General features: G+C 46.3%; 1 protein-coding gene and 1 long non-coding RNA gene across 6 annotated transcripts; both read right to left on the bottom strand.

Annotated features, from left to right (window-relative positions):
- Positions 1-40,488: 40,488 nt before the first annotated feature.
- LOC142012137 (uncharacterized) lies at positions 40,489-42,676 on the bottom strand. Of its 2 annotated transcripts, none has more exons than XR_012645272.1 (3): positions 42,650-42,676; positions 42,229-42,303; positions 40,489-41,697 (listed from the first exon to the last, which is right to left on the bottom strand). It is a non-coding gene; the product is annotated as an uncharacterized LOC142012137 (long non-coding RNA). The 2 variants fall into 2 exon arrangements; XR_012645273.1 differs by lacking the exon at positions 42,650-42,676 and adding an exon at positions 42,495-42,595.
- Positions 42,677-43,554: 878 nt separating this feature from the next.
- On the bottom strand, positions 43,555-62,534 carry PITX2 (paired like homeodomain 2). 4 transcript variants are annotated; one of them, XM_074991968.1, is made up of 5 exons: positions 62,312-62,534; positions 58,822-58,877; positions 58,308-58,448; positions 46,834-47,039; positions 43,555-44,782 (listed from the first exon to the last, which is right to left on the bottom strand). In XM_074991968.1, the coding sequence occupies exons 2-5, from the start codon at positions 58,865-58,867 to the stop codon at positions 44,219-44,221; spliced, it is 957 nt and encodes a 318-aa protein (XP_074848069.1). In that variant the 5' UTR covers positions 58,868-58,877; positions 62,312-62,534; the 3' UTR covers positions 43,555-44,218. The 4 variants fall into 4 exon arrangements, with proteins under 4 accessions (XP_074848069.1, XP_074848070.1, XP_074848068.1 ...); XM_074991969.1 differs by having other exon boundaries at positions 58,308-58,445; XM_074991967.1 differs by lacking the exons at positions 58,822-58,877; positions 62,312-62,534 and adding an exon at positions 47,939-48,510 and having other exon boundaries at positions 58,308-58,362.
- Positions 62,535-71,556: the final 9,022 nt, after the last annotated feature.

The raw sequence follows: 71,556 nt of genomic DNA, 5'->3' as shown, positions 1-71,556 counted from the left end.
GGATTTCCCATTTCTGTGGAAGCAAATGGCTCTAAGAAGCGGATTGTTTGGACTGAGACCCGAAAATGGTGGCGGTGAAAAAATGTATGGCTTGTGGTGACAATATTAATTACTGACCACTTGAAACCCAACACTAAAGTTCCAGTTTGAATCAAAACTCACTGAGTAACTCAATGCGGGAGTTGGTGTGTTTGTTAGTTGTATACCTCACTTGGACAAAGTCACTGGCATTCCATATTTGAAACTGCATACAATAGGAACATATTTAAGGCCCCAGTTCAGGCAATTAAGAACCTGCCTCACTTTAAGCACATGAATAACACTATTGGTTTCTGTAACCCAGATTTTCTGGGAATCCAGCCATTACCACCTGAATCTGAGAGATACTGAGCACCCTAATCTGCCACAGTTTTCACAACATTCAGCTCTTTGAAGACTGCAGGGCAGTATGAAGCATAAGTTGCCTGGGGATCTAATAGTGGAATAATTAAACATAAACTTCAGAAGCTGTCTTACAGCTCATCATATATTGCTGCTGAGGGTAGCAATAATTCCATGGATTCAGTGACTAACAAACCTATTCAAGTAATGTGTAAGGGCTGCAACTGCTAGGCTTAACCAATAGGCTTGAGCAACAACTACAGTGAAAATGCATTGTAGCCCAGTGCCCTAAGTAAATTTTCCATTTCTCTTGCTCCCTGCCCACCTTAAAGAAAAAAAATTCCAGTCATTTCATCCAAATAAATTTTCTGCAGGCACACTGATTGGCAATCTTAGGCTGGGTCTACACTTGCCCCCAGCTTTGAAGGGGGCATGTTAGTCAGGGTGATGGGAGATTACTAATGAAGTGCTGTGGTGAATTACACAGCACTTCATTAGGCTAATTCTCCCCTGTGGCAACTTCGAAGTGTCAGACTTTGAAGTGCTGGCATGCTTGTAGTCACAGGCACTTCAAAGTGCCTGCACTACTTCGAAGTGCCTTTACTCCTCAAAATTTTGGGGAGTAAAGGCACTTCAAAGTGCCCACGGCTACATCCATGCCGGCACTTCACAGTTTGACACTTCGAAGTTGCCGCGGGGAAGTATTAGCCTAATGAAGTGCTGCCTATTCATTAGTAATCACCCTGATAAACATGCCCCCTTCAAAGTTGGGGACAAGTGTGGACAAGCCCTAGTGAATTATGATCTCTCCCACACTAGGCTGTGACAGCATCAGAGGACTCATTCATAGAATCATAGAATACAAGGACTGGAAGGGACCTCGTGAGGTCATCATGGCAGGACCAAGTACTGTGTAGACCATCCCTGATAGACATTTATCTAATCTATTCTTAAGTATCTCCAGAGATGGAGATTCCACAACCTGCCTAGGCAATTTATTCCAGTGTTTGACCACCCTGACAGGAACTTTTTCCTAATGTCCAATGCAAACCTCCCTTGCTGCAGTTTAAGCCCATTGCTTCTTGTTCTATGATCAGAGGCCAAGAAGAACAAGTTTTCTCCCTCCTCCTTATGACACCCTTTTAGATACCTGAAAACCACTATCATGACTGGGGAGGGAGCAGGGGAAATGGAACGTTTTTGCATTAACACACACTCAAAAAGCCTAGTGTTTTTCTGGGAAAAGGAGAGAGAAAGTACATGACAGTTTCTTAGACTGTGTTCCGACTTGGGCTTTTTGTACTATACATCTGCATGGGAAAGAATTGTAATATGATCTTGAAGAATAAAAAGATGTAGATAAAGTAGTAAAGACTTAAGCTACAAGGTATTTCTGTACCCAAATGATCACTAGCACCCAGTGAGTGTTGTTCCAGGGATTCTATAGTGGTCAGTCCCTACTCTGGGTACAATAATACAGAATATTCTCTGTATTCAAACTAATCTACAAGGGGAGCGGGTGGGGAGAACTTTTAATTTTCTCATTCCCTCTCACTGTAAGAATGAAATCATCTTCCAGATTTGCTGTATATTAATGCTGATTCCTGAGGTGGTCTTTTACTTCTGCTATTAAGGCAAGACACTAGAAAGGGAAGCTAACTGAAATCCCCATGAGGGCACCAACCGCATTAAGCCTGCCAATTTACAGGTGTCCTCTTACCGTACACAATTTTAGCTCCATAATGGAATATATGCATGAGGATGGTGTAATGGAAGTTTCTCTTCAGATTTGGCTTGATTCCACACAGAAGATATTTTGAATATGTTCATATCAGAGATCTCAGAAACTGAAAAGTAGTACAAAAATCATATAATATGATTTTTTTAAGATATTTCCAGTAACATCTATTTCATGATGGTAAAAGAATAAGAACTAAAGTTTACTGGCAATAAAGGAATAAACTATCCAAAAAGCAATATTATTTTTATATCAAATACTGTTTACGTTTTTCAGATACACTATCACAGCTAACTATTTTGGCTGAATAGTATCTATAACTCAAACAGTCAACACTGACCTTCAGTTTTGGCAGGTATGAATATGATACATATTATCATTTTAAGCAACTAAGTTATAAGCCAGGAATCAGCAACCTTTCCAAGACGGAATGCTAAAATGTGACTTCTTGACCACTATGTACAGTCCAAGTGCCAGTGATTCTTTTTAAAGTCCAATAGCCGTAGTTGTAACAGCTTCATTAACAGATACGTTAAGGTGAAGAGGTCTCCTGTTCTTATCTTTTAAGCTCCAGCCAGGCAAGATATGTAGATATCTAAAAATGCCTGGGAATTTAATACAAGTTGAACCTGTCTTATGCTGGATTCTCTGGTCCAGCGATATCCCTCTTCTGACAGGGGAAGGTGACATACCCCAGCCCTCCCCAGGATGCCCACCCCATCTGTCCATGGGGAAAGGAGGAACATGAGACACAACCACCTGCCTGTGAGGTTGGAAGGTGGATGCAAGGCACACCCACCCCTCAGACTCTGGGGGAGAGTGCAGGCGGGGAGAGCAGAAGGGCAGCACAGGCCCAGAGCCCAGGTGTGGGTGATGATCCAGCCCTCACCAGGATTCTTCTTGGGCCAACCCTGCCCTCCCACAACCAGTTTCCCTCTTGGGCCATTCCCACACCACCACAGGATCCCTCTTTACCCCCACCCACTCTCTTACTTTTTTACTCTTTGCCAACTGAACTGAGTCTGCAAACAGTAGGGAAGTGGCCACTGTTAAAGTACAGTTTGAAACTCTATCATCCAGCAATACCCCTCATCTGGCAAGACATTGGATGTTTCTGGACCAGAGAGCTCAGTTGTACAGGGTGCAGTGGAGGCCTGCTGGTGGCAGGGAGCTCTGCTGGCAGCCTGCTCTGGTGAGCTCCAGAGGCATCCCCAGAATGGGGAGCCCAGATGGATTCTGGAGCCCAGCCACTGGGGGGAACCTTGTGGGAACCCTACCCAAGACTGGGGAAGCTGAGCTTGGTTGGGATCCATGGGGCTGGCCCCTTTGGAAAGCCCTGCAGGTGTGGGGAACCTGGACAGGGCACAGAACCCTGAGGGCATGGAGAGGACCCTGCAGGTGGAGGGACCCTGGCTGGGGCTAGAGGAAGCTGGCAGAGGCACGGATCCTCGCCAGCAGCCCCCAGCCAAACCATGAGTGCCCCACTGGGGCAGGTGTGGGGACCCTGGCTGGGGCAGACATGGGGACCAGCCAGGTCTGGGGCTACCCCACTAGCAGGACTGGGAAGCCAGCTAGGTCATGGAGCCCTGCCAGCAGCCTTGCCTCCATGGGGAGCATGCCACAGAAAGCCCACCACAGGGAGGCCTTTAGCCCTGCACCATGGAGCCGCAACCCCAGAACCCTCCACCCTGCTAGCAGTCACGCCCCCACAAAGTGCCCACCCCCCTCCATGGGTAGCCCAGCAGCCACACACCCGCAGAACTCTCTCCACCATGCCAGCAAGCCCCACAGCCCTAGTCCCAGAACCCTTTCTCCCTCTGGCAGCCCTGACTTACCTTACAAGGCTGTACTGCTCCACATGGAGGAGGAACAGGAAGTGAGGGGGTTGGCAGAGGCACTGTGCCTGCCCCTCTGGCTGGCTCAGGGTGGGGTTCACCCATCTCTCTCTGTTCCCCCACTGCATGGGGGAGGCAGGGCAGGGCTGAGCTGCCAACTCCCGCCATTAAAAAGTGGGTAAACTGCCAATCATGGTACCTGTGCTGGGAATTGCCGACCTCTGTTATAAGCTCTCCCTCAGCAGGAAATTTGCCTCTTTATTCTCTAAGATATTTAGCCCAGTTTTAAATTCTATAAAATAATTATTCAAGGACCACAAATCCAATCTTGATGTCTTTTCACAAGTAAAACTTTCCCTGATTTCAGAAGCATAGTAATGGGCCTTATAAAAACTACTTGATGCTGAATACAACAGACGTATTTGCTGTCTGTGGATTCATTTTGTTTTCTCTTTTCAAGATGGAAAAGATGCAGGAGCAGCATGCAGGAAACAGGCACTTGAAACAGTACAGAGCAATATTGCATGACTAAAACAAAACAAGGGAGAGATAGAAACCTGACTAAACACTTTGTGATTCACTTCAAAGTTGCAAAGAATTAAAAATGTCCTATCTTAATGTTATGCACTTACTATTTCTTACATGAATATTTGGGAGTCTGTTTACAAATGCTGTCTCTGAATCTTACAAACACTTATTCACTTAAATATCTTTACTCATTAAGTAACCGCTAAGACAAATAGAGCGGTTTGTGTTTATACTTCCCATCTACAGCTTTGAACAATGTATCCCCGTGTCAGTGTAGAAAGCAATCTGTTTAAGAATACTGAAAACATTCAAACTGCGTCTACACGTGCATGAAACATTGAAATATGTCTCTCTCTTTTGGAAGAACGGGAGAAATGTCTACACGTAAAACACTGTCTTTTGAAAGAAAATCAAAGGAACGGGGTTCAGACATTGAAATCCGAACTCTGATCCAGTATCAGGAAGATCATTCCCTTTCGAAAAACTAAATCAAAAGACCACGTGTAGACACTCCACATCCCGCTTTTTCAAAAGAGGGGTCTGCCATGGTGCCGGTCAGCTGGATTGAGCAGCTGATCCAGCTGGCAGCAGTGGGACTCTATGATCCCTGTCTCCAGCCACCTTAAAGTAGCACGCATGCATGAACCCTGTGGCAGGAAGCTGAGGGCATGCTAGGAGCAGCATGAGCTCCAGCTGTATGCTTTAAGCGACGCAACAATGGCCAGCACACAGCCCCCGTGTGAGCCCCAGGGCCCCCTCTCCAAGCCCTTGCCGGTCTCCCAGGGTTCTGGGGGGAAGAAAAAAAGGATCCTCTCCTGGATGGAGTGGGAACTGTGTGACCTCCTGGGCCTCTGGAAAGAGGAAGAGGTCCTCCATGACATGGGAGTGAAGCAGTGCAATGCTGCAGCATTCATCTTCCTGGCCCAGGGCCTCCATACAAGGGATCACCTGGAGTGTACCGTGGAACAGGTACGCTCCAAGGTGAAGGAGCTGCAGCAGGGTTACACCCAGACCAGGGAACAGGCAAGCTGCTCTGGGGCAGCCCCAGCCACCTGCCCCTACTTTTGGGAGCTCAGGGTCATCCTGGGGCCCTGGGACAGCTCCCCACCCCCAGCACTCCTGGACACATCAACACAGCTGGAGGCAGAGGAGCAGCCTGGACCAGGGACCCAGGAGGGCAAGGGCACCACCAAGTGGTTGAGTGAGGATGGGGACCTCACCATCTATATCCCTTTCCACTCATCCAGCTGGGTGGCTGGGAGCCAGGCATCCCCGGGCATTGCTGAGGGACCCTCCAGTACATGCATGACAGGGCATGCACCTGCTCCATAGGGTGGGGACGACACACCAGCCAACTGGCCACACATAGGACCAATGGTCCCAGGCCACACATGGACTGGTACACTGTGGTACGTGGCACCCTGTGGTGGCCCACCAGTGATGCCCAGCACCCTCCCCCAGTGGACAGCACTGCAAGCCACATGCAGGGTCATGTCCAGTCAGTAGTGGACAGCACCCAGGGACCACATGCCACGGGCTGGGAAAGCCCACCCATGTGAGAGGCCCCTGACCGCGGCAGCATCGGATGGTCTGCCCAGCCCATGGGGGGGCAAGTGCCCCAGAGGGGACCTCAGGAGCATGAGAGGCCTACGGCCAGACCCCTCCCAGCTGTGGCACATTACTAACATGCTGTCCCCCTCCCCTTACAGCTGCACCATCTGTGGGCCAGGAGAGCCCAGCACCATTGCTGGTCCCCGAGAGGTCCCCGGAGGACATCAGAGGCGACCAGGCATCAACCCATGTCGCGCATCATCAGGGCTGCAGCCAGAGGGCCCATCACCAGGCTGAGGAGGACCCAGCAAGCCACTGGCAGGCTGAGGTGGCTGAGCTGCATCTGTGGCTCATGGAGGCCTAGCTGGAGTGGCAGATGGTGGCATGAGAGAGACTGCTGCACACCCTGGATGTCATTTGCCAGACGCTCCAGGAGCATGAGGGCAATATCTCCCGCCTCTTGGCCCCGCCAGCAGCTACCCCCACTGAGCCTGTGCCCGCCACCCCCACCAAGCCTGCTCCCACCACTCCTTCCAAGTTCCCCTCCAGCCTTACTTGCCAGTGCTCCCTGCTCCCTCTTCTCCCCACCGGGGACCCCACACCACGGAGGCAGAGGATCCAGGGGCTGACAGGGGTCGCAGCCCACCACCCTGGCCCCAGAATGAGCCCAGAAATGTAGAACTGGTAGCAATGATCAATGGCAGAGGATATTTTCCCCATCTCACGCTATCTACATTTAGCCAAATGCTTGTGATCTCAGATGACCAATACATATTAGCTACATCTACATGAGAAGCATCTGTTGACAGAAGTGACTGTCACAGGGGATTTCCCAGCAAAACTTCTGTTGACAGCTTGCATCTACGTATAAAAGCAGATTGAAAGAGCAATCTGCTCTCTCAAAGAGAGCAGCCAGACTGCCCAGCCCTCTCTCAACAGAATGGCTGTTCAGAAGCTCTGCAAACAGGACTGCCTGGTGAACCAGAAGCCGTCTGTTGACAAAAGGTCCTGGAGCATCTACACTGCTTTGTTTTCAACAGAAGACTGTCAACGAAAATGTTATACCTGACTGTGGAGAGGCACAATGCTGCTGGCAGATGTGCTGAATTTTGTCAACAGACTGTTAACAAAGAGCATTTTGTGTGTAGACACTCCACGGGTTTTACTGACAAAAGGCCAGTTTTGCCAGGAAAACTCTCTCGTGTAGAAGAACCCATTGTGTATCCCTCTGTTCCTGAGCCACAGGAGACTGAGATCTATTAAAGTTATCACCTTGAGAACTGAACATCTTAGCTACACCTTGTTGTCAGTTCAGTCCCTTGTGTGACGTCTAATTTAGGATTGAACCAGAGACTTCTGCTGTGAAAACCAACCTCTCAAGCTGAGAACTGTACTAGATCCATATCTTTGTGGATCAGCCACAGAGGAGAACCCATTTCATTTATTGAGCAATGGCTTACAATCACACCTATCAAAAAAAGAAGAGAATTAATTCTTCAAAATAGTTCAGCTCAATTATCTTCAAGGCAGGTGTTCTAGTTTGAAAAGTGTACATACAGATTTTTATGTTTCAATTAAGAAAACAATTATGGGAAAATGTGAAGCATCTCCTCTCATAGAAACAAAGCTGGGAACATGAGTGGTTAAGTTCTAACTAGATTTGATCTAATGCAACACTGTACACTGATACAGGCAGCAGTAGAAAAACTGGACAGTGTTTCTTGTTTGAGTTTTTTCCCTCAGTCAATCAAGATAAAAAGCACCATGACAGATACTGAGAGAAGCATGCTTTTCAAGTGAATACCACACTGGCTCTCACTTTCAGCTAGAGAAGATTTGTATGAACTAATAATAAAATGCATCTGGGAGAGAGAATTGAACCTTCAGCCACTCCTTAAATATCAACCGTAGTTTCTGGTTGGGAAAAAGGATGATGGATACCAGATTCTATGTGAGGGATAGAAAATTAAATTGTCCCCAGGAATCTCGCTCATGGTCTCAGGACAGCCCAGCAAGTGGTCCCCGGCCTCAGTATCCTGCTGAATACTTGTGATAAATTCACTACAACCTTTGAAGCGTCAAAATAGTCCCTTCTGGTGGTTTTAATTTATTGTCCAAAGTCTCTTTCTTGTAATCCAATATTCCACCCCCTCCCAGTGAAGTCCAAACTGTACATTCATCCCCAGTAGTCCAACTCCAAGCATAGCTCTGACATCTCTCATCATGGCCCAGCTGCTCTTCCAGGTATTCCTCTGACTCTTTCATCAGGCCTAAGCCACCTATCTTAGCTGGAGAATTTCTCTGCCCTATTTCCTTCCTGGGTATGGTTCCAGTTATTGTCTGGAACATCAGAAGGCTCAGCCCTACACCACTCCTCAGCCTTCCACCTTTTCTCGTTCTCCAGCTTAGAGAGCAAACAGCAGCAGGAACGACAGTCAGGAACTGGTACATTTCTAAACGGTCTGAGATAAACGTAAGAATGCCCATTTGAAACTGAATCCAAAGAAATGTGACCTGTTTTAAAAAGAGATAAATTTCCCTTGGTCATTTGAAGAAAGGAATTTCTACTGATAAAGTGAAGGAGTGCAGAACTGGCTGGCTCTTCAGCTCTATGCAGCTTTTTAGGACAAAATATAGTGTATGGACTAAGTAAAAAAAAAAAAATGCCAGTGGATGCTTTGGTATTTATAGAGTTAAAACAGTCACTTGGAACTGTTTCAGTGCCTCCTTTCTCTTGCTTAAGAGATTACAGTAGATAAAAAGCCGTATGAGTTAAAAATGTGCCCTAGTTTCCAAGAAAGCAAACAGCACAGGGACATTGCCAGCAGATTGAGAGAAGTGGATAGCAGTCTTCACTTACCTGAAGGGAGGTTCCAAAGAGGATGAAGCCAGGGTATTCAGTGGTGGTAGAGGACAGAACAAGAAGAAATGATCTCAAGTTGTAATGGGGGAAATCTAGGTTGGATATTAGGAAAACTGTTTCAGTAGGAGAGCAATAAACCCCTGGGATGGGTTGCCTAGAGATATGGTGGAATCACCATGATTAGAAGTTTTTAAGGCAAGGCCTGATGAAGGAATGATTTAATTGAGGCCGGTCATACTTTGAGCGGGGGATTTGACTAGATGACTACCTTTAGGTCTCTTTTAAACCAAATCTTCTGTGATTTTCATATTAAACACAAATGTCTGTGTTCGCAGAATGGAAACACTTTTGTCTCAGAAGGCTACAGAAATTATAGACATATGAAGATGCTTTCTCTTGCTAATCATGTTGAAGGGCCAATTGGAAAGATTACTCTGAAGAAGAGAACAAGAAATGAATGCCGTGTCCTATGCAGTGCCCTGTATGTTGCAGTTGTGTAAGTGTTTGTTCTTGAGTAAGTTACTGAAGAAACAGAAGAGGCAGTGGGGAAACAGACTTCAAAGCAGTTAAAAATGTAGCAGCAGAAAATCCCAATGATAAAATAAGCCATGAATGGAAACTTAACTGGCTGTTGCCATTAGCCTACAATACTATGTCTTCTGACTGTACAGTAAGAGCCCTTTAGCCTCAGGGGCACATCTAAACTAGAAACTAACTGTGAAATTAATTTTGAAGTTAGGTGGTACTTCAAATTAGCCTGACGAGAGTGTACATACTTTTTCACTTACTTCGAAGTTAACTTCAAAGTAAGGGAGCTCAACTTCGAAGTCCTTACTCCTTTCCCAGGAATGGAGCAATGCCCTACTTCGAAGTTTAACTTTGAAGTAGAGTGTCTGTGGGTGCTCAACTTTGAAGTCTGTTACTTCGAAATTGTACTTTGAAGTAAGCAGCTTTGAAGTTATTTTTGTAGTTTAGACATGGCAGAATGAAATAGGCGATGCTAAGCAGTGAATGCCACCAGTAACAACAGGCTGTACTGGAACCACTGACGAGATATTTAGGCTATGTCTACTCTAGGCAAAGTAAGTCAACTGCAAACATGCAGTTCTAGGTAAGGCAATTATGTAGCTAGAATCAAGCCATCTTCTTTTGGCTTACTTGGCTGTCCACACTGAGCAGGGTCAATGGGAGAATTTTTCCTGTCAATCTCTCTTACTTCTTCCATCTTGCAAGGAGTACAGAGGTTGACTGTAACCCCTGAGAGGTCAATTTCATGCATCTACACTAGATGCATGAAACTGAGCCCCTGAAGATTGACCCTCTGTGGGTCGATCTTCCAAGCTAGTGTAGACATAATCTGAGGATTAAATCTGCCCCATTGAAACCAATGATGAAATTCTTGTTAAGCATACAGGGTCAAGATCTCACCCTGAGTTTGTGTTTTGGCTTTAAAGTCATTGTATACTTTAGGTTATGAAAACATTAACCGAGTTGAGGTTATAATTGATTTGGAAAACCTTGTAACAGAACCCCACATTATATTCTCCATTAGTGTTACTCCAGATTTACAACCAGATATATAAGATAAGAAACTGTCCCAAGAGGTAAAAAAAAATTTTAAAAAAAAGGTACAGAAAAGTATCATACAAATGTAAAAATATCCCCTTCCCTCCCCGTCACTAAGATTGATTAGGCATTTGTTCTGGCATAAGTTACAAGAGATGCAAGTGTGTGCTTAGAATTACTAACACCCGCAAATCACTTTATTTTAAATCAAAAGAGTGGCAGTGACAGTACACTGGAAGGAGTAAGAAACAGAAAGCGATTGCTAGCTGCACACAAGAGAATGCGGCAGCAGAGGTTCCGGTTCAGGGTCTCACAGATGAAAGCCAGGCTTTGTGGAGGGAGCTGAGGTTATGCCTTTATGCCTTCGCCATAGGAACAGAGGTGAAGCACACAGACAGCATGATTGTGCAGAGGGACCGAAGTAAAATAAAAGTGAAACATCTAACACAATTTAATTCTACAATAAGAGCAGAGGTGGACAGCCTGCAGCTCTTTGAGCCTTTAAACGCAGCTGTTCCTTATAGCCACATGCTGGGGGTGCCGTTTGTCCGCTTTGTGCATGTACCCCACCACTTGGTGGGAGAAGCACCGGGTGGCAGCAGTGGCAGCTCCAGTGAGTTGCCAGCATTGAATTAGGGTGGGGGGCAGCTGGGGGAGGGGGAGGGCATTGAACTATGTTTCGTATTTTTATTTATATATCAATCTATATTTTTATCCACTGATAGAGAGATATACAAAATATAAATAAATATATAATACATGGCTGTTTGCACTCTATCCACCACTATTTTAGCTCTTCATCTCTAGCTGGTTGAGCACCCCTGAACTAGAGGAAAGTCCAGGAAAGTCACACATCAGATTATAAGGTAAAATAGTTATGCTGCAACACTTTCCAATAATCACAGCTGAAAAGTTGCCACACTTTTCTTCCCAAAATTCTATAGACATGATCCTCTGGCATTTCTTGTAAGATGTTAGATGGGGAGAAAATTTATTTTAGAAAGGATTCCAAGAGCAAGGGGTGACAGAGAAGAAGGGTGGGAATGTTTATGGGAGGAGATAACAAAATAACCCTCAATTATTTTACTGGTATATTAATTCTCAGTAAGAGAAATGCAGTGCTTTTTACAGATGGTACAGATTCGTTGTCCACTGTAAAGCGGAGGAAATATCACCCAATTACCAACAAAATAGAGAAGCTACTACTGTACTTACATAGCTTTTTGAACATTAAGATACATTTTATTTTTAGCCTTATAGAAAAGTGTTGATGTTAATCTGGAAAATAGGATCACTTCCTATAATAACTGATATGTCCCACAGGTCTTTTTGAGAGTTACAGACAGATTGGATGGATCTGTATTTAGCATCTAATTTGAAGTATGGAAATAAATTGAGATAATTACATAAGTGCACCTTGGAAATACAAATTAACTTTGCTAACTTCTTTCCAGAATGTATTCACTACATTTTAACAATCTATACTTGTAAAGAAGAAAAATGGTTTCCTATTAGTGTTTCACCATTGTGTATTAAGAGTGGCCCCTAGTGACAAGCAGAACTCATTACAGTTAATTATACTTTGCTTTCTGTGTCTATGTATTTTTTTAAATGCTTAGAAGCTGTTTTGGGGGTTTGATAGATAACATCTAAAGCCCAAATCCAGATAGGATGTCCTGTGAGCTGAAAAACTCCTGCTTGGATGCTGCCAAAGCCTGTAGGTGTCTAACCTCACTGAAATTTTCATGATAAAAGCTTCCTGAGGACCTATATTTCTACTTTTGGGCATTTGTATTGCTGCCTCACTGTAGGTGTCTTCACCAAAGACCAAGTGGGACCCAAAGAAACAAGGAGAAGACTGGTAGAGGAATGTCTGTCTTGCCTGCAGTGCCCAATTGGGAAGCAGGCACCCATAGCTAATCATGGTCCTTATCCTGCACACACACATTAACCTAAAAGGACTGTTCATGTAAATAATGTTAAGTACATGCATAAAATGATGCATAATCCAGGTGCATAATTTAAACACTGATGATGCAATGGTAATTCTACAATTAGGGTTTAAATGGACAGTTGAGTCCAAGGCACACTAACAGATCACAGTCCATTTGGGGGGAATTTCTTTATGTTGCACTAACCTTCTCTTACCATCCATGGATCTCACTGATACAAAGTGGGAATGAGCAACAGTTTCTGCTATCAGTGACCCAGCTTCAGTAAAGTTGAAATAAAATTATCGTTGCATACTGCATATATTGTTTAAGACATTAAAGGATGAGCACAGCTTGTTTGGCAAGTTATTTCAAGCTAGCATTTTAAAGCATATGCAGAAAGGCAGTTACAATCATGCCCACTAACATTAAATGTTTCCCGGATAAAATAAAGGGTGGTAACTTTGATTGTCAGCTCTTCATGTATTGTCTCTGGAGGTGTGGCTTCACCACTGTCAACACATTACGGAACACCCGTTGCAGCAAGTGACACAGAAGGGAGAATTTTCCAGAGGGATGTAATTTGCTTTTCCCAGTGGATTCTGGTGAGTTGCTCTTAGTGAGACATTCAACCTACAAAAAGGAAAAAAAGAGAGAAGTTTACCCTGCCAGGTACACATGTAAATAGAATTACTTTTTGCTCTAAGTGTCTGCCTTTGTCCTCCCCTCTCCTGCATCCATCTGCCCTTAAGTGCCTTCTTCTGTCTAGTTCTCCTTGTTTCCTCCCTTCCTTTTCCCTCTCCATCCTCTTTTCTAGTTTTCCCCATAGCTACTCATAGCCCCTATCCTGCACACACACACACACACACACACACATCCTTTCCAAATACTTTCCCCTTATTGGACTCTTTATTGATGCCTCTTCACAGCCCCAGTTCTTAGTGTTCCTTTTCCTGATTCTTTCTTCCCCAGAGGAGCAGACTCCCTTTTCAACAGTCCACACATGAAGCTTGGGTCACTTTTGGAAAAATGGGATGTGTAGGCCACACAACACAGAGCAGAAGAACACCTAACTACTGTCACAAATCTGTACCTCTTTCGAAAGTAACCCCCATCTTCGAAAGAACCCTTCTTCCTAGGAAGAAGGGTTCTTTCGAAGATGGGGTATACTTTTGAAAGGCTTCATCTACACCACTTTTCTTCTTTCAAAAGAAGTTCTTTCGAAGAAGAATATGCAAATGAGGTGCCAGCTATGTAAATCTGCACCTCATTTGCATTTTCAATTTCCTTTATTTGCATGCCTCTTTCAAAAGAGGAATGCAAGAGCAGACACAGCCTATATGTGCTGAGAAGGGTCATTCTGGCTCCTGCAGCAAAGCAGGAGTGAAATCAACGAGTCATGGAGCTACTAATTGATTAAGAAGAGAAGGGAGATGTTATCATTACTAATGATTTTGTGACTTCTGTTCTTTTTCCCAAGTGGAGCCCTGTACCTTACAGTCTGGAGCTCTGGGACTTATCTGCCTGTTCCCTTAGCAAAGGACACGTAGGCCGCAGCTACAATAGCCCCCACCTTTTGAAAGAGGCATGTTAATGAGCTTCTTCTGCATATGCTAATGAGGTGCTTCTATAAATATGCAGTGCCTCATTAGCATAATGGCAGCCGTGTGCATTTTGAAATTGTCACTTTCCAAACACACGCTACTAGTGTAGACGGGGGCCTTTTCAAAGGACCCCCCGGATTTCAAAAGCCCCTTCTTCCCAAAACCAAAAGGGAAGAAGGGGCTTTCGAAGTCCAGTGTTCCTTCTGAAAGGCCCCTGTCTATGTGACCAGCATGCTTTTCACACTTTTAAAATGCGCGTGTCTGCAATTATGCTAATGAGGCACTGCATATTCACAGAAGAGCCTCATTAGCATCTGCCCAAGTGGCTCTTTAGCATACCCCTTTCAAAAGGCAGGGTTAGTGTAGCCACAACCCCACAAACAACTCCTCTCTAGCTAGCCTTTTATGTTATGATAGCAAGACATGGATTTTCTGAGAAGGGGATTATGTGTCATCTATAACTGATCACATGCCCAGCTCTATGATAATTATTCATTCACAAGAACTGGCAGGAAAAGGGTCTGGCACCCTTCTCCCAAGCATGCGCTGAAGATCTGATGCTGCGCATTTCCAGATGAGCATTGCCTACTCAAAAGCACAGCACAATGTTGAAACAGTAAACATTAGTTGCCTTGTTATATGCCCTAATTATGAAGGCACTCATATTACAAAGGTGAGCAAGGTAATAAGAACCTGAAAAGAATTATTTGTTTTTGTAGTGCTGCTTAATTTACTATCTTGATCATGCATTTTTAAATAATTATTTTGAATTAGTATTCTATTGCAAAAAATTAAGTGCAGGAAAAAGAATTTGAAGCATAGGCTGTATGTTTAGTTAAATTTGACTAGATTTTAACTCAAATTGTATTTCAAACTTTTCTCCATAAAAAAATGAATAAAATGTATGTTAAATGCACACGGCTTGGCTACACAGGGGTCCTTTTCGAAATCCCCTTATTCCTACCAGATGATAAGAATAAGGTTTGGAAATCTGCAGGGTCCTTTCGAAAAGGACCCCCATGTAGCCAAATCATGCACGAGCAAAACGTGGCACTTTCGAAGTGCCGTGGCAAGCAGCATGCTAATGAGGTGCTGAATATTCATTTCAGCACCTCGTTAGTATTCTTCAATTTGGCCATTAGCATGGCCATTTCGAAATTTTGGCCAAGTGTAGCCACAGTGTTCGTGAGATCAAAATGAGTTCTAGCTGAATAAAATGTTCAGGATTGTGTCCATAATGAGTAAAATATATATTCTCCTCCTACAGCAAAACACAGGTCAAGCAATATAGTCCTGGCTGCCAGACATCAGTACAACTGTGCTCTCACTAGAGGGAGCAATTTATTTTCACATCTTAGATCAGTTTTAGCTCAACACTTAGGCTATGTCTACACTAGAGCAATGTGTTTACAGACACTAGCGTCAGAAGATATCTTCCGACAAAGCTTCTGTCGACAGATCGCAGACAGACTGAAAAGTGGATTGCTCTGTCAATTTTCTCTATTGACAGAGAGTGGCCACACTGTCCTGCCACTCTCTTGATGGAACAGTCACTTGGAAAACCGTCAGACAGGGCTGCACGGGTGGCAAGCCCTCCTGGGAGCCCTGATGAGGTGTGCCCTTAAAGGGCCCCCCACATGACGCCCATTCTCTGCCCATGCTGAGGCTTCCCTACCTTGTTGAGGGACAGCACAGCTGCTACAGCAGGGTTCACATGCTTGCTAAGAGAGACACTGCACTTTCTAGCTAGCCATCGTGCCAGAGCAGCTCCCAGGCTTGCACAGGCCTAACTCAGAGGTACTTCAGCTTCTGCTGACCCTGCTCACAGCCATCCTTCTCCAGCTCCCCAGGGAGGATGATGCAGACACCACCATCGAGGAGCATGCCCTAACTGCCACATGGGCCCACCTGCACTTGCCTCCCTCCACTCCAGATGACCAGGAGAGTCGGAGGCTCAGCACCAGTGCTGACCGGTGGGACTGGCTCATCATGGGCAGTGGGATGACCAGCAGTGGCTCCAGAACTTCTGACTGAGGAAGGACACATTCCTGGGGATCTGTGCCTGGTTCTCCCCCGACCCTGTGGACCCACCATAGGGTGACCCACCATCCCCCTGGAAAAGTGGGTTGCCATCACCCTACAGAAGCTCACCAAGCTCGACAGCTACCGCTCCATCAGGAACCAGTTTGACACAGGGAAGTCCACTGTTGGGGCCGTCCTGAGGCAGGTAAGACACTTTCGGGCTGCAGGCCCTGCATGGCAGGGTGTGTGTGTGTGTGTGTCCTGCCCAATGGGGACCCTTGGGAGGCAGGGTCAGGCGTGCTAGGGGTGGGGTGGGGGGAGAAACCCCATCTCTAGGGGACCATGCTGTCCCACCCTCACATAGCCCTGCTGTTGAAGGGGGCTGGCCTCTCAGGGGACTTCCAGAGAGCTTGTGAGGTGGGACCAGAGGGGGCAGTGAAGCACCTCAGGGCCCAGGGGCTCCCTCCCTCAGTTCCTGACATGCCTTCTTGGTCTCCTCCCCTTGCAGCTCACAACAGCCATCAACACCATCCTGCTGCAGAAGGCTGTCTGTCTCGGAGACATGGACGTGATTGTGGCCAGGTTCACCACCCTGGGGCTCCCAAGTGCTTGAGGGTGATCGTCAGGACCCACATCTCAATGCCCCATACTGCAGTGCAGCCAGATTCATAAACAGAAAAGGATATTACTCCATCATGCTGCAGGACCTGGTTAACCAATGGGGACAGTTCCTTGACATGTACATCAGGGGTCAGGCCCAGCACACAACGTGTTGGTGTTCTGCAACTCTGGCCTGTGCTTCAAATGGAGCCGGAACTTTTCTACCCCACCAGATGCTGGCAGTCGGGGATGTGAACATGCTACTCTACATTGTGCGGGGATGTCACCTATCCCCACATGCCCTGGCTCATGAAGTCCTACGCTGAGCAGCTGGGTCCGAGCGAGGAACTGTTTAACACCTGATTTAATTGGGCATGGATGCAGGTTGAGTGTGCCTTTGGATGCCTGAAGGCACACTTCAGGTGCCTCCTCACCTGGCTGGATGTGGGGGAGCAGAACATCCCCCAAGTTGTGGCAGTATGCTGTGCCCTCCACAACATTGTGGAGGAAATGGGGGAAGCTTTCCTCATGCGGGTGATGGAGGTGGATGCCAGCCATGGCTATGAACAGCTGGATATAGCTCTGATCTGCCAAGCGCATTTGGATAGGCTACAGATCTGAGAAATCCTAATAGAGACCTTCTCCCATGGCCCCCAAGACCCTTCCCAGGGTACCCCAGGTGGGGGGCCTCAGGCCCGCAACCCTACCCCATTACCACCAAGACGCCTCCCTTTACCTTCTCACCCCTCTCCAATTCCTCCCCAGTAAAGAGGGATGCTGGGGTGGTAAACAAACAACTATTTCAGTCAACCGTATATAAAGGCGCATAAAATAAACATCATACAAAACTATGCGCAGAGTACAATAAAGGTTAACTTTATACACGGGGAGGGGCTTGGGAGAGGGGAAGGACATCAGTACAATGAGGGAAGTGGGTAGCCCTAATCCCATGAGGTAGCAGGAACCCAAGTGGCATTGGACTCAGGATCCCCTGCCACCACAGGTTCAGGGTCCCCATTGGGGCAGGGTTGGAGCCAGGAGCATGGGGACATGTGGATGTGGTGGGGCTATGGCAAGGTCTGAGTCAGCCAGGGCTGTTCCCTCTGCTATTGCCCACTGGAGCAGGTCCAGGATGTCCTGTGCCATGTCCGGCGAGGACAGGGCAGCAGAGGGGGTGCAGCAGTGGCAGCCACTGGTGGGTGAGCCAGCAGGTCCCACCAGACTCCAGTGGCAGCATCAAAGAGGGACACCAGTCGGTCCCAGGCCTGCGACTGCCATCCCCTGTTGTCCCGCAGCTGCCACTTGAGGTCAGTCATCCTCCAGAGGATAGCAGTGTGGGCCCTCTGCAGGTCCTCTTCTGCCTGGCGATGACCCTTCCAGCCACAGGCCCACATTCTCAGTGGGGGTGCAGGTGCCGACTTGCTCCAGTGCTGCCTCAGGCATGGCTGGCTCTGACGGGGAGGTGAGACTGGCTTGGCCCTCACTTGGCATGGGTCCAGTTGTAAGGAAGACAAGGAGAAGGACAGTGAGTCATTCATGCAACACAGCACATAAGGCCCTACCCCCCACCATAAGCAGCAGCCACCACCCCCCAGGCCATGAGACAGGGATGTTCTGGAAGCTCTAGCATGTCTGGTCTGCACAGCAAGCCCTGCCGCACAGGGATTGCAATAGTGCGCCTGGGACTGGCTAACCACTGAGGACCCCCACTCAACGGTCTAGCAGCCATGGGGATGTGCAGTCACAAAGGAGTCCCTGCAGGGGTGGCAGATGATCCAAATGCAGCCTGGTCCTCCCCAACCTCCTCACCTCCCCCCCCCCCACACACATGCAGCTTGCAGCGCTGCCTGTGGGCACAGGTGTTGACTTTCGCCTGAGGGCATGCCTGTGTGCTGGGAGCCGCAGTCCTTGGTGTATCTTGGGTCAGGCAGGCTCCTGTGTGGCTGGCCCACTTCCAGCCATGGCAGAGGCTGATGGATTCCCCTCCCCTGGGGCCTGTGGCTCATTGGGGCTCCAGTAATGTTGGCAGCAGGCTAGCTCCTGTGCACAGGGGCTGCCTACTGAGTCCAGGTGGGACATGCTGCCTTCCACATGCTGGGACTGTAGCATGAGGGCCCACCTGAGCCAGCCTGGTGAGGCTCGCAGCATCCTCCATTGGTGTCCACCCCTCATATTCTCAGGTGTGTGACATGCATGATACTTACTGGAGGGTCCCTCAAACTGGTCCAGAGATGTCCTGGAGGTGGCCTGGATGGAGAGACACAGGTCCAGGGCAATGGTGAGGGTGCTCCCACTGGCTTTGGACCATATATCTGCTTCCAGCTCCAGTGGTGGATGAGTGCTGGGGTGTTCCTCGTGCTCCTCCTTGGGCACTAGCTGTAGCAGGGGGCCTCCTCCATGGTATCCACCACAGCAGTCAGAGGGGAGGTGCCATTGCCCCCCACGGAGCAGTGGAGCTCCCTGTAGTACAGGCAGGTGGTTGGTCCTGCCCCTGATCTGCACTGAGCATCTTGGGCCTGGGTGTACTCCTGGGGCAGTTCCTTCACCTTCACCTCCTGCATGGTGCAGGCAGGGTGGCCCTGTGCCACCAAGACAGTGGCTAGCTGGACACAGAGGGGTCCAGGAGGGTATGTTCCTCACCTCACATGGCCAGGAGGTCCTGGATCATGGGACCAGTGCAGGAGGGGACCCAGCATTTTTTTTGCTCCAAGGTGGGTCCTGGGAGCCCTCTAGAGGGCCCCAGAGGGTTGCAGGGTGTCTGGCATTTGGCCATCTCTTCAGGCGGCATGGTCTAGAGTGGTTGCAAGAGTGTGAGGGAATGAAGAGGGTGCCCCGGCTGCTGCCATGCCCTCAGCTTCCTGAAGCAAGGTTTCTGCCCCCCCACCCCGACGCCTGTAAGAATGGCAGGAGGCAGGGACCATAGAGCTTTGCTTGCTGCAGACAGGGCATCCCCCAGGGAAGCTGGCCAGTGCCATGGGGGACTTTTCTGTCAACAGAAGGCCCCCCCAGAACATCCACACTGGCTTTCTGTTCCCAGAGATCTATTAAGAGAGGCATTCCGCCTCCTGGAGGAATGACAGAACGTTGTTGACAGAAGTACCACATTCTGTTGATTTACTGTCGACAGAAGGCCTTTATAATCTGGACACGCCATGAGTTTTGTCAACAAAACTCTCTGGTGTAGATGTAGCCTTAGCAAGAGGACTGGGGGTCGAAAGTCTGAAGCCCTTTCTAAAATAAACATGCTTTTCAGGGGAAGATAAAAAGGATATCTCTCAGTGAGAATGCAGCATTAGTTTGAAAGTTTTCAGAACTTTTACAACAATTGTTTATAAACAAAAGAAATCCACAAAATAAGGAAATTATTGTTGTGTTCCTGGCTTGTTAAGACTTAACAGTTCATGGGGCTGTCCTCATTTCCATTAGAAGCTCCTGCTTTTAAGTATTTGCAATTCTACTGCAAAGAAAAAGTCATTCTGCTGATACTTGACAGGACATTTCATCTTTGCTTAAAACATGGATTTATGTACACAAATGTGTATGCACATATTTTTTTTTTAGGTTGTAAATGGAAATAAATTCCAAGCTGCATCAGGCAGGTTTCTTGGAAGTGTTACCAGAGCTCAGGGTCTGTCAACATATTCATTATAAACCCTCTATTTAACATTACGAGTTTATGACTCAACAGTAAACATTCACTTTGGGCTGTCCCTTCACACACAAGGTCCCAGTTCAAAAGGATGACGAATTATTTGCTTTTCAATTTTTTTTAAATGTGCCTTTTAAAACTATTATGATTCAAACCATACTTGGAAACTTCTATTTAAACAGATATTCAATGCTATCCTTACATTGTTCGTGTTTGTACAGCATCTGGCATAATGAAGTCCTGATCCAAACCTAGGCCTCTCGGTTCTATGGTCTTGCAAATAATATTATTGTGAACCAGGTCCCTTAAAAGGGAAGTTGTCAAGTTATCTGACCATTGAATATTTCATACACTCATTAAGGTGCTAAGACAAAGTCCACTGGAGTCAAAGGCCCTTTTCCGTCAATGGGCTTTGGACAAGAGTGTAAAACCTCAGCCCTGCAACCTAAGCCATATGATGAAATCCTTATAATTGCACAGAGGCTCGCTGATGTCACTGGAACTACATCTACAGAGCAGCATTCTTTCAAAATAATCCATTCCAGACTAGCTATTCCAAAGTAGCTTATTTTGAAATAACAAGGCTACATACAAGAATGCATTTCAAAATAGCATGTCTGGGTACATAGTGCCTATTTCAAAATAGTGCCACTGGACACCCATATAGCTTATTTTGAAATTGTTCTATTCCATCCGGCTGTATCTACACTGTCCCTCCCTTTCAGAAGGGGCATGTAAATACAATTGGTCAAAAATGCTGATGAGGCACTGACATGAATATTCAGTGCCTCATTTGCATAATAGCAGACACTCCCTGTGTCAAAAGTGCTGCTTTTGAAATGCAAACTAGTCATGTAATTGGAGTTCCTTCAAAAGGAAGCCCCACTTTTGAAAGCACCCTTCTTCCTAAAACAAATTAGCTTCTTTTTAAAATGGAGGACTGTGACAGAAAAATTTAAGGTCAAAACTTTCTATTAATTTTGGCCATGTGACTCAAGACACCTAGGAACTGATTTTTACAGACTACTTGTGGAAACATCCATGATCAGGAGGGGCCCTGGAAGTGCAGTTCCAATGCAGATGCACTGTCAAGGGCATGGGCCCTGCAGGGACCACTCATCTGTGGAGGCACAGATCCCTACAACGATTACCAAAAGCTTTTTTTTTTGGATCGCATGGAATTCTCCAGGTTTGTACAAATATTTCAACATCTGGTTCTGCTTCAAAGTTGGGGGAAAAGCTTGCTACTAGAACCCTGTTGAAAGGTCATCACAAAAAGATTCCTCCCCATGAGCCCTCACTCAATGTAGTTTCTATGGCTGGGGGAATCCAGGTCTGTGAATTAGGAATTATAGCCATTTGACATATGGATAAACTGAGGCCCAAAACAGTCGAGCCTCCCACCTAAGGTCATAAAGCAAGTAAGTGACAGAGCAGAATAGAACTCTCTTCCACCACTACTTTCAACGGTTTTGTAAAAGTTACCATAAAAACATTTTTAAAATGAAAAATAAACATTTTTCCTTTGGGTCATAAAGATTAGTCTGATTTTCCACTGCTGTAAAATTGTTACGGATGAAGAATTCCTTATTTTATAATAGTTATTAGAATGTTTGTCTGTGGGATTTTCTTGGGATGGAAAAAGCAAGACTAGGCACTGCTTTGAGCTAATCATTTAGCTCAAGACAAAGATAGCTTAGATTGCGAGTGCTTCATAGAGTTAATGGTTTCCTCAGGCTTTTCTTCCTTCCAGTGTGGTAGAGGTGACAAAATGTTACTCTGTTCAAACACTCAAACTTTCAAAAAATTTATGTCTTTATTCCTTGTATTGTCCGAGATTGTGTTCATGAGTTATCCTTGTCAGAGGGGAAGAAGACTTCGTAATAGTTATGCTTTATTTAAAATATTTTTTTTTCTTTAAAACAGGGCCTAGTGCAGCAAACTTTCATTACAGAAGTAGTTTTGCAGCATCAGCCTCTACTATCACAATGTTCATGTTTAGTCTGATTCAGGGTATTGCATTCAATGTGTTATTTTTATAGCAGTGCTGCAGATAGTAACGTATACCTTTCTAAAGACCAGATCCCACAATCATTTACAAAGACCCCATAAAGCAGCAGATAGAGTCAGCAGAACTTAGGTCTAGTACTAGTTTTGCCACTGTCCTGTGTGATCTTGGAACACTGTTTCCAATCCCACAATCAGTCTTTCCTGTTTAGACTATTCCAAGTTCTCTAACCTTGTATTAATAGATTCCTCAGTACAACAGTGAATCAGCCTCTTCTGAGCTTATTCAGCACTATCATCACACTAATAATAAATAAGCAGGCCATGCACAGAGATTCTCTGTAGTGGTCAAGGGAGCAGAATCTTCTCTTCCCTTACCACTGCAGCTCCTCCAAAGCTGCAGCTCCTCAGCTGAATATCAAGGAAGTTATGGTGAAGCATCAAACAAACCTCAAATGATGAAGATTTTGAATGGAGCATTTGTGGAGGCAAATCTCGAAGAGTCCTCCACAAGGGCTTCCAATTTGCAGTATTAAAATTAGGCAAAAGGCTCTTCAGCACACTACATACATATACATACTTCAAGGCCACGGGTCAAAGAGCATAAGTGATTGCAAATAGAGTCTGCAATTACTCGTTCACCTCCTTCCTCAGCAATATAGATACCCTGCCCAAAGAGTATTGTGCAGGCAGCAAGCACGTGGGGGATTCTCTTACAAGAGGACCAGATGGCTCTGAGTGCTAGAAGCTCCCTAAGTTCAGGAGGCACTGAACCTCCAGGCCATTCTGTGAGGAGAATGACAGATGAAATAAAACTCTGACCTTTGCATCAGAGCAGAATCATCTGGTCGAAGTCATTCCATAGCTTTTCCAAAATGGAAAACCAGATTATTACGACTGGCTAATTTTCATAATTATGTGTGCATCTAAATAAGTCAGATGTACATAGATCTGCCATACACAACTACATAGGTATGCTTAGAAGCATACCTCCCCAGAATCTACATGTGAACACCAATGGAACACATTTTTCATATTACAGTGACACATAGGTCATTATATCTATTTGAACTCCCATTGATATTGATCAGGAACCTGTGTTTACAGAATAGAACCCTTAGGATTTTGAATACTATGTTTAAAGTTAGGATGGCAGCATCAGGCCTTAGGTTTTCTCATGGGTTGTGTCAACACAATAGCCTAAACTCAAAATGCACTATGCAAATTGTGTAGCTTATTTCGAGTGTAGTTCCAAAGAGGTTATTATGGCATTGTCAAAACAAAGGGCCATTTTGAGGCATCTTTTACTCCTGCAATGAGGTGTACAGGGATGCTCAAACAGCACACCTGTTATTTCAGAAACCTATTTTGAAATAATTAGCACTTTTCAAAGGTACTGAGTTGCTATTTCGGGACACTGAAGTATTGCAAAATGCTCTGCCATGTAGACATAGCCATGCGATTAGCACTTTGCTATGTAGTAGTGCCAAAGAAAGCAATGGCATTGAGCATGGAGAAAGGTTCTGCTCAATGTGAGTGAAAAGGATGAAGTCTGGCCTAGCCATTTCCACATAAAAAACAAGATAAATGGGGGAAAGATTGGAATCCAAGGAGATTCTGCTATGTGGCAGTAGGGTCAAGGGAGGGGGAAGTGTGATTGCAGAATATGGAATGTACTTATGGTCCCTTAAGATTTTTCTGATGGAAAAATGCCACCTAACTGTAGAGAGGTTCAGATTTAACTATATTTCTTGGAAATGTTTTAGATTAAATATAAAAAAAAATTTGACACTCTTCTGTTTGAGAGATGCCCAGGCCAACTCTAAATCCATATGCTTTAGGGAATTTTGTAGCAGACCACTCACTAGGAAAGGGTAAAGCTGGTACCTCTGCCAATGTGCCACTTTCCTAAAAGGCTCTTCGAAATTACAATGATAGTTTCCCTGTAGAAACTAATAAGCTAAAGAAATTTCTATTTGGCCCACATAATTTGACAAACTGATGAGGTATATGTCACACATGGCATTTCTTTCTTTAAACTATGAGTTACGCTATTTTTATTTATTTGGGCAAACTGGTAAGCTTCTCTCTGCTACTGACATGTAATGCAACCAGCACACACTTGTGCAAATAAATCTAGTGTTTCAAGGAGAGTTATGTTATAGTCACATGCAATGTTTCAGATCATGAGTAAATTGAATTAATTAACAGAAATCTGTCTCTGTATTAAAGTGTCTCAGTAATGATGCTGGAGTGGTAGACAAAGGCATTTAGACTGAAATGACCATCTACTGTTAAATGTTTTGGTATTCTCCTGAGAGAAATATTTCATGGCTGTTGGGTAGTTAGGTAAGATTTTTTTGGACATCAAACAATGTTTTCAACTGTGTAGGAAATGTTCACATGCTTTTCTCCCCATATTTAAAAGCTGTCTTTGATTTAACACTTCATGTTTGTTGTCCTCAGTGAAGGACTGTATGCTTAGCCTTTGTGTTTGAGAAAAAAAAATCTGTGTTTGAAATAATGTTTAAGCATGATACAAAAGCATGCATGCTGAACATGTGCATTATGGTAATATTTTCAAACATGGGTGCCTAAAGACACAAAACAGGTGCAGATGTGTGCCTGCCCAGATATTTAGATACTGCACTGGTGAGGATCATATGAATACCTCATGATCATTACTGTATTTTTATCCTCCCAGCACCTGTTGGAGGAAACAAAGTTTTATCTGAATTTTACAGGAGAACAGAGGATAGATTTCTTGTCTTGCCCAAGTTCACACAGGATATCTGAACTCAAGACTTGTGCATCCTTAACTATCTTGGTACCTTTAATTTCAGATAGAAAGTTAAGCCATTCCATTGTAGCTATTGAAGGAATCAGAGTGCATCCCCACATACTTCGTATTGATTCATCCACACTCTTTCCTTATTTCAGATAGAAAAGGATTCTAGAGAAGACTGTCAGTTGAGAGATCCTGAAAAAGACAACACATCCTAAGACAGAGTTCCTCACCAATAACTCCATTACAGAGAAATGAAGGGCCCACCAAAGTGGATCTCATTAGAGCAATCAGAATGGGAAAAAAGAAAACTTTTTTCTAGCCCCCACCAGCTCTCCCTAAGATTCCCAGAAGCTATAAAAATTCCTTTGGATGGATAGGAATTCACTCAGACAGCTAGTAATCTGTAGGCAGCCATGGTTTACTCTAGCAGGCTTCCTCATAGAAGGAGAAACAGAGCCAGAATTAGACTCTGATAGCATCTCATTTCACTTTAAAGCTGCAAAGCATTGGCCCTGGTTAGTAGAGTCCTTAGATGGTGCTCATCTGAGAATACTTGGTGCCTCAATCTTGTTTTCCATGATACCAATCGGTAACATTGTAATTTTAACTTCTTTGGTTGCGTTCTATGTTTATAGTAGTTGAAGAGGATGCCTGATAGATAATATAAAAAACAATGCATTGAAGATTCTTGTTATCCCTTCAAACAAGCACATTATCAGACTTGAATCTTTTGATATTTACTATCTTGAGTGCAAATTCTATTTCCACCCATTAAGATTTATACAAAGCTCCCATTGGCCTCAGTGGGAGCTGTACCTATACATAAGAGGGAGGAATTACTCCAGTTAGCTTCCTGCCTCCTGCTGAGGGAGGCTCTCTAGCAGTACTGCAAATTTGACAGCAATGCTAGGCCTTCCTCGGATGGCAAGAGGACACAACAAAGCAACCCCTTACCACCTTTTAGGTCCCAGGTCCCACCTTCGCGGACTTATGACGGGGTGCACACTTGGTTGACCTGGACCCCACCGAACCCGCCTTGGGCAGGCAGGAGCTAGGAGGAGCAATGAGACAGACAACCGGATTTTTTCAAACACTTACAATAAATTTATTAATTCTTAAGGAGGGAATGGAATATTACTGCACATTCTTATTTTAGCAACAGTACACACCTACTTGAGTTAAAAACAAGGTGTTCATGTTAACACTAAAGTGACATGGTTTTGAATAAATTAGGTGTAGAAGTAGGGTGTTGTAGAGGTAGGTTGTTGAGGTAGGTTTGAAGGAAGTTGTATAGAAATAAGTTGTATAGAGGTAAGTTTGAAGGAAAGTAATAAATATAATAAATATATACGTATTAATAACTATATAAATATATATGTGTCTTTTCTAAAATAAAGGAGGGGGAGGGTGCTACCCATCTTACCCCTACCAAGATCGGGTCGCTACTCTGATCCAAATATTAATTATGGCCAATGGAGGATTTCCCTCTCTATTGAGCCACAGGAGAAAATAGGAAAGAAGGGAGGCCACGCCTTCACCTTAGTGTGTATTTTCGTAATAAGTTGCTAGCAAGTGACTACCAATTCCTCCGTAAGTGAATATTATTAACTAACACTAATATCTAGAATAAATATACTAAAATAATTTAAAAAATTTATCTTATTTACTACTAACAATTCTAATAATTTAACTAATTAAATAACATTAAAAACCGTGTCTATAAATATGTCTATAAATACCAATTAATTATAATAATAACAGTTCTAGATTGAACAGGCTTGTTAAGTGTCCTTTTTTAAATTAGAGGCCAGCCAGAGGCCAGCAAGGCCCAGCCTTGGGGTCGGGGCCCCGGGTACTGCCCCTACCCTGCCAGGCAGGGACACAGCAAGGGGATCAACCTTGTTCCCCCACTGGGGTCCCGTTGCCACTGAGTGGAGTGGGGATGTGGTGTCTGTGGCTCCACACAAAGTGCAGTCCTGTCAGTGAGGATACTTCTCTCAATAGGTCTGTCAGATCCAGCAAATGAGTCAGGTCCGGTAAGCAGGTCAGTTCCAGTGAGTGTGATGGCGGGCCCTGGGTTTCACTGAGTCAGCCGCGCAGTACCTGCACAAGTGCAGGCCAATTCCACAGCTGGTAGCTTCCCCTCAGGGACACTGCTTGCTGCTGATGCTGCTGTTGCTGCTTGCCACAGGAGCATGGGGGATGGGCAATCTTGAGCTTACGGGAGAGTGGTGTGTAATCTTGCACCTCGGGTAGGTGGCAGTGCTCAGGTCTGGCAGTGTTCAACTCTGGCAGCGTTCAGCTCTTCTGTCTTCACTCTTCACCTTTTTAGGCTAGCCTAGGGACTGGTGGACGTTCCATGGAACCACACCTTCCTGTCAAGGGCCGCAGAATGGGCTGTGAGCCCTGCTTTTATAGAACGTTCTCATGAATATGTATGAGAGTATTAGCATGCAGGCAAAGTCTTCAAACAGGTCCTCACTTTGGTGGAAGTTTCTGGAAGTTCTCCAGACCCACCCAATCAGAGCACTGCATGCAAATCTAGGGTACCCATGATTCATGAATATGGATGATCTGATAGAACTTTTTCAAGTTGCCGGGGGAGCTAACGGTCAAAAAGTAACCATTGGAGTGCTGCTAACTGGCAGGCTATGACAATTTGAAGGTTCATGTGTCTGAGGGGATTTTTCTTCACAGAGCCCTTTCCCACCAAAAGCATGCTGTCCCTGACTCACAGGGGTGATTATGTCCACAGTGATGTTTAAACACAACACCTCCTATATCAGGTATTACAATGTTATGTACAATAGCCTTGATAGAATGGATTGCCAGCACGCACTGAAGTCAAAAGTAAAACTCAGTGTTCAGAATCTCTGTTCCCCAGAATCTCTGTTCTACCAGAACTGTTTTCATGTGTTGTTGTAGTCTAACATTTAGAAGTGCGTAGCTAATAAGATGAATAATAATAATAAAGGGTTAAGCTAGTTGCACACTAAGTCTGATAAAAATGTGTAACTGATAATCATTTTCCTAGTAGAACTGTACTAAGATGCACTTTCTACTATTCTCTTTACAGTCTTTTCTAGTTAGAATTGTACACGATAACTTAACTTGCATCTTTAAGAAAAGGAAGTTTAGCCCTATGATGAATTATCTATATGACCTCTGGCAATAAGACAAATGATAATTACACCAAAGCAATGAACTTCAGGGTTATGCTTCCTAGAAAAGTTTATATTCTGTCCCAGCTACACACTACATCATATAGGTCTTTCATTACATGACCACACTATGGGCTACGTATCATACTATTCATCAAGTGTTCTGCCATACAAGCTGAAGTAGCTATAGTTGATGTAAAGAATTCTACAGGGCTAGAAATACATACTTGCTTTCCCCGGAAGATGAGATAGCCGAACCACTCCATGGCTGTTACTGCAGTCACCTATACTCAAGTTGTTCTCCTAAAGCCTCTGTTATTCCCCCTCTAGCTGGATCGCTACAAAAGTTCCATCTCCTTCCAGGGGAGCAAAGTCCAAAGCCACAGCCCAAATAAACACAAAAGGAAGAAATCTTTGGTACAGCTGGATTTAGTCCTTAGCTCCTTTATGGTCATTTATGCATCCACTCCCTGGGCTCAGCTCTCTATCACTCTCCTGACCCGTCAGGTGACACATTGCACTGCTAGACACTGAGGTAAGAATCTTCTGTAGGTCCCGAGTTTCTTCCAGGTAGTTTTATATGTTAGCCTTTCTGCCAGAGATAATCAGCTAAGATCCAGCTCAATTTCCCACCCCAAGTAATCTCTACACCTGTCCAAGCAACTTCCCACTTAGTGGGATTTTACTGTTTACACCCTCATACCACGCACTTCACGAGCAGCCAATGGGGCTGATTGGGGTCACAGCAGCACACTGACCTTCCAGCTGGGGGGTGGGGAAGGATGTAAACCCCATCAGAAGCCCCTGATACAGCAGATGTACAGGGTCAGTGAAACAGCATAATCATGGATCCGATCTCTAAACCCCACCTGCTCACTTCTGAGCTGCATCTGGGCACAAAGAGCCCTGACAAAACTGAACTCAGTAACACACGCTCCTCAAATCTTACTTTCTCCATCCCCCAACCAGTAGACATACAATGGCCCCAGTGCAGCTGAGAAGCCTCACTGAGATCAGATAACAGCATTATTTGTGGTAGGGACATCTTAGCAAGTACAAAGGTCTTAGCACATCTTTTCCTAGCCAGTCTCCTTCCCTGCCCAGCCACACTCTTGCCAACAGTGGAGAGCTGTACGAAGACCACATGTGTGAGCTGCTGTGGAACTAAAAGTAGGAGCTGAACCTTTTTAACCAGGTCCTTCCCTCAAAAGAATTTGGGCCAGGGAATTGATTCAGCAGAGTACTTAACTGTATGCTTAATTTCCACTGACTTCAATTTGAAGCTAAATATATACTGAAGTGTTTTGCTGAATCAGGGCACAAATGAGCATGTTTCTCCCATTTCACTCCATCTACAGAAAAAACCCCACAAGGGACAAGCTGACAGGAGGTAATTTCTTTATTGCAGCATGTTCACTTCACACAAGAACTGTTCTTGGAGGATATCCCCCAAATGACTGGTAGTCATAACATAGTTTACAAGCAAATTCATCACATAAGATCCAACTTACCAGTTCCTTGCGCTGTTCTGGACCTTTCGTTATCTCCATTTGGAATACTGCGTTTCAAACCAGTTTCCTTAGTGGTGTTAGTCGTATGGTTTTTACCTTTGTTGAATATTTGTTATATGGAGTTGTTATAATCCAATGTGACGTCTAAAGATTCAAGATGGTGCCTGGGACATAAAGGGTTTGGGGTCCATCTTGGTCGCCTTTGCCACAGGCTTTCCCGCCTAAAGTCTGTTTCCCGCCAAAATTCTGTGCAGTTACAAACTGGCTGGAACTGGATGAAGGCACCGTTACCTCAGGGGTTTCACACCATGGAATGCATATAAGGAACAACAGGCAGGGACCTAGCTGCTGTTCCTCACTGACGCAGCCATGTGGCATTTCTCTGTGCGGACCTGCCATGAGATTGGAGTGGGCCAGAAGCAGCCCATGGATTGGATGTGGTTCTCCAGAGTTGCTCCTGGTGGCCTGCCAGATGCTTTATTTACCTTCATGTCTATAGGTTCAGCTGTTCACTACTTTCATGGGCTGCAGTTTGCTGTTCGCAGACAATGGGAACGGCAAGAAGTGCTAGCCCAGCCCCCATCGCTTCCCACAGCTCCCGGTGGTCAGGAATGGCAAACTGCAGCCAACAGGAGCTACAAACAGCCATGCCCATGGATACACAGATGAATAAAGTAACCAGCAGCCTGCCAGAGGCTAACCATGGTGAACTGTGTCTGTCCCATAGCCCACCCTGGCAGTAGATCTTTGACCACACCACCTGTCAAAAGACTACTGGTTGAACCTCTCTCACCTGGCACCCTCGGGACCTGCCCAGTGCCAGACAAGAGAATTTTCTGCACGACGAGAGGTCAATATGTACAAGCACATTACCAACACTTCCACTGCTTACTGGGTTCTGTAATGGTGTCACCTCACTGCCATGGTGCCTCCTGCTGGCAGCTCCAGGAATTAGCTCCTTTTTCAGCAAGGTGCCTGGCAGGTGTGTTGTTGGCTGTCATTCCCTTCTCATGATCTGTTCTGGACCAGCTTTGCTGTCTAGACGACGGCATCATCTTCAGGACACTGGCCTCTGGCAGTGACCACTGTAGTAGTCCCTTCCCCCTTCTGGGGGATTCAGCAGTCCCCTCCCCTTCACTGCCTTGCTCCCTGGGCCACTTGCCCTCTGGCCCCCCTTGCACCTGCTAGGCTCTATTTTGGAGCCAGGAGTCTGGCAGGAATCAGGCCAGACAAGCTTCTCCCTAGACCCCGTAGGCTGCACAGAATTGCTCTTGCTGAGGTGCCTACTCTAAGTCATGGGTTCCCAAACTTGGAGGTGCCCCCCGGGGGGCATGAAGAAATTCTAGGAGGGTGCGAGGTGACTCAGCCTCCCCCCTGCTTCATCCCCACCACCACCCCAAAAAACAGCCTGCTGTCAACCATGGACTCAGTTTGTTAACTACTAATTGAGTCTTTCTTCCTTCAGCACTCAGGGGCACTGTGAGCAGCCCCTTCCATTTTACGTGGGTGCCCTTGCAGCCTCTATAAAAAGGAGGAGGCTGCAAAGAGCCACATGGAGTGTCCTCCTGCAAACCTGAGTGAGTGAGTGAGTGTGGGTTGAGTGAAGGGATGGAGGAGAGGAGAGGAGAAGAGAGGAGGATGGGGGACTGGGGGTGTCTGGCTGGGGGTGGTGGGTGCCTGGCTTGGGGAGATGGAAGGGGAGGGGTGGGATTCTGGCAGCTGGACCTGGATCAGGCTGGCAGGTGGCTCACATAATGGTGGGGGGAGTCTCTGGCAGCTCGCTCGTGGCAGGGGGGCTCTGGCTCGGGTGGCTCGTGCGGGCGGGAGGGGACTCTGGCTTGAGTGGCTCATGCATCTCAGGCAGAGGGCCCTAGCAGTCGGCAGCCCATGGCTCAGGCAGGCGGCTGGCCCATGGCTTGTGAGGCTGGCCTGTGGCTTACAGGGCTCCAGTGGCTTGGGCTGGAGGCTCGTGGGGCTCAGGCGACAGGCCTACAGCTCAGGCAGGGCTCAGACGGTGGGCCTACAGCTTGGGCGGGGGACCCACGGCTTGGGTGCGGCTCAGGCAGCAGGCCCACAACTGGCAGGGCTTGGGCGGAGGGCCCACAGCTTGTGGAGCTCAGGCTGGGGGCCTGCAGCTTGGAAGGGGCTCAGGCAGCAGGCCCACAGCTCGGGCGTTAGGCCCACAGCTGGCAGGACTTAGATGGTGGGCCTGCAGCTCAGGCAGTGGGCCCCTGGCTTGCAGGGCTTGGGCCTGTGGGACCAAGTCTGGTGGGGCTCAGGCATTGGGTCTGTGGCTCAGGCAGCTGACTGGGACTCCGGTGGCAGACCCATGGTTAGGGTGGCTGGCCAGGGCTCTGACAGCTCAGGCCTGCAGCTTGCAGGGCTCAGGTCCATGGCTGGCAGGGCTTGGGCTGGTGGGGCTCGGGCTAGTGGTCCCATGGCTCGGGTGGCTGGCCAGGGCTCATCATCCTTCACATTAAATCACATTTTTATTAAATTTTTGGGTGAAGAAACACTGTTTGTGCTTATTTTTATTTTTCAATAACATTTGTATCAATTTTTGTGTTTATTTTAAACTATAAATTGAATTTTTTGCTAAAAGGGGGATGGATGATGGTAAAGAAGAGGTTGGGGGGTGAGGGTTTCTCAAGGATCAAAAGGGGGGTGTGATGCTGAAAAGTCTGAGAACCTGTCCTCTAAGTGGAAGCTCATCCTGCCCCTTTCCTGGCTAAGATATAACTGACCCAGTTCTGCTGGCACAGCTCCTTATATGCTCCAGCAAACTGCCCTCTGATTGACTCCCTCCGCCCCCACCAGCAGCCCTTCACTCACTGGCTAAGGGAGCTGCTCATGCTCTCTCCAGCCTGTCTTAGCCCTTTTCTTGCTGTAGTGGGCACTTGTCCCACTACAGGCTCTTAGAAGACATTCAGGGGTAAATTACAGCTAAATAACAGCACAGGTCACTGAAAACCTGGGCTGGCAGCTATAAACAAACTTTATGGGAGCACAGGAAATTTGGTTATACACATGATAAGTGGTTGTCCAGCTACCTAAAATCATGCCAGATTACTGAGTTTGTCAGATGAGAGAGTTCTGGATTAAATAGATGCAACCTGTAATACTTACCTGGCTTCTTGTTCATGAATACCACCCAAGAATCAAGGCAGGGACTTTACTACCAGTCTAGATCTGTTGATCGCCTGCTTTGGCAGCATAGAAAGAGATCCGATTGTGCTTCTGAGATCCTGAGAGGGTCTGCTGGTGATTTCCCTCTGCTATGAGAGACAGTCATTTAATTTGAGTATTTTTATGCTTACTTTTTTGTTTGACCAAGGGAACATGTTTATAAGGTCTCGGTTTCACGTCCACCTGGAATTTATTCAATAGTTTGCTGTGGATATCCCCGGGGCACCTCTCCAGGGTTGTAGTTTTCCCTTAATAAATTTCCTTTCTCCTTGATCCTTTCATTCTCTTTATCCTTTACTTCAGTGCAGAATGGCAGGGGGCATACAATTTTCTAATTCTCACACTACTTAGATGTCAATAGAGGTCAAAAATCAGTTTATGCAACCATAATCTCTCTTCTTATGGTGTTATCTATACACTGGGAAGATATTCGTATTAGGATATTGAACAAATACATATTTCTTTGTACAGATTTTATATTTGTTATTGCTAAAAGGTACATTTAGCTGTGTGGAGTATTGTGTGATGTATCTCTCTCAACATAAAGGAGAAAAGTGGACAGAATTATGGGAAACACGTAACTTAATCTGGATAATGTAACCCTGGGAATAATATAACATTGGCTAAAACATGCCATGTTCCATTATTGCTGTCCCTATACATAGTTTGCATGATGGACCTGCAGCATGAATTTAAAAAGCTTGGTGCTATAAAATCACTGTTTAACTTTCAATTGCCTCTATTTATTGGATTATAATTATATGGTTCAATCATTCTTAACTGTATTACACCAAGAATATTTGCCAGATTTGTTGCCAGTAACCCAATGAATCCAAGCTAAAGTCTCTGACCTCTTGGCCCAACTATCAGTCTCAAGTACATGAGCAGAATGGGAGTCACATTAAATTAGACCAAAAGGAATAAAGCTCCATTGAATTGTTGGCATCAGCAAAATATACATTGTGTTTTATCTCTGTATAGCCTTTTCCTATTTGTAATACAGTACTTAATTAATCTGATTCCAACTATTCAGTCAATGTTACTTATATTGGAGCAGTATTGTTTCATGTGCCTTATTTTTATTTTTCTAGTGTGATTATTAAAGATTTCTCTTAGACTAATGAGGCTTGTAGTCAGAATTTCTGACAGGGGAGGGAATACCAGAGTTATATATTGGGTGTGATTTTTGTGCCAGCTGGACAAGAGCTATGAAGCAAATGCATTTAAAATAATCTGGGCCAGAGATTTGTCATAATAAATGATATGAAAAGTTCCATTCTGGTCAAGAGATTGGGGAGGAGTGTTAAAGTCATGAATGTTGAATAAATATTGCCTAAAGCCAGAGGCCACATTATTTTAATCAATATTTAATCTAATTTGCAGTAAAACAAGTTGAGCTACTATTCTGCTGCCCAAGAGTTCAGTCCCACAGAACAGCAGTGCAGGAAGCTGCTGTGTTCAGCCCTAGCAGAGGCAGCAGGAGTAGTCACTTTTTGATTTTTGTGCACCTCCCAGAAAAACCAACCCACAGAAGCGAGACCACAATGCCTAATGGTGAGACTTCCAGCTTTCCTAGAAACTGATCCTGCAATCAAATCTGCTAGCACAAGCCCTTGCAGAGCTTCATTGACTTCAGTTGACTTCCAAATGAGCATGGGGTGCAAGGGTCCAAAGTCCTAAACTTCAATATGGCATAGATTTAAGATTTCAGTAAAAACAAACCTCCAAACCCTTCTTCTCCAAGTTCCTTCTCTTCAAAGGGCATGCCACTACTGTGGGTGGGAAGAGGAAGAGGGAGGAAGAGGAGGGTTTGCACAGGTGTCATTGGCTGCACTAATGTAAACAACTCCAGTGTAAAAGAAACTTATATGTTCACCTTTTAGTCCTTTGGAAGGTCAGGTGTCATATTCCCCTAATTCTCCACTCACCCTAAAGTCTGCTAGCAAGCTGGTGCTGTATTACCTTGTCCCTCCTCTTCTGCTCCTGTTTGGGAGCATTCCATTAAAGGAAGTCAAGGAGGGAGCCACCAGGTGGCCAGCTAGAAGGTTGCCAATGATGTCTCAATTGCAGTTACCAATGAAAGGCTGGGAATGTAAGTTTGGTAAAGCGACTCAGGGAAATTGAATGAATAAGCCTGTTCTCCTGGTGGAACCCCAACAGTTGCTGTATTTAAGGATCAGGCCCTTGGTTTCTTTCAGGGGGTGTAGAAAAGAACACATCCTCCTTTGATGGGAAAACAGAGGAAACTCTACCAGTAGAAATTTATGGTGTTTTATGGTTTCTACATAAGTATTACCTTGTAGAGGTGAAACTGGACCTTTAATGGGGGTAGGGAGGTAAGATTATATAGTAACACAGGGCTGCTGAGGCTTTTGAAATATACATTGTAATTATTTTCTTACAGCATATGTGAATAGTCTCAGTCCAGTGAAGGATTCAGGCATTTGTGTAACGTTAAGTATGTTAGTAGTGATATTAAAGTCAATGGGACTATAAAGGTATACACATGACAACAACTTTCACAGTCTAGGCCTATTACTGAACAGTTTTATTTCTTTGCATTACACATGAGTCCATAGACTTGCTCATTTGATTCTGGATATAAAATACTCAAACTATCGATGCTGGCAGATAGAAAAGCATATATACAGAGTGTATCCCATAGTGCAATTGTTTGAACAAGTTTTAAAAAACACAATTCCTTTCTTTGTATGCATGAGACATGCTGAGTTTTATATGACTTTCACCACATGTACTCATTACAGGCTACTCTTCAAGTAACCATTAAAACTGACAAAAGGCAAAAACTTAGAACATAGCCAGGCTGCTCATGGCTTCAGAACCCTGTTCTACAATGGGCACATTTTCCAATGCTTTTTTCATCTCTGATAATAATGATCCAGCTCTACCAGTCATGGCAAGATTGTGAGTTCTGGCACAGAGGGACCACCAAAATGTTGGTACCTCTTTGATTGCAAGCAGCAAAATAGCCAAGGTACCAAAACAGTGACCAGAATACACTGGGGATCCCAAAACTGATGCAACCCCTGGAGCAGGATTTTAGCAAGGACACTAAGGTCTCCGTGAGAGAGGAATAACTGAAAGAGAGGGAGGCAAAACTCACCAGAAGGATTTATTTTCAAGTACCGAAGACTTGAAAATGTTCATGAAACCAGTGGGTGCACCCCACCCTGTAATGAGGCCAGTATTTCACCCCACAAGTCCTCAGTTTTCTGATTTACTCCGGTGTTGGCAGAGAGCTTGTGTCAAGGCAGCATGGGATAAAAGAAACTGGAAAGGGTCTGTTGCTCTTTTAAAACAAAAACAAGGGAGAGGGTCAAAATCTTGTAACTGGAGCCTCCCTAGTGATGGAGAGACTGTCTCCTGCAGAGCGCGGATCACACGGGCAGTGTGTTGGGCTTCTGATGACATAACTTGACCGTCTGCTACTGACTTATGTGCGGTTATCAGCCCGGGACCTGGCTTACTGACCCGCCTAATAACCAACTGCGGGTGCAGTAAAGGGGCCATCCCTAGGTGCTGTGTTTGTGCAGAAAGAGAGGCAGCCCGCTGAGCTCTGCAAAGGCCAGGGCCCCGGGGACTGCTCCCTCTCCATGAGGCTCAGCAGCCCCGGGCTTGACCCGCGAGTGAGAGATAAGGACACACCCACACGCCCGCTCGCCCAGCCCGCAGACGGACTGACTTTGCTTGCCCAGGGCCTTGCGCGCCGGGCTTCGCTTCCCCGGGGAAAGTTGCATCCTAGGGTAGGTCAGGCGCCCGTTTCTCTACCTTCGGCCCAGGTCTGGGGCGGGCTCTGGTCCCAGCGGAAGAAGGAGCAGCTGGGCTTTCCGCGCTGCTGGTGGCAGGGTGGGAGCCCTGCTGGGACCATCTCTGCAGGGCCAGGCCAGCGGTGGCCTGCGTGTCCGCACGGGTTCCCCGCGCTGCAAGGGAACGCGCAGCAAAGGGAGGCCGGCGATCGCCAGGCAGCGGGCTGGGGGGGGCCGAACTCTTTACAGCTTTCCGACACTCCTCCGGCGTCTGCGCCTCTCCGCGCCCTACCCCTGCCCCGCTGGGAGTCTTGCAGCCCCGCGCCTGTTTGACAGCTCGCTCCGGGCTTCAGGGTGGCGCTGGCGAGGGAGCTGCGCGGGCTTGTTGCGCCGCGCGCGCCCCAGAACACCCCGGCTACAGTTTCGCAGGGCGAGGCCAGGTGGACCTGCTTCACTCTTCAGCTGGCACCTAAGCCCAGATGTTCCCGCTCGCTACGTGCTCGGGCAGAGGTGCTGGGACCGGGGGGATGCTGGAAGGCATGTATCTGGTGTTTGTTATTCCTCCAGTAAATCCGAGGGGTGGCTCTGCCCCCCCAGCGGCCCTTGTTCTAGCACCACGGCCTGGGGGGAGAAGCTTCCATCGCAGGCAGTTTTCCATCACGATCTCTCGGGCTACTCAGCTTTGGAGCTGAGCGGAAGCCCCGCACCTCCTTGGAGAGAGATTATTTTAAAGCCCACCTTGGGGAAAACAAAGTGACTGTGCTCTATGGGGGTGAAATGACCTCTCCTAGTCAGTTAATAGCAGGAGGGGTTCTTGGGCTCGGGGAGGGAGCGCAAATATTTTGCAGAAACAGAAGTCAAGTCTAAAGGCTTAAGTGCATACCAAGATTTATAGGTTCGCTTTACGGGACGTTTTAAAAGAATCTACGAGGTGATTCGTTTTATATGTTACGTTTTACACCGCGATATAGCTGCAGCCTGTTAATGTTCAACGGGGTCTGGGGCGTGGAGTCTGTGTGTGAGGTTTTGCATGAGCCACACACACACACAGGGCTCAGTGCAGGTAGCACTGAGTTTTATCCGGCTAAGCCTCTTTTTATTCGCTGTAGCTTTTCTGCGCGATTGCATGCTCGCCAGACACTAACGCAAAACTTTACAAAAGGCCAACAACGCTAGCCAGACGGCTGGGGAGGCAAAACCCCGCACGGGTTACTTATTGGCTGGCTTCCCCTATGCTGTTTATTTGTTCACCACCCAAGCTCGGGCAGGTTTCTTCTTGGAATCTGTGGAGGGGGTGAAGAGGGCTCCGAGGGTGTATGTGTGGGGGTGGGGATGCGTTTCTCTCTAGTTTCCCTGCGGCGGAGTGGAAGGTACTGAGGAAAGCAGTGTGCTGGCAATGGATGCCAGGACAAGCAAGCACCTGGAGGTGAGACTTCCATCCTTCGGGGCTTCATTGCGCCTAACGATTTGCAAGAGCTAAAAATATATACTCTTAGAGGAAAAAAAATATATATAAGAGCCAGCGCACTGTTTGCCTCGGTACCTTCCACGCCACGGTAGAGAAACCAGAGAGAAACGCATCCCCACCCCCACACATACATAATGTAGATACACATTATGCATGATAGACAGATGACAGATATACGGATGATAGCATGTCGCATGCCAAACAAAACAGATACATAATATTATATATGTGCATAATACTGGGTTACATCAGTGTGAATCTGGAGTAAACCCATTGACTTCCGTTTTCACTGCACCGGAGTCACTCCGAATTTTGTAATTAAGCGCAAAGCAAAACCTGGCTCACGTGTTTCCAGCGCTGCTCCTGCACAGGCTGATAGCCTACATGTTCCACCTCGCTCTGTCCTTGTGCTTTTTAAATGCACCGGGAGATAGTGCGGCTGGCAAGGACACCGCCCGGTCAGAAGGTTGAGGCTAAAGGAGTATCTGTACTGAAGCAATAAGGGCTGTTTGGGGCTCTGTCCCTGGGATTCTGAGCAACCTGGCTGAACCAGTGCGTACCTTAAGCCCCGGCATGTGGCGTGTCTTTTATTTCCTTTTCTCGGCTAGGGGCAGTCCGATCCGCCTTCCACTTCAGCAAACTCCAGTGCCCAAAACTGTTGGCATTGCATCGGAGTAGCTCGCAAGACCCGGGACAGCACAGCCAGTTGCCACTCTAGCCGAAGCCAGCCGGAGCATTTCAGAGCGTTCATTGCGTTAAGACGCGGAGAAACACGGCTCTTACCTGGGACAGCTGCCCTCCCGTTCTGTGCTGGTAGATCCTACTATTTTGTAACTGCCCGTGATTTATTCCCGGGGGGCAACACCTGTCAATTAGGTCCCTAATCACCTTTCCTCCCCAGAGGTGTTTTCAATAAATTAGAGGGCAGCTTTATTACCCTCAGCTCTCTTTGTTCCTCCAGGGCAGGCCCACCTCCAGTACCTCACCCAGTCTTTATTAGGGACTCACTGACATAAATCCGTCCACGGTGTCCATCTTTTGTCAAATGTCCACACTAGCGCAGTAACCTGTGCAAACGCTGGGGATGTACACAGAAGGCAGGAAGCCCTGAGAGAAGCGATCAAGCTGCCCTCGGCCTCTACTATTTAGAGACCAGGCGTGCAAGTTCTCCCACTACGGAGTCCACGGGAACCCGCCGGCTCGGGCGCAGAGTTGCAAGGAATAATTGCAAATGCAAACGCCAAGCTCAAAGCGAGCGCTTCTTTCTGGGGGCCGGTTCGCAGAGGGGAACGGGCGAGCTCGGATTTCCTACCTAAGCGGCGCGCTCCGAGCAGCACATATGGCAAGTTAGGGAGCTGCAGCTCGGGACTGGGGCTGTGCTGGTGTCATCAGCTGGCTGTTGTTCAAGGGTTTGCGACTCCACATGCATCTGGGCTGGGACTTGGTGCATCATGTGATACAAAACCTCGAGCCTAAACTCCTTTTCTCCCTTAAACCCCCGACCTTGCTCTGCTGGCCTGGTAGGCGCGCGAAAGGAAAAGCGAGAAGGGAGTGGCGGTTGGAAATATTAGGAGAAATTCATTCAAAATGCTTCGATTTCGCAACCTAACGTTTCACAATCAATTAGTCCAGCATTTTATGGAGCTCTGGCGGCGTAAATCCTTCGTAGTTTATGGATTATTGACTGTTACGGTCTATTGGATGCGTCATATTCAAACCTACACATGTGTAATATGCGTACCAAAGTAGGCATTTAGCAAGGTAAATTATATGCCCTTAAAATGCTTAGGTATTATGGAGAGTGTGAGATATAAAATCAGGCGGCACGCTGGAGAACAGCAGCCGTGCCTAGGAAAGCACATGGGGGGAGGATTACGGACAGTCTCAGCCTGAACTCCGAATGTTTTGGCTTTTGCCAGTTTCTCTGAAAAGCAAATATCTCCCCACACGCGCGCCCAGAAGAACGAGTAATTGCATTGACTCATGCACGCAAAGGATAGGCCGCATTATGACATGAGTATCCTGGAAAACCTAGTCACTTTACACCCCCTCCCTTCCATTTCTTTAAGGGGAGTTTCTTAGCACGTGGGAAAGTGTTGAAAATAAAGCAACAATGTCGCCCACATTTTAAACAGCGTTAGGCACCCATTTTATATTCCCCCGCCTAAACCTGCAAAGCTTCCCTTAGACATGATGGCGCAGAGTTAAGTTGAATCACAAATGACACCTACTTGCTAAAGAGAAATTTCTCCCCGCGTGGTAAAGCCGCGTGGTTGTTTGTGTCTTATAATGAATAAATAACGAAGTTAAGATTCAGCGGTGTGCTCTTGCTTCTTGTTTTATTTAACCCTCTGAGCGAGCCAAAAACCGGCATTTAAATAAAATGCGCAGCATCTCCTGAATGAAAGAAGACTGTGAATTACGGATGCAGAAGTAAAACGGACGCGCATTTAATCCATGGAGTTGCAACGTTAAAATGGAGGAGGGGGAGACCCTGAAACAAAGAGAACTGAAGCGGGGGCTATTTCTTAACTAGGCTTTGGGTAAAATGGGCCGATTCCTTCCTTTTCTGGGCTTAAAAATACACAGGGTGAAAAATAAGGTACCTCCATAACGCTGCCTCCGGTTCCCCGTTGTGCACGTTGAATTACGCTCCCCTTTTCAGGTTAGGTTTAGTTAAACTATTCTGGCCAAAGGCGCGGGGCAAAGTTTATAACATCTCTACCCCTAAGCGCAGAGAAACTCCCGACATCTGTCGCTTCTGCTCTGGCTTGTTCCCCCTCCGTGGCTCCCTTAGGTTGTGTGTTAGCAGTAACGCGCCTTGCCACGCCTGAAGCCACTCACTAGCGACTGTGTCCCCGCCAGGGTTTGCCACCCCAGGTCTGAATACAGATCCCACTTCTCCCGCGCCTGAGCCGCAGCAGCGCGGTGCAGGGACCTGTGGCGGGGGGTGGGGGAGAGGCCGCAGCCCTGCCTGTGTGGGGGAGGGCTGAGCACTCGCATCCCGCTGTGGATTGAGATGTGGATTGGGACCCAGACAGCATTGTTTGTTCGCACTCCGGGCCAGCCATTAGCGCTATCGCGTCTTCAAAAGAGCAGCCACCCCTCGGCTCGCTGTTTGATTCGCTCTGGGGAAGCGGGGGGGCTTTGCCACTCGGGGTCTCCCCCCCCATCCCTTGCTGCAGTTCAGGATGCGCAGCGGTATTCCTCCAGCTGCACCCGCCGTCGCTAGCGCGGCGAGGGGACTCGAATCTGCGCCCGAACCCAACCGCTCTCTTTGGGCCGGTGGCGCGGAGAGGAGCGGGCTGGATTCCGGCTGCGCTGGGGATCCTTCCCGAGCCGGGCCGCCGACTCTTCCGCACCTCGGCGAGCTCGGTGGGGACGGCTCCGCTCCGGCGCCCTGGGGGGGCGGGGGGGGCTGGATTTGTGCAGCCGCCGAAGGCCCTGGGTCCCCAGGAAGGCGGCTGGCGGGGGGACAGGTCCCGTAGCGCTCCGCTCGGGGATCCCCAAGCCAGGCGACCGGCTGTCCTCTGCAGAGCGCCTGGAGGGGTGAAGGCGGCAGGGCTGGCTCCTACCTCGGCCGTGGAAAGTGTCGGGTTCCCAGCGCTTTCACGCGCAACTAGCCCCGGAGTCCTGGACCTGGGGGCGCGGGGCCCAGCCACCTTCCCCCTCGCACGCACCGGCGTTTGAGCCTGGATGTGGCGCAGCAAATCGACTGGAGCCAAGGCGGACCGGGGAGAGTTGGGGTCCGGAGCGGCCCATCTGCCTCTGGGCTCCAAAGAGGCGCCATCCGTCCTCCCCGCTCTGTCCCGGGAGCCGCCCTGGCCAGCCCCGCCATGGGGCAGACGGGGCCCAGGCCCCCAGGGTAGGACTCTTCTCCCGGGGGACCACTGCTTCTGGCTACGACTCCACGCTAAGGCTAAGGCCGTGCCCTTCCCCCCGCCTGCGCCGAGCCCCCAAGGCCACACTCAGCGCCCTTGTCCCGCCGGGCGCTCGCCCTTAGCGCAATCCCACCCCCACCCCAGGGATGCGACCCCCTCCTTCCTCCCGAGCCCCGGGCCCTGCCTCTCACCCGCCGCCACCGCCAGGCGCACCCGGGGAAGGTGACCCGCCGTCTGTTTGGTTTGCGCTCTCTCCGCCGCGACTCCTCCGAAAAGAAAGAAAGACAAGTTAATGTGCAGCGAAGGCGGCTCATAAAGCGGGGCCATTATCTGCGATCGCTCTTTAAGTGCCAGCGACTCCCCGCCGAACAAAGGCGCAGTGTCTGCTCGGCCTGTAGGTAAAGTTACAGAGGCAAAGCACACCCGGGCGCAAGGAAATCCGGGCACACTCACACACCCGTAGCTGCAGCTTCTCCAGAGACAGGCTTTCCTGTCTCGGGCCCTACCTAACCTGTTTACCCCTCTCCCCCGACACACAGCGACCCTTGCAACTTTTCCCGCTTTCCCCAGCGCGTTATATTTGGATTTGGTTTAAAAAATCAAAAGCCTCACAAGAAGGTTCTCGCTCAACCTCCTCTCCGGTCCTTTCCCCACCCTCAGCCCCCATAAGGCGCTTAACATTCATTCCCGGTTCAGATGTCATCGGATGGGAGGGCCAAACTGTAATTCATCTTGATTTACTTCATTGTCCTGGAGATGGCAAACTATAATCCTGTATAATTTCAGGAACAAGCAGGTTTAGAATTAATGGGTCAATATTAATTCAAAACAAAACACAGAGAGCACGACCTTTTCTCTCAACTACATATTGCAGTACAAGTCTGGGGAAACTTTAAGCTAACCTCTCAACCTCTTGAGCTCGGCGAGGTTGCAGTTACTTGGAGAGGCCTTTGCCAAAGGAATTTCGAAATAGAAATGTAATATTACAAGAAAGTTCCTTCTTCTTAAGACTGCGGGGTTTGAACAGGAGCTGCTGGGTTGCAAACTTTTATTTTTTTAGGATTTAATAAAAGCTTCCTTCACAGCGTAGAGCAATTCAATGTCACTAGGCTAGATGGTTGCAGCAACTTTGATTTTCGCTGGAAGTGCTGGAATCCAGCAATCTCAAATAATCCATTTTCTGCCGAGCTTTTCATGGGAATAATGCTATCCTGTCTGCTTTGCAGAAATGCAGAAGTCAGTCGTTCCCAGGCCAGAGTTTAGTTAGCATGTAACTTTAGTGTAGGAGTGTTTTGTTGGAAAATAACTGTAATTTGTACCTATTGCAGGAAAAGTCACTGAACCGGGTTTCCAAAGAAGGGGATCCTGTGTCATTTATCAGTCTGTAAGTGTGAAGTAGGTTAGGGCTACGCAGTTAGTTTGTTAAAAAAATTCCAGACAAAACAGTATGCTGTATATTTTACTCCCATGAAATAAAACACATTTTTCATGTTTGCTGAAAAGTAAAACAATAATATTGTACGAAATGTTATACACAGGGCATGTTTTACATTGCAATTTCAGAAACATCATTGCATCCACCAGAGATACTATTCTAAAACTGATATTCACACGATTTTAATAATAATATGTTAGAAACATACAGTGTCCCATTTAGTATATACATTCCCTTGCTCGCAAGCGAAAAATCCTTATCGCTTCTGTGTAACATGCTTTATTTTAAAGCCTAACCTTTAAAAACACTGTTGTGATATTACTAAGGACTGCTTTTATAAAATTAATTTGACATTTCCAGATATATACATCCTTTCAGTCATTTTATGTTAACAATGCTAAACTTAAAAAATAACAAGCTTATAGTAACATTAAAATGTCATATCATATCCAGTCAAACATTTGTCCATATATATATGCATGTGTGTGTGTTTGTGTGTCAATATATATGTATATGTTCTTGTAACTGTTGGAAATACTCTTAGTGGAATCTGTCAGAATCTGTAGGAGGTCCTTTGAAAACAAAGGAACTATCTTATTTCAGTGGTTTCATTTGCTCTCTGTTTTCTCTCTCCTTTTCTCTCTTTCTTTCTCTTTTTCTATAGTGCCCATTACTTTCTAGTACAATTCTCAGTCTGTGTGGGAAAGGGGAGGGTTTTCCCCTTCAGTATTTTATGCTTTAATATCTCACACGGGTCTGTCCACGGCGTATTGGCACGCGCTCAGGTTGGAAGCTGGGTTCTGAACACTGGCGTATCCAAAGCTGGAGTGCTGCTTGGCTTTAAGTCTCAGACTAGCCAGGCTAGAGTTACATGTGTCCCTATAAACATAAGGAGGTGTTGGAGGAGCATAAGGACAGGCTGGCGTTGGCACTGCAGAATTCAGGGAGGGATTGCTCAAGTTGTTCAAGTTATTCAGGCTGTTGAGGCTGGAACCAGGGACCCCAGTGACTGCGGAGGGCACCATGGTGGAAGACATACTCATGGAGGAGATGGAATTTGGAGGGGAGAACATGCTCTGAGAAGACAGAGGGTTGACATTCATAGAGTTGAAGAAAGGAAAGCTTTTGGTGGAAAGGGAAGCAGAGGTCAGGCCTTTGGCTGCCCAGTTGTTATAAGAATAGCCGGGGTACATATCATCGTAGGGCTGCATTAGACCGTTAAACTGCGGACCAAAGCCATTTTTGCACAGCTCAGCCTGCTGGTTTCTTTCTCTCTTTCTCCATTTGGCTCGGCGGTTCTTGAACCAAACCTTAAGGAAATAAACAAACAAACAAGTCAGGCGCGCTTTGGTTATGCAAAACGTCAGCGTTGCAGCCCTCGGCTGCCGGTGGAGCTTTGACAAAAGACACCTCCGCGCGGCTCTGACGGAACAATTCAGGGGGGTAAAAAAATAAGCGGGGGGGCTCCGGTTTTCCCTCTCGACCGACACTTGCACGGTAAACGATCATTCAAACGCGCCAGTCTCCGGCGTTCTCCAGCTCGCCAGGCAGAAAAGACAAGACCCCAACCCTGTCCAGGCACCGCAGCGCCAGCGCCATCTGCTTTGGTCTGTCACAAGCACACGGGAGCCGCCGCGGAGCCGCACACCACATACTCGGTGCAGAGCACGTGAGTTTTAATTTCGGGGGGCCGGAGCGCGCCGCAAAAGAAATCGCCCTTGCAGCCTTGGCGCTCCACGCCCTGCAGACGCTCAGTTAAAGCCACCCAAAGCCCAAAGTGCAGATCGCAGGCAAAGCGCCCGGGAAGCCCGCAAAGGTGCGCTACGGCAGAAGCGGTCTGTTTGCTCTTAGGGAGAGAGGGAACAGGCTGAAACATCTTCACTCAGCAGCTCGTTAAACCCGCAAACTCCCCTGGTGCTTCTGCCGGCGCCCCCCGAACACTCACAAACAAACGCGGCCCGCTCGGGGGGCAAACGTCGCCTTTTAACAACGTGCTAAATGAGATCGAAGGTCCCTCGCTCCAGACAATGGCGAAAACGTGTGCGGCTCTGCAAATCTTTCCAATCCACATCCCGGCGGCTGATTTGTCAGCCGGCCTCCTGCAAAGTTATTTTGTGTAGCGGAGGCCTTCCCGGGCTCCTCTTTGTTTACAGAAACGATGTTTTACATTACAAATCTCTTCACTGTACAATTAATCTTTGACACTGCTTAAAGGCAGCTATAAGCCAATATCGTGCCCCACTCACACTCAAAATATTGGAGGCTTAAAGCAGCTATCTTCACAAAACGTCCATCAGTTATATTGCAGCTCATGAATAAAAATATAGCGTGAGAAGCGGTTGCTAAAATTACCTCAACTGTTTACAATCCCATATTTTACCCACTAGTCTACTAAGGTCACACAAAGAATTGCAAAGTGACTGTTTTCCATAACAAACACGCTACATGAAGGAGACGATGTTAAAAACAACACCAACAATGAAACGGGGTTGAAGCCAGACAGATTCAAGCAGTTTGCAATCCCACTCTGCTTGAATTAATCAACAGCACATATAGCCCTATTTTTAACTCTCCCCTTCTTCATTACTATGCAGTTAAACGTCTCCTGTTCGCCTACGTTTAATTAAAATATATTTGTATTATCAAATTTTCTGTAGAGTAAGATGAGTCCTAATTTAAAAGGGGCCCTTTATTTTACTTCACAGGTCTAATAGGCTTCTAAAAATTTTTAGACTAACTAGACTCTTTCCACACATCAAACCTGTTTTTCAAGGGCTCGCCGTTTTAACAGTGTCCTTTAACAAGAAGTTCAATAAACGAGCCACGATTTATATTTGGAAACAGCCAAGATCTTGGGATGCACTTGTGGGTCTGTTTTCCAGCGAGGGCCTCGCTCTAATGGGACTGCAAAGAGTCCAGATTTGGCTCGTGATCTTTGTAACTTTCAGAGCTGTGACATAAATCTAAGGGGCGAAGGGCTCGTGCAGTTATGAAACCAAAAGAAAGAGAAGCTGCAAGGACGGACATGCCCTGCAAGCCTAGAGGAAATAGAAGCCTTGTATATGTTGCATCTTTTTCTCATTAAAGGCAGCACAGGTTGAAGCCTGTAGCGAGTTGCTTCCTTGGCTAATGCTTTTATTAGCGGAGCACACATTGCACAGGGAGGGCGGAACGTGCGGTGCACCATATTCCAAGGAGGCAGATCACAGTCTGTCTGCCCCTGACATAAATGTCCTGCTGCCTGACGCGTTCGTGCAAAGCCGCTGCAGTTTGACTGCAAACTGAAATCGAAAGCAGCTGCCGGCGCTTCAACGCTTCCCCCACCGCCAAGCCGGAGCTGGCTCTGGGCGTCTGTACCTACCCGGACTCTGGCTTCCGTGAGATTGGTCCAGACGGCGATCTCTTCCCGGGTGGACATGTCCGGGTAGCGATTCCTCTGGAAAGTGGCCTCCAGTTCTTGCAACTGCTGGCTGGTGAAATGAGTCCTCTGCCGCCGTTGCCGCTTCTTCTTGGAGGGGTCCTCGGCCCCGGCATCCTCGTTCTTACTCTGCTGGCTTTTCTCTTTCTCTGAAAAAGAAGGGCATTCAAAAGGTGCTCATTTATTCCGCGACACAGAGCGGGCTCGTTTGATTGCACTTTGCTAACAAGGCATTTACAATTAAGAGCGTTATGTGTACGTACGTACACACACACACACACACACACACACACACACACACACACACACACACACACACACACACACACACACACACACACACACACACTCAGCTGCCAAGATCCATTTTTCATTCTATAGGCTATGGAGAGAGCCCGTGTGCGCAGACTATGTAAGTACAGATGCAGAATACAGATCGCATGTCTGCATGCGCCTAGGTATGTATCCAGATACGTCTCTTCCCATGTGCATTTATAATGAACACACAGGTAGTATTTCATAGCGATCCTACCGCTCTCAACAGACCTCAGCCCTTACAGCTGCTTCAAACGCACTTCCAAGATAAAGGACAGTCCCTGCAGGTATCTGGCCTCGAGCGTTTAAGTTCCCTAGCGATCTGACTAAATAATTGCCCTTGCTCTCTCCTGGGGACCCACGTTCCCCACAACTGCCCCCCCCCTTTCTGCGCAGCCGGACGCTGGGGCCAAGGGTGAGATGCGCACAAGGGAAAGCCGTAGCCAAACGGGAGCCGCGCAGTGAATCCCAGCGCAAACTCGCCGGAAAGTCCCCGGCGGCTGGAGTAATTCATTATACTGGGGGAGGGTTTTCCCTGTGCTCCCAATGAACACACAGAGCGAAGGCTCTGCTGCCAGGAGGGAGGCTCGGGGAACCCCCGCGCTTTCCCAGTCGCCGGCCGGCGCTCAAGAGAGAAGAGACGGCGGGGGATGGGGCTGGGGGCACAGGGGGTTGCAGAAGTTACCGAGGTGGGACGGGTGTAGCCGCAGCCCGGGGATGAGCTCTGCCTTACCTGCGGCCTCGGGGCTGGAGGTGTCCGAGATGGTGTGCACCTCCAGCCGGTGTTTGGAGGAGTCCAGGGAAGAGCGCGGCTGCCCGGGCGCTACCGCCGAAGCCATGACCAGAGCCGATTGGTGATGGTGGCAAGAGGAGGAAGAGGAGGAGGAGGAGGGTGAAGTGGAGCACGGCTTATTCCCGGCTCCCAGCCGCTCCAGGCTTAGCGGGTCTTTCATGAAGTTCATCGGCAAAAGAAAGCCAAATATTTCTCCGCCCCTCTCTCTCTGGACAGCGGGGTACGTCCAGCTGCACCCCCTCTCCACGGCGCAGCGAGGCAGAAGGTACGGGCTCCGCTCCCCGTATTGATCCCTGGCCCAGCGGGAGCCTGGAAAGCAGCAACAGCGGCCGGCGTCCAGGAAGCAGCCGGTTACCCTTTCTACTTACAGAGCCCTACCGAGTCTACGTGCAAGTCCAGCCAGCCTTAGCTAAAGTCTCAAGGCGACAGAGACGCCGAGGCGCACGGGGCTTTCCTGGCGGCGCGGAGGCAGCAGGATGGGGGAAGAGACGATCGAAAAGGAAAATTCGACCCTACAATAATATTATTCCTAATGAATAACCATAGGAAGGAACCAAGTCTCCTGCCTGACACGCTAAGGCGACGGCAGTGCCAGTAAGTGTCAGAGTGACAGGGGCAGGTAGATGATATTATATCCAAGGCAGCAGCAGCCCTCCCCAGCTCTCTCGTGCACAAGAGCTACACGCAGCGCCCAGGCGAGCAATGGACCCGATCAGCTCCGCCGCTTCCCTGTTTGCCCAACATCTTAAAACCAGAGGAGGCCTTCCCCGGGCAGTGATGTCACCCGACCCCTTCCCTCCCTCCTCCCCCCGCCCGGGACCCGCTGTTCGGGGCCGGACTGATGTTGCTCCAGACCAGTCAGGAAGCGCTAGGCGGAAGGCAGACGGGAATAACCACCGCCTATCAGAGAAGCTGGGCGGGGCTAAGTAATTCACTCCGCGGGTCCAGGGGCTGGTGAAACCTGCTGTACCTCAATTGCAAGAGACTGGGTATTTACAGGAGGTGATTTCAATCGGGGATGAAGGTGTGTGTGGGGGGGGGGGGAGTTTATAGATGCCCACACATTTTTTTTCTGATAAATAACGTTGATTGCAGTTCCGCAGTGGTGTGGGGAAACAACATACCGTTCTAGCTACACAATTTCCTGCATTAAAGCAGCAGGCTGCTGCGGAGGGAAAGACAAAGAAACAAATAAGCCCGAACACACATTAAAATTTCAACCCAAACTATCGTGGATTTTACCTTAATCTTAAAAAAAGGTTCTCTGTAATCTATAATCGCGAACAAGACAAACGGCATTTTATAAACCCGAATTACAAACAAACAAAACCAAGATTTGTCAACGAGGAATAATTACTTCAAACATGATCCGAACAAGTGTTTGGTATTAGAGTCTCGTTTTACAGATTTGTTGAATGGAAACGACAACACTAAAAATACCACACAAGTGTAAATGCCTATTAATAAATCAAGTAGACAATAAATTATACAGCGTTATACCAGTTTGACTAACGGGTTTTTGCTGAAAAATGGGTACTTTCCGAATGGTGTGTTTTCAATCTTTACAAATGTTATTGGAAAGTAATCGAGGAGCCTCTCTAGCTGATCATTACACTATGCTTGTAATCCTTTAATTTTTCGCTTCTCTTTGAGGATCTTGTTCATTTTATTGCGATAATGTCAAATAAAATAACCCCCCAGCTCATTTTTTCTGTGCAACAGACACCCACCCATCCTTTCAATGAGATTTCAAACAACTGATCCCAAGGACATTTTCTAAATTCCTCTTATTTTTAGAGATCCGCTTTTCTGTCGTCTTGAACAAATTACTGGGTAAAACCAAAATTATTCAAGGGAAGGAGAACCCAGAAAGCTAAAACAACAAAGCGACTACGAGGAATGAAAACACACCAGCAGTCGTGTAGCACTTTCACGACTAACAAAATAATTTATTAGGTGATGAGCTTTTGTGGGGCAGACCCCACAAAAGCTCATCACCTAATAAATTATTTTGTTAGTCGTGAAAGTGCTACACCACTACTGGTTTGTTTTGTTAGAATACAGACTAACAGAGCTACCTCTCTCTTCCGACGAGGAATCAGACACTACTAACGCCGAGATACTACGGTGAGGGGCGGCAGTATTACACCCTACCACAGGGACTTTCCTGAGCCATATATAAGGGAAAAATCAGCTAAAAGGACAAGGGTCACATTTTTCAGAGCTCTATTTCCCGTCCAGAAACACCCACAAATCTCAATAGTCAAGACCAAATCCTCCTTTTATACACATGGCCAGGGTCAGTCCACAATCCGGAGGCAACCACAATGAATGAACAGCCAGACACACGAGCGGGCGCACTTTACTTAATACTAGCACCAACCAAGAACTAATCCCCCCTCCTACATTCGGATGTTGTTTACATGTCTCCTTACATCACTGGGGTAGTTGATGGTGTGAGATGAATGGGGGAATTCTTCAACGAAATCTCACTTTGTGGAGGTTGTGTGTCTCCCCACATGTTGGCCACATGACCGGAAGGTCCTTCGGCCAGAAGATGCTTGTACCGCACATAAAGCAAGAGCCAAATGTGTTTGAACCTACCCCCTTGTCCCCAGAGTCGATATGCAAGAAAACGCCCTAATCCCAAATATTTTCAATAGCCTCGAGAGTGGGCCACAGCCGGGCCGTGGGCTTTTAACTCGCACGCCCGTTGAGTGGAAGAGGTCTGCTCAAGTACGGATGGAGGGAATGAAGCCCGCCACTGAAAATGCATGTGCAATTCACTAAGATGGGTCCTACACTTAAGATAACTCTTTACAGTTCTAGGTGTTTGGGACGTTCCAAGGAGTTTCCCACGACCCTGGCCTTTCTTAAACCTAATGACAACTTGCGAACTTCCCTTTCTTTTATTCCGTTTCTGACAGCTCCTCCTTATTAGCCGCTGCTCTCCCTCAATACTATCTCTTGCAATCTTACTTATCGCTAAATTATACATATTACTTGAGCAGCCTGTTGGTAAAGAAGGTTAAATTAATTTACATTCTACTCATTATCTGGTGTTTAAATGACGTGTTTTATCCCGGAGATTTGGCAAAGAACCTCTTCCTTCAGACCCCACAGCGTTTCGATAGAGACAATGCTCTTACATTTGTAGTGGATTTTAATCTGATAAGACTCTAATTTGCTTAAGTCTTTTAAATAGGGGGGTTTAGATGATTCTAGCCATTTTCTTATTGAATTTCCTCTAATTCCCCCAAGATCATAAAGTATATGTGCAAAGTAAATATTTCCTCCCTTCGCACCGGCAGCAGATGACCTATAACTAAGTCAATATGAATCCAGCTCCATTCTGCACAATTTGTTTACTAATCATTTTCCAGTTTCTTCTTAACCTCTCTGTACCTCCGTGGTCCAGCACCCTGGAATCCCCGAAGCCCTTGTTAACCAAAGGAATCCCTTAGGAAGAAACTAACCTCTCCCCCCAGTGTCTGTATTTTAAAAGCAAGGTTGGGACATTCCTGCGCGTTACACTTGGAGGTTCAAAACCTCAGCAAAGTTGTGCGTGAGCAGTTTTGGAAAGGAAGGCCGGGGAGCGGGTGGCCACAGCCAAGCGAGCAATTACTATGTTCTAAGTCTGCATTTCAGGATTACATTGCAAATAACGGGGAAAATCAGAGACGCACGGGGCATTTATTGCCTTTACACGGCTTGTAAAGGAATATGTCTCTCTTCGGTTAAAAAACAAGCTGCTAGAGAGCGGGCTTGGAGGAGACAGGTGGCAAGAGTTCTGTTTTTCTCGAGGTTTTTCCAATGTTATGTGTGGACCCTGGGCACATGGGGCGGGGGAGGCAAAGGGGGAAGGGCCCCCCTTCATCTCTATTTCTGAAGACTGGGCGCTTTTGTTTCTGTTTTGTTCCGAAGCTCAAACCTGCCCGGGAACCTTGCGACTGAAACCAAAAGACATCCGGCTGATTTGGAAATTGCCAGAGTCTTCTTATGCACTTTCAGTCATGGGCTGCTCCGTTGAAATCGACCTTGCTTGGTCGTAAATCACTATGATTTTGTGCCTCCGTCAGAAAGCTTAACGTTGGTCAAATTTGTACACAAAGACGCCGCACGCGCGAATACACGCTGTAATTCTCAGGCAGAAACAGGATTTAATGTTCTCAGATAAAAGACTGAGGTCGGGTTCTTTTTCCCTCTTCCAGCCAACTGGTTTTGGGGATTGTTTTAGGGCTGACGTCGAGCCAGACTGTTTTGGCGGATTATGACTCTGACTCTTATTTACTGCCGCAGTTGTTGGATGTGACTGTTCCAACCCGCTTGGAAACGCCCTGCCACCCTGAGTCCTAGGGACTGTCAGTCCGCTGCTGAGAATGGAAAGAAACGGGCAGTTCGCAGCAGCCCCTCTGCTGTGGATTTTTTAAAAGGAAGCCGCTGAGGATGTGTGGCCCACGGTGCTTCTCTTTAGCAGGGGTTCGCTGAGGATTGTAGCTAGGAAAGCTCTCCGGCTACATGGCTGTCTCCTTCGTGTCCCTCAACCTTCCCACATTCTGGTCTACATTCATAATTAATCAAAGAACCATCTCCTCACCCAGCCCCACCCCGCCTTGAGGTCTTTAGTGTCAGCTCTTTCCGGGTTTTATGAGTATGTCAAGAATAGTTAGACGTGCAAGTGGCTGCAAAACCAGGCTTTTCTGTTTAGCGGACGGACGCAGGTTTTGTGACGGTTGCGCATCTGAAATTCTGAGCTGAAGGATTAGGCGATTTATAGGCTGCGGGATCCCTTGGTTGTTAAAATATGGGCGCTGATGGAAAGAAACCTCAACTCCGTCAAGATTCTTTCGGCAAAGCTCTGGACGCTCTTTGGGGCCCCTTGTTCTAGCGGTCCTAGGGGAAGCCCTCCTTCTCCTAGCCGGGTTCTAGATGAGAGAAAATGGGGCCCATTGTGAAAAAGCTGGACGGCGTTCGGAAGCACAAGTGATTTTAAAAATAGAACCCTCCTCATGAATTTGAACAGAGTCCTTGCTGTTGTGAAGCATCCTCCGGAACCTAATGTGTTATCCCAAGCCCATTTCTACCTGAACGTGGCTGTATGCAGGTGGTTTTTGGAGGGGGCAGGAAAGGGGGAATAGGAACAGAGACGTATTCAGGTATAATCAGAAAGTAAGGCTGCAGTCACTTTTTTGCAACACTGTGATTAAAACGCCACCATTGTTTCCCCACCCTTGAGTACCACCCTTCAGCCATGAGGATAGCTAACAATCGGCATTAGTTGTCATGGGGATCATAAATCAGATAAATCCAAAAAAAAAATGCCCACCTTTAAGCTGAGATGAAGGTTTTATTTCCCTGGTGAAATATTTTAAACGCTGTCCTCTGACACCCGCCCTCCAGCCCCCGCAAGCCCCCAGGTACTTTACATTACTTCTAAAAGTTTAAATAAAAATGCCAGAAGTGTTTTTAATGCTGATCGAATGTTTGATACCCTTTAGAGTCCAGATTCTTACAGCTCCTATGAAACAGGGATGGTGCGGGGCCGCAGGAACAAACAAACAAGTAAAACAATAACCCAGCACCTTTGAATGTGGCCAGATTTCCTTTTGCAGAGTTTCCGCTGAAAGATCTAGGCTACCGTCCGCCAGGATACCGGAGTAGGTGGACCTCTGGTCAGGTCCATTATGATAAAACCTATGTTCCCTGATACTTTGTAACCGTTAGGCCAGGGGAATAGAGACCTCAGCACAACTTCAACAGGCCAGTGCTCAAAACCCTACAAATTCTGCCGAGATTTAAATTTAAGTGTGAAGGAGAGAGGGAAGGAGAGAGCGAGGTCTTGAAACAGGAGCTCAGTTGACCTGCTGAGCTGGATACTGCTGTGTTTGCAAGACATACTCCAGGTATTTATTTTCCCACTTTTGTCTTCATCTACTACAAGATCATTGTTTCTAGACGTAATACTCTCCTAAATGGATAAATTGGTTCTTATGTAGAGTCTTCAGCTAGTCCTGTTGTCTTTTACCTTTGGCTTGTTGTTTTTTGCCTATCTTGGATTACCGGGTATTCTCCTAGATGAAGAGCCATTAATTACCCATTCAGTCAATATTAGGAAGACGACAAAGCTTTTTACACAGGATTAAGAAGACATCAGATTGTTCCATTAGTATATTCCTCCTCACGAATAAAGCTTTCGTTATACATTTAGTTTTCCCTGGAGTCAGTCTAGCAACTGCTGCATATATTATTGTTTGAGGACGACAAAAAAAAAAAGAACAATATGTAATTTTTAATTCTCATTTTGCAGAGAATATTTGAAGGAAAACTTAAATTTGGGGTAAAAATTGTATTGCCCCTGTAAAAAAATTGGTCCTGATGTGCTGTGGAAATATACTGAAATGTAGTATATGACCCGAGGGTGTTCCTCATTTAGAAACTGAAAACATCCTTTCTCTTCCTTCAAAGCCTTCCACCTTCACTGTTCAGGTCTCAGGCCTCACTTAGTGCTAGGCCTTTCTTAGCTCTGTTAGGACTCTCTTTCTCAGGCCTGTTTCTTTTACCTTACTCAGGCCTTTCTTTGCCAGGTTGCCCTCTTTCCTTCTCGAGATTATTTTCTCCGATTTCCTCTAGCCGTCCAGCAGCTGTCAGGAAGCCAAATACCCATGGTTTCACTACCCCTTTTTGGACACGTTGCCATCCTAAACTGCCTTTTGATATAACACTGTTCATGCAGAACAACAGTACTTCCTGGCATGCACACTTAGGTGCCCTTACATTTTGGTAGACTCGTGTGGTGTCTTTTTCACAATATCTGTAGCAGCAGCACCACTGAAATTTGGATCTCCTTGAACTGAGAAGATACAGAGATTTTCAGTTATGCAGGGAGCCGGTTGAATATCCACCCATCTCTCTATCCAACCACTCACTCACCCTCTCCGGCACCTACATGGGGTTAACTGTTGATAATGGATTCTTATATGAAATTAAACTATGACCGCAAAAAAGTAGTCATGTAGCACTTGAAAGACTAACAAAATAATTTATTAGGTGATGAACTTTCGTGGGACAGACCCACTTCTTCAGATCTACAGCCTTACCAGAGTCTGTTCTGGTAAGGCTGTAGATCTGAAGAAGTGAGTCTGTCCCTGGAAACCTCATCATCTAATAAATTATTTCGTCAGTCCTTAAAGTGCTACATGCCTGCTTTTTTGTTTTGATAGAATACAAACTAACACGGCTATCTCTGCTACTAAACTATGAGTGGAGGTGGGAAAGAGGTTGCATACTTAGCTTGTTAAAAATGTCTTCTTTAAACAATGATGTATCCATTTTTTCAAGGGAATATGTACAGCAAGCTGAATGAGTGTGTGCGTAGGTGGTGTGTGGGTGGAGGGGTTGAAAGTGATGCTAAATTATTGACCATTCAGCTGCAAATAGTGAGTTTTGACACGTTTGAATAATCAGTGTGTGATGTTGAGAGTCATGGAATAATGCAGTATGGTATTTCAACTGTATATATTATGAGACTGCTATTCAGTGACTGGGGTATCAATTACACAATTCCTATCGTGGAATGTACAGAAAAGATATATAATAAGTGTGTATACTCAACACGTCCTATCAAAAAGGGCAGGTCACTTCTCAGACATTAAAATTTTTAATAAACAGTACTCATAAAATGTAATATTTGTATGTGTGCCCCTCTGCCTTCCCCCGATTACACAGTTTTAGTAATTTTATGTGAATTATCACTAAAATATTTCCCTACATTCCACTTCATGGCTAAATACAGATATTTGCATTTGAAATTATTTGTAGCCACAGTGGTTGCATAAATTAACTGTATACACTCCCCTTTATTTTAATAAAGCTTTTATTTTCTGCTGAGCTATGAAAACGTTCCACATTTGCGGAAACCCAGCCATCATTTTTATTTTGTAGGATCTCTTACTATGATTTCCCTGTGTGTGTGTGTGTGTGTTATATTCTAAAGTCAAAATGACGCCAACAGTAATTTTACGAAAGGAATTTGTAGTATGATATGGTCCTAAAGAAGAATTGGTTTGTGTCTCTGACACCTGGCTTCCTACTCCAGCAACTTAGAAACCTTGACAAAAGGGAAAGATTGTTAGAAGTAAATTACGTAAAAGATGAAGTGGTTGCATTTCCTTCTAACCATCCAATACCAAAAAACAGGGGGAATTAAAATATTTAAAATAGAAAAAGAAAAGAAAATAATTTAACTAAAATAAAGAATGTTACTGATTGTATTACTTTCAGATAAATCAGCCCACCAACTGAGGACATCTAGGGAGTAATAATTATTCATTAGGTATTAACACAAGGGCCGCATTTGTACATCCTCTATACAGAACAACTTCCACAAAATATTATCATTTAAAAATTTCCCCAAATTGCCAACAATCTCAAGGTTTTCAGCATTCCTTAAACACAGAGCTATATTTTAATTAATGATATTAAATATGTTTGGATAACAATTTCCCCTTCAGACCGAAGGATAAAATATAGACTTATCGATATTACACTCGGCAGGAAATTTTACATGTAATACAATAATCCGGACTCATAATTAATGGTTAAGAAAATAACCATTTGTTTTGCAGCAAGGGAAATAAAAGCTACCATGTCACAGAGCATATGTGCATATTACTTTTATAAATACTTAGACGAATAAAACTAGCTTGTAAGGACTCAGAAATTTATTGTAGCAGAAAGGTCCCCGCTTTCCCATTAAATCCTGCTATAGTTTTTGATTAAGACCACCTGTTCATTGGAAAAAAAGGTGAAGGGTAAAAAGGCCTTTGTTATTCTCAAACCATATATAAACCAACGTCATCCTTCATCTCCACATTATTTAGCAGCTTTTACTTGTGGAAGAAAAAGTGCCAAACACTGATAAACCTTATATGTGCTTAATTTAATAGCATGTATTTTTTTTTGAGATGACAAATTATTAGATCATAACACTTTAGGATTTGGAGTTGTCCTTAATCTTGATTTTTTAACTATCTTCTCATCCAATAATTTATTTTTATAAGGAGCTTTCAAATAGTGATTAAAACTTCCAAAGGGGGAGAGGGCAACGAAGAATTGCAAATCACTGGATGTCACCTGAGACATATTAAGCTATTTAGACAAGTAGGGTTTACCACTATATTCTTACAAGTAAGTGTTTAATCGCAAGACAAAAAATTCTTACATTATTAGTTCCCTCCAGCTTTCTGTGCTATTCACTCTCTATTTTATTTTAACAAAATTATGCTTGTCTAAGGTTACACAGGATCCTGAAATAGATCCTGTTTTCTTCTTTGCAACACGTTTGCACTGATTTTTTTTCTTTATTACATGCTGTACTCACATAGTACAGCCACTAAAACTGGAATCAAAAAAGGGTAAGAAAGCTGCACGTACCAGTGGAAGCTACACGGTTTCCAAGAGGCCCCCCGCCCATTTTTTCAACAAAAAAAGACACTGCCGATATTTGGCGCTTATAGTTCCCAAAATATTTCGAACTTTTAGCAGCGATTTTTTTTATTGGAAACGTTACTTTAAAAATGCAGAGGCGGACATTTCCGATTAGGTCCGCAAAGAGAGTTTTCTAAAGCACAGGAAACGTGCGCTCTTAAATAAGATGCTGATATCTCCAGACAGTCCACTCGACAGATCCTGCCTGCGTGTCTTGCTCAGGCAGCTCCCCCCACCTTCCCTTTTGAACTCCGCGTCGCCTTAGCAAAAGAAAAGAAAAAAAAAAAAAAGCCCCGTAAAAGCAGGCCCTGAAAGTTGTTCTTCACCACGCGCACTCTCCTCTTCGCAGGGAGAAAATACCTCGCGGAGAAGATCCATTTTTAATTGAGCCGCGCGCCCCACAGCAAAAAACCTGGACCAACTTAACTTTTTGGCATTGCCCATTTTTTCCCCGTTCGTTGCTTCTCTGCGCGAGGGCGAGGACGCAAAACAGCAGAGGTCGCTGTTGGACCACGCTTTAGCTCAGGACCGGCCTACTACTTTCCCCAGCAAGAGCTAGAGAGAGAGTGGAGGGTGTGAAAGGAGTCTGAGAAACTGCCTCTGCCAGTCCCCTGGCCAAACAACAGGCGACACGCGTTTCGAACCCAGCCAGGACCGATCACTGCACGCCTGAGACAAACCCTCGTCGCTTAAAAAAGGACCCAAGGCAGAGGGAGCAATTAGGCACTTAACACGTTGGACTCTCGCCCCCCGCGGGTGACAGTGGTGAATGATAGGAAGGTGAGTGGGACTGAAGGGAAGCGGCCCGGAAGCTCTCGCTTACCGCTGGCGCTGGGATGCTGCCTTCCGAAGAGTTTGCTGCTGGTGGCCTCTTTCCTGCTCTCTGCCGTGTCGCTGTACTCCCCCTTTTTAATGTCAGAGTCTTTGGAGAAAAGACATTCAACTGTAGCAGGCTGCACCCCTACTAGAGAGAGAATGAGAGAGGGACAGGGAGGGGAGGCTGTCAAACGCAGAAGAGCGCTGCCAAATCGCCACCCCTGCGAGCAGGACAGTCCGCGTGAATTTCACTGCAGTACACAGGGTTTTAAAATACGTTTCTTGGCTTCTGTTGACTACGAAAGTATCAGCCCTCCGCGTAGGGAGAAAATAAGGGTTGATCGTTCAGCAGTTCAGGATTTGCACGGGTAATATGTGATTATAAAATATACCTTCAAAATATTTAAAAATGACGCTCTCTCTCTCACTCTCTCTGAGCGTACACATTTACAGGCGAATACACTACTCTTCTGTCACATAAATAACACATTCATATACATCAATCTGAAGTATTTTCTTACCTAATTGAACACAAGCCGATACTAGCTTACGGCAGTTGGACTCCATCACCCGTTATCTGCAAAACATCAAAATTTATAGTTTTTTTTTTAAAGAAAAAACGTTACTTAAGAAAAATTAGACCTCGAAGGAGCCAGGATCCAACCCGCGTGTAGGACGTTACTAACGTATTTGGGTAACTATTTGAACAAAAAGACTTTAAAGTCATAACCGAGTTCACCGTTTGTGGGTTCATTCAGAAAAAGGACACCCGGGTATGAAAGGATCAGGGCGATCAAACAGTTCTGCCATTACTCCCGCAAAAGATCCCCATTATTTATTTGCGATGGGAGAAGGGACTTGTGCTAACACTTGTCTACCATTTTAAAACTTTACCACCAAACTTTTCCGCGATGCATTTTAATCCTGCTGTTTCTTGATCCCTAATCGGCTCAGATGAAGGAATCAGCGGCATTTTCTTTCTTTTATACAAACCAAGTTTCAAGTAGACTGTAATATTCGATGCAGCAGATGCACCTTTCCCGTAAATAGCACAAAAGAGCTCCTTACACTTCGCACTTTTGAATAATCACCTGCTTTAAAACGAACTACTCCTCCAGGTTACCAAGGGGGCAATACAACCTTGCACCGGGTTCAATTTCATTTGATTTCCCCTTTTGAGTTCTACGGGCTATCACGTCCCCCTTTGTCTTTGGAACCCCCCCCCCCACAGCCCACTGTGCTAAACCACCTGCTCAGCGAGGTTCAAACAGTCAACCGGGTACCGAAGGAAGAGATGTAATTAAGAGCAGGTAACACATAAGCACCAGCTAGATTGCAGAACTGTATCCCCAGGAGCAGATCATTTGTATTCATTGAGGATACGCTGCTGATGCGACGCGCCGCTTTCCCTGTTCTGGGGAAACCTGACAACACCAGCCACTGAGCGTCCTTTTTCTAACCTAACAGTCCCGGCATTGGGAACCCAGTTCAGGATCCTCAGCCCGGGAGCTCTCGCTGGTCGCTCTCCCTGTGCCAAACAGCGGCAGTTTGGCTGCTCTAGATTTAGTGATTCTGCAGTAAAATCACAGGATTAGTGCCTGATTGAGATGTCTGTTCGTGAGATATTACAAAATTCATTATCACAGCTCTCTACTAACTCGATATGAAGTAACACAGATGGGATTTTATTAGTCCAGGCTTCAAATGTTTACTTATGATAATTTCTGGGGAAATTTGCATGTCATCATCATTTCGGTAATCTTTTCTTCCTTCCTTCATTTTTTAAAAAGTGTCTGCATTGGGGGCGTTATTGACTAGTGCCTAGAATGCCGCAGACTAAAGTCTGCAAACATTTTGATAAACTATAATAATAAAAACAATAATAATGATTGCTAGCAACAAAAATCTACACGCGTCTGGCTAAGATTCATTCATTCAACAGTCACGTTTTCCAACGCAGACTGCAGCTCTGGTAATAACACGGATTTCTTCTAGGAAGTGAGAATTTAAAAAAAAAAAAAAAGGCTAAGGTAGGTTTAAGACATTTCAGAGTCTTATTACGATTCAGGGATTGATATTCAAAACCAAAGGAGGACTTGCGAAAAATTCTAATCTGTATTAAATGCCCCTGCCCATAACTGGGCCTAGTATATTTAACTGTGGCTAAATTTTTGGGGAAGGCAATTAAGAAAACCTTAATTCCTCTCTGATGGTCCTTAACCCTACTCTGTCAAGACAAGCCTTGCATGACAAATTCAGTTGCCCTGCCTCTTCGGTTTCCTTGATGGCTAATTTATCTAACAAATTGAGATGCACAACTTTTTTTTTCCCCCAAATGGGAAGTTTTTCACCCCCCTCAAATGCTGCTGTCCTGGGATGAATATATCTTGTTAGACAGGATTATTACCCTCCTGGCTTCAGCCGCCCAAATTCCAATTACACCGCTGATCTTATTTTTCTCTCTATTAATTTTTATTAGAACAGCCGTAAATACACATAAACAGGAACAGGAGCATACAAAAAGAGGCAATTGTCTGTCGACTACAGAAATGACAATGCAGATCATTTAGCACTGGTCCTGTTCTCCCTTTATTTTTAATTTAATTTAATTTTAATTTATCCTATATCCGCTTTGTCACTTTCAAACCAGCTCTTTTAATAAATTTAAAAAAAGAGTAAACGCATAGATATTAAAGAATTTTCTTTTTCCTGGATTATTTGGGAATTTGTTAATTTACCAATCTACTCCAAACACTTAAACTAGGGAGCTAAATTAATAATAAGCCGTATCAGGTAAATTTTTACACACTGATATTAGTTTAGAAATAAATTAATCTGATAGCATGGAAAATATCAAGCAAACTTCATGAAAAACTTTTTAGGCTCACAGAACCACTGGTCATTATTCGCAGGAAGTAGTTTTTTGTCATTTGGTGAGTGTTGCTGTAGGACGTTTATAAACGAAATCGCTGCTTAATTTAAGGCCTAATCCCGTAATCTTTATTCACCCGAGTAATCCGCAATTCGTCTCAGGGATTGCTCTCGTGAGTAAGGTTTACTTGAGTAAATAAAGGATATTTCTTTATACTGAAAATACAAACAAGCGCTTGCTATTTATAATCCAGTAAACAGGAGACAACAATTAGATTATTTCAATTATATTCATATTTCTCGAGGGCTGTAATGAGACTATTAATTGATCGGCACACACATTATAATTTACGACAACTACAGCTCGTTGGTGGATAACACACTTTTACTTCCTAGACAGGCAACTGTCTGACATTAGGTACAAATCTAAAAGCTTTGGGTCACTTCTTTCCCTACGGCGATTTAACTTTCCTTGCAGGAAATCACGTCCTTCCTTGTAATCATATAATATTCTCTGCACTGCGTGTGAGAAATACCCAGGACACGTCCCATTTATTTGGCAGGGGGAGGGGACGAAAAGCGCGGGGAGGAATGTAACCGCGGCAGTGTTCTCTCCACAAAGGAGGTACAATTCAGAAGCGACAGGGAGTGACACCCATTAACAAACCGCGCCGATTGGAAAGGGTGAGCGCTCTGAGCGCAGCTGGTCAGTGACACTCTCCCAGGCCGGAGGGGCCTGTCTCGCAGGTAGCGTTCTCCAGGCCTCGCCGAACAGCCGCTTTCGGGAGTTTTTCCTCTCCTAAGCCAAACACGAGACGCCTTAAAACCCCCGAGCAAACCCGCCCCGGGACTTGACGCCGTTGGTCCCCGGCACGCCAACCCCCCGATGCGTTAAGGACCAGTAGGCAGAGGAGGGCTCCGGGAGACGCTCCGCTTTCCGAGACAACTCACGATCTTCCCCTCTGGCCACTGAACTGCCCCCATCCATCATGTTTGCCGTGAAAGTGCCCGGCGCGGCTTGCAAGGGCACTAGCCGGCGGAGTCCCACAAATCACCTCGCGGGGAGCGTCCCGCACGGTGGAACCAATCGGCCGACTCGCATTATCTCACATCCCGGGCAAGGGACCGGCCGCCACTCACCGGCTCCCCGTTGAGCTTCCCACCCCGCGCTTCTTCCCGCTCCGCGAGGCTGAGCTGAGCTGAGCTGAGCCGAGCCGAGTCCGGGGCCCGGCTTCTCTGCAGCGCCACGAGCGCGCGGGGGCCCGCAGGGATAAAGGGTCCAAAGCGGAGCGCCGGGGTCAGCCGGGCGGAGGGGGCGGGGAGGGGGCGAGCGCGTCCGCCGCGGGCTCCGAGCTCTCCCAGTGCCTGCCTCGCTCCGTCTTCGCCTCTCCAGTCCGGCTCCCTCGCGCTCGCCCCCGCTCTGCCCGGGGAGCGGCGTGACGTCACTGAGATTCCACCAAACTCACTCCGCGGCGGAGCCGAGCCGAGCCGAGCGGAGCCCCAGGGGGAGCGCGGGGGCAGCGCCGCTGGGGAAGGGGCGGCGGAGACGGCGCTAGACCTAGAAGGCTGGAGCTTGGGGTGGGGGGGGGGGTGATCAGCAAAGAGCTAGCCGGGCAGGGGGACGCGCAGGCTGGAGCAGCCGGCAGAAGGGAGACGGGAGCCTGGCGTGAGGCCGGGGACCGAGCCGCAGTCGGAAGCCGGAGGGAGGGCAGGGCAATTAGCAGCGGGGTCTGCGTTCAAACCCTCGGCGTGAGGCTGGCACGAGGGTGTGAGACACGCGCGAAAGGCGGGCGGGTGAGGCGGAGGGGGGGCGCGCAGTGCTGGGAGAAAGAAGTGAAAGTGTGCGTGTTGGGACGCGTGCCTTGGCGGGGCGGGAAAGGGGGGCAGCACCAGGGCCGTGGGGAAACACCACAGCCGTGGGGGAAGAGGGAAAGCACCATAGACACGTGGAAAGGGGGTACACGACAGCCACGGGGAAAGGGGCAGAAGAAACAAGAAAGGAAGAAGAATAGGGAGATAGCAAAGCGAGGTGAGAGCGGGAGGGAAGGGTCTGCGCGCTCGGTCTAGAGAGCTGGGAGAGGCGGCGCTGGGGCACTGTGTGCGAAAGGCCAGGTCCTTCTGCTTCCCCGCAGGACTGTTCCACTCCTTCAAAGTCAGCTCGGACGCGACCGAAACCCACATTCTAGACCTCCGGCTGCAGCTGGGCGGCAGAGGCGCTGGCCAGTTTTAAGGAAGGGACTGCGATCTACGAGACGCGGAAGCTCATTTAAGTCTAGAGTTTCCTTTACTGTGGATGCCCCCAACCAGTTCAGCCAGGGTCACTGATAACACGTTTTTTTAAATGACGAGGGCGAGAGTGCTGCAAGAATGGCATTAGCTCGCAGTATTGTGCGTATCCATATACTTACATTTGCTCCTGAATACCTGTAGGAAGCAATAGATACAGGGCACAAGCACCTGTCCGACCTTTTAAATACTATGTTTTGTTTGTCGTTAGGGAAGAAATAGGCATTGTAAAACTTTCTCGTGATTTATTTATAGACGCTCTCTAATAAAATGCTATAAAATAGGACATATTCACTGCTAGGCGTGAAAGATGACTACAAATATAGTGTGGGTGTTTTTTTAACCCCCCTAGGATTATTTATTGCTTACACATACACTGACGAGAAGCAACTGCAATTAATCTTCCTCTAATATTTGATATTCGTAAAACAAAATAATATCCAGAACATTGAGTTGGTATCTCCACCCATTGAAATTCGATTTTATTATTTTTTTTCAGGTATTAAAAACACGACGCAGAAACAATAAATTTAAACCTAACTTTCTGGCGGGATTTTTAGTGGCTTTGCCTATATACCCGCACTTCTTGAAACCGATACGTTTGCATTACTTCTGACAATGCAAATAATAGGGTGGTGTGAATTTTCTTGACGTCTTTCATGGTTTCAGTTAATAGCAAAAGTGGGAGTAAGTTTTTGAGGATGAAAGCAAATTACTCTGAAAATGACTAACAGTTGACAAAGTGATTTCATGGAAAGTGTTATTTATCATCTGTAGCTGCTAAAGAAACTGAACTGTATTCTAACATCTTGAAGAGTGTATGACGTGAGTAGAAAAATCTATTTAAAGACTAAGCGTTATGAATTTAAACACGCAGCAAACAAATGGATTAACTTGGTAGAAATCAAAATAAAAGTGTGAGTTTTCTTTTTAACAACAGGGTTCTTGGCATTCTGGATTTCTGCCCTGCGGCTGGCGTGCCACTTTCATGAATTTTTCTCAGACGATCTTAAACAAAAATAGAAGAGAGGAAAATTCATTGAGAGTCACCTAAAATTGTGTTTTAGGTGAAAAATACTCGGTTCGGTCCTCATAACCTCCTGTCGTGTTCTCCGGTGAAATAAATGTGTGCTTGTGTGTCTTAGTGCATACGGGTACTGGGTATAATAACAAAGGTAAATAAATCCCCAGTGTTGTGGCTGGGTTTGCTTTGAACCCTCCGAAGAATGCGGGAGCGAACTCCGTCCGGAGAGACATACACAGCTGTGCTCGCGCAAGTCCTCTGATTCCGAGGTTTTAAAGCAGCCGCCGCTCGCAGAAGCTATCTCGTTTCTGTCTGGGGTCTGGCCTGGCGGTGTGCTGTTGCTACCCCCACGGCGGGGCTGCAGCAGGATCAGGCATTGAGCTGGGCACTTCCCCTGGCCCGGAATCGGTACAGCTGAAGTGAGCAGCTGGTGGGAAATGCAAATGGCTCCTACAGAAACATAAGATACAGGGTGATTTTCATTCCCTCCTCGAGTGTGTGGAAGGAGCTGGACATACGTTTCACGCTCCTAATCCTTCTTTTACATTTTTAGTCATACTCCTATTAAACAACTAATTAATGCCCGGAATCACCAGGGAATACATTAGACATGCTGCTTGGAATAGGGGTTCTAGGGTGTCTGGAAACTGTGCAGCTGACTTAATTCACGGATTTCCATTTCCCCCTCCTGTCTCTCAAGGCAGCAAATGTCATATGAGAATTCTGGGCTGGTTGAGGGCAGTGGTGGTTGTGTTTGTCTTCCCGTGCGCCTCAGACAATACCAACCCGCTAAAGAAACAAACAAACAAAGGCAGGGTAGACGTACGCAACATTTAGCCCTCCGCGGGACCGGTGGTGCAGAGTTGGGCGAGGGCAGTTCTGTAGCAGGGGCCCTTATTCTGCATCTCCAGCCCGGCCCAGTTTGACATAAACACCTCCGGCTCGGACTGCTCCGTAATTCCGGATCGATCACGCCTCTAACCTCCCGACTGTCCCACAGACACGTTGCTGCTGTCAGACGGATGGAGCTTCTCCCCTGGACAGGAAAAGCCAGCCCTTGATGAAACCGCGAACAATAAATACCCCAGTGCCCTGCGCCAGTCCCCAGCCCTGCGGGACTTTACTGGAGAACCGTACAGCGCTATTATTTGACAAAGTGTGGTGACAGCGCGATCCACTACCATTTACTTTCCTCTCTCCTGGCTTCTGAGCCCACCCCACCCCCTATCTGACAACCGGGGAGTATGTAAATACCAATGGCTAGCGGTGTTTAACAGCCTCACACGTTATTGATTTGTTGGCTGCTCGAAATTTTCTTCGCATCCCGATCTTCTTTCCAAATTGTTCATTCAGGCCGTTGAGCCCGATGTTACAATACAATAATTGTTAAAAAATTCCAATTGATTTGCATATAAATTAAAACGACTGTGCCTTGCATATGCCCGTGGTTTATAAGCATGGCGAAATGAGTGCTTAGCCACTTGAGCTAAAAGAATATATAAATGTCTGTATTGGCTCACTAATGAATTACCTAATTAAAACGTCCTGAGGATGTTGGTCGTTAGAAAGATTGTTAAATCAGGGCACATTAGGGGTAAGGATGGCAGCGTGAATCAGTGCAGAGCAATCTTTGTTAACACAAAGTAATCTAAGCCTCACACAATGATTCCTGTATTTATTTTTCTATGTTTTCAGTCCTTACTCCTCTTCGAGTCATTCATCTTTTTTTAAAATAGAAAAGAAGAGGAAGTGTAAATATTGCCCACTTTGTTCTAGTATTTCTAATATCCGGAGCGGTCTCTCTGTGGTTTTTCACTGGAGAAAGTACAGCAGCAGCTCCTTAACCAGGGTGCCCTGAGCAGAGGCTGAGTTATCCTTTCACTCTCCCAGAAAAGAGAACCAAGCCACGGCATGTGGAGACCATAATGGAACAGATATGCCAACTGAGCATTTACCTTCACATGAGAATAGGAATAAAAGGTCTCTCTTCTTGTGAGAGACAGTGCAAAGGAATGCTAGAAGTTCAGAAACAGGCTGGCGGTGTGAAAATCTGCAGCCTCGGGGGCTGGCCAACCACCCCTTTCATTTCAAGCACTTATTGATTTGCTGTTGTCATCTTCCGCGACGCAGAAGGACACTTGAAAGAATTTCTGATCTGAGGAACTAGGTGACCTGACCGGGCTCTCACCAAATTCTTAATTACCACATCAACTGCTTGAGGGAAAAACACTTTGACAGAAGCAGAGTTTGCTTATTCTGAACTTTTTTTTTTGGTTTAATTATTCAGACACTCCTTTGTTTCTCGTTCCCATTACTGTAGGCATGATTTGGTATTACATTTTCCCCCTTCACCAGTAGGCCTATTTATCGATCCCTCTGATCCTTGGCACGTATATCACTAACCTTTCAGCACCTTTAGATCTTGTGGTACTTCTAATAAAATAAAAAACAAGACAGAATTCCTACAAAGAGCAATTACTATGAAAACAGAGTTTCTTTCTTTCTTTCTTATTAATGAAATCTTTGATGATTGCAAGGACTCTGCTCTCTCAGTGGATTTCAGAATACATGAATGGAAATGTACATTTAAATATTTCACACGTTGTCAAATTGTAAATAAGCCTGGAGGGAGAGGATGGGAGAGCTGTGTGTTACACTGTATCAGTGCAACCACTTCAACTGTAATCAGCTTTGTTTGAATATGATCAAAATTAGATAGATACAATTTGAACAGAGAGACAAAAAGGAAAATTCCTCCTGAAAAAATCAACATGAAAAAAATCTATTATGGAAGTCAGAAGGCCAGAATGCAAATGATCTCTCTTTTACAGCACTCTCAGTGCATAGAAGGAGACAATATTGCAAAATGGCAGCATCACTTTTGGCTAAAGGGAAACTAAACATCTTTGTCTCACAAAAACTTGGATCTTCCTTATATGAGTATTGTTTTTCATCTTGGTAGGGTGGATGCATAATCATCATCTAATCCCACTTAATTATAAAGCAAACCATTCTCAGATCTACCTGTCTTGGTCCTTTGACTCCCAACAGGTAGTATGATGTTTGTGTGAGCATGGCAGTTCAGCTGAGTATTGAGAGACACTGGGTTGTCAGGAGCCTGTGTAGTTAATAGGCCTGACAAACACAAGGTGAATACATTGTACAGTTTGAGTCTTTCCATTCCCTGTTAGCTATGGCTCTGCAGAATTCGGGTGCTAATCTTCCTTTTGCTCAGCATTTCAACATCCCCATTTCAACATCTTAGAAACTTTGCTAGGCTATAGGCCTCTCTCACCAATGCTAGTTCATCAGTTCATACCTTCATTGTAAGTGAACTCCACAACTTCCTGGCTGTTCATAACCATCTTTCCCTATGAATGTATTTCACACATGTCATCTGAGCCAAGCCCTATCAGCCAGACTCACGGCTATGATGGTTCTGCATTCTCTGACCATAACTGACTGACCTGTGTTATGTTCTCTGTATTGACTTGCTGTTCACCAATCCTTCTTTATAAAGCATTGATGAATACGCACAATTTTTCAGCCCCCTTTGCATCACTAGTTAATTATCTCACATTTTCCAGCCCTAGTGTGTGTGAGCACCTGGGGATCCACAGACCAACTTGCTGCTACCAGTAAAGAGGAGGGATATAGCTCACAAAAGGCATGGGACAGAAAGCTCCCAATTGGAGAAGATCTGTGGGTTTTCTGATTTGCTCAAACTCTCTATTTAAGTCAGAAAGTTTTGAGCACTTGGGTGAATCCCTGCATGGCTACTGCACTAGATGAAGCCTTTATGCCTGACTTGTGGTGCCTGTTTTCATCTTCTGTTCCACCATCCTGCCTTGTTACAGGTCCTGCTTCATTGCTCCATGACTGGTTACTGACTTTGATCCAAGGCTTGATTCCTGACTCAGGGTCTTGCTGTTACCACTAAGTTTGATCACCATCACTGCTCAGACCAGTAGATATGACTGCTTATATCCTGGACCAAGAAGGGCTGTTTATATCCAATTTCAAATAGTCTGCTCAGCAATATGTCTGTTCTTTTTTACCTATCTAATTCTTTTCAGTACTTTCATAAATGGTCATACAAAGCAGAGTGGTTTTGTGACATATAAGCTGCGTCTACACGTGCACGCTACTTCGAAGTAGCGGCACCAACTTCGAAATAGCGCCCGTCACGTCTACACGCGTCGGGTGCTATTTCGAAGTTAACTTCGACGTTAGGCGGCGAGACGTCGAAGTCGCTAACCCCATGAGCGGATGGGAATAGCGCCCTACTTCGACGTTCAACATCGAAGTAGGGACGTGTAGACGATCCGCGTCCCGCAACATCGAAATAGCGGGGTCCTCCATGGCGGCCATCAGCTGGGGGGTTGAGAGATACTCTCTCTCCAGCCCTTGCGGGGCTCTGTGGTCACCGTGGGCAGCAGCCCTTAGCCCAGGGCTTCTGGCTGCTGCTGCTGCAGCTGGGGGTCCGTGCTGCATATACAGGGTCTGCAACTAGTTGTTGGCTCTGTGTATCTTGCACTGTTTAATGAAAGTGTGTCTGGGAGGGGCCCTTTAAGGGAGCGACTTGCTGTTGAGTCCGCCCCGTGACCCTGTCTGCAGCTGTGCCTGGCTCCCTTATTTCGATGTGTGCTACTTTGGCGTGTAGACGTTCCCTCGCTGTGCCTATTTCGATGTTGGGCTGAGCAACGTCGAAGTTGAACATCGACGTTGCCAGCCCTGGAGGACGTGTAGACGTTATTCATCGAAATAGTCTATTTCGATGTCGCAACATCGAAATAAGCTATTTCGAAGTTGGGTGCACGTGTAGACGTAGCCATAGCAAGAAGGGTGAAACTTTCTCTTTTTATCTCATCAGAGTTGAGCCCAGATTTTTGGAAGTGAAAGATTAGCACAGAAGTTCTAGAGCAGGCAGCACCAGTCCTTATGACTTTTCCGTTTCATGTTGCTTTGACCCCCCTATTGCTAAGTGATCAGAACTTTGCGGTGTTCACTCTTTCTAGTTTCTTAATAAATGGTTATCAAAATGACAGTGCATGCTATTGGTGTAGGCTGAATGGGATATAATATTTTTCAAACAGGAATAGCACTGCCACGCTGCTAATGCTAGAGCATTGCCATTCACAGACTACCACTCAGGTGTGGAAACCTTGCAAATTTCACTCCTTTTATCTGGCATGAGTGGATCCAGAATCATTCATCGTGCTATGAAGATATGCAGTCTTTGTGCTCAGGGAGCTCCTGTCAATTAACTGCTTCTTCTGTATATTGCTTGCATTTTGTTGTTGTTTTTTCAAAGCCATCTCACAATACTAAAAAACGTTTCTTGTAAGATTCCCAGGCCCAAACACAAGCTGCACCTCACTCAACATTCCCTGAAGCAAAGGGGGAAGAAAATGTTAAACATTAGACTGACCCAGAAATAACTGTATTTTGATTTTTTGGTGTCCGTGGGTGTCTCTCCCTTTGACCTTTGGTGACTTTTCAGATCATAAAGTAACAATTTTCCCCAACCCTCAAAGAACAGACTGAGTTATGTTTGCTTTGCTGTGAGAAGAGGCCTCCCCTCCCAAAATTGTCCTTTCCCTGTACAAAAAATGTGGTTAGCTGAGAGCAGTGTGTACTTGTTGTGAAGTGTTTTGGGCCTGTTAGTTTTTATTATGTTTTCGATGACCTACCCTCTGCTGTTGCCCTTGGGAAGGGGAGATCTGGCTGGATAACATGCTTTACTTATTGCCTTTCACAGTATTCATTGTGGTGGTAAATCTCTCCCCTTCCTGCCTCCTATATTATATGAATTCTGAAGACCTTAAAGTTGCCACTAGTTTATAGAAGTTGTGAATTGTGACTGAAAGGAGGATAGTATGAAATAAAAATTCTTTCCTTCTCTTGGTTACACTCAGTTTCTTGAGTGCAACTCCCATAGAAAGGAGAGTAGAACACTTTGTAAATGAGGGAAAAAAGGGTTCTCTATAAAGAATACACACATTAAACAGGAGATACTTTTTCCTCACTTAAAAAATATCCAGTGTGAGTCTTTAAGAAACAAACTACAGTAGTTTACAGTGGTTACCCAGAACTTTGCATTAGCAAAGCTGCTCTTTGAACCATTATTCTAAAATAAAATGTGAGTTTTTTTGCTACTAACAGACACAAGCCACCCCCCCACCATCCATATGGAGAATATGTAGAAAAGTTCATGTCTAAGGCTTCTTTAATCTTTTTTTTTGGGATGCAAATTCCTTCTGTGCTGAGGAGATGGGGTGCTAAGAATGTCAGCAGGTGCCAGGAGTCTCCACTGAATTCATGGTTCCAAGGCAGTGGAGTTGGGAAGTCAGTGCAGAAGTACAGAGCTTACATGCATATAGTGCTGTGTCTCTTGCAGAGCTCTTGAACTCCTGGGCATTCACTAGATTTGTGAGTGTCAGAGTGGCACTTCCCCCACAAGCGTGTATGTGAATGGCAATGTTCTCTCTAATTTTTTCCTTTCACGTGTGGACTTTTCCCATTCATGTCTAGAATACATTTTGTTACATGCCATGAGAAACACAAACCTATCTGTGGGCTCTCTGCTAATCAGGTGGACATCATGGTAATCTCTCCCGAATGGATACATGAGCACACAGCTTGCAGGGAACACTGGTTTGTGGTGGGAAGATATGTAACCCCTTTGAAGGAAGCATTTGAAATGAATTTTACAAATTTTTTTGCTCTAGCCCTCCTTCCCCTTTTTTTCAATGGAAGGAGACAATCTGGCCTTCAGTCACTTGTGCAACACACTGAAATGGAAGGAAAAAAAATCTTTCCAAGCTTTGCAATTGATTAGTTTACTCGCTACTTCATGAAGTTCAGTTTCTCGAGTCTTTCTTAGATCGCATAGATGGAAATGTTATTAATGTTCATAAAATCCACTAATCCTTTAAATATCTTGACAAATTACATGTCTCAATCCATATTTTTAAAAGAATTGATGAACATTGCAAAATCTGTTCATCGATTTGGAAATACAACACACGTGAAGAATATAAAAGAGGAGTTAGAAACAAAATTTCAAAATCAG

This window comes from Carettochelys insculpta, chromosome 4 (genome assembly GCF_033958435.1).
Source record: "Carettochelys insculpta isolate YL-2023 chromosome 4, ASM3395843v1, whole genome shotgun sequence".
Classification (NCBI taxonomy): domain Eukaryota; kingdom Metazoa; phylum Chordata; order Testudines; family Carettochelyidae; genus Carettochelys; species Carettochelys insculpta.
Note: the sequence above shows the minus strand (reverse complement) of the source record. Positions and strands in the feature narration are given on the sequence as shown.

Bases quoted from the DNA above. Each gene is read 5' to 3' on its own strand.
- PITX2 (XM_074991967.1), bottom strand. From the start codon at position 48,167: ATGAACTTCATGAAAGACCCGCTAAGCCTGGAGCGGCTGGGAGCCGGG. The intron at 47,040-47,938 runs GTAAGGCAGAGC...CTTCTTTTTCAG, and splicing joins CTCCAGCCCCGAGGCCGCAG to AGAAAGAGAAAAGCCAGCAG. The intron at 44,783-46,833 runs GTAGGTACAGAC...TATTTCCTTAAG, and splicing joins TCACGGAAGCCAGAGTCCGG to GTTTGGTTCAAGAACCGCCG.